We start from the raw sequence: 72,089 nt of genomic DNA, 5'->3' as shown, positions 1-72,089 counted from the left end.
TTCATATATTGCTGCTCCAGAGATATCTTCTTCCTTGCCTATTCTCCTTTGCAAGGTGAAGTCTATCATGTAGGAGTTCCAATATCCTTTTTTTCTTAGGTAGATGTGAGATCAGCTAAAGTAATGGCCATCCCCCCCCCCCCTTCCCTCCTTTCCACTTGAGGCAAGATCTCTAAAAAAAATAGAAAGATATTATAATTATACACTCCAGCTTGACAAGTAACCCTTCCTCTTGATATGAGGGAAGTGACTGACTTAGCGAGATAAAATTCCCTTAATAGTAGTTTTTATGTGGCATTGTTGAAAATTTGACCATAAAAGCATAGTATTATTTTTGTTGCAGTGTGCTGTGAAACATTTATGTCCCTTTTACTGTCTTGTTGCTGCTTCCTGTAGTTTGACTTCTCTTTGTATCAAAGTTATACATCACTAATCACTCTACCTTGTTATGTTACATGCACTCCATCAATGTTATCTGAACTACAATCTTTCTTCTGTTTATTTCGTACGTATTTTTGCAGATCCACAGTAAGATTTTGACACTACTTGCAATCATATGCGAGATATGTGCCCTTATCTGGTCAGTTGCTTTTCTCCTTTATCTATCTTGCATAGTTTTCTTGCATGTACTGTTATCTATGTCCTTTTTAACCTTGTTATAAGTAGGAAAGCAGATAATGGGGTTCTAGTGTAAGGATAGAGCTATGTCTCCATCTTAAATGTAAAGTTGGAATTCAAAGTTTAAATGCATAAATTACAATAAGGAATTAAAGAAAAAAATGTATTAACAAATGTCTCATTTGTGGTTTATGCACCTTCTCTGGTTGCTTGCCGACCATATTTGGGTCAAAAGTATTAAAAAAACGGATTGTTCTTAAAGGTATCTCATTATGGTCGTAGTAGTACATGGTATGTGAAAGCATGCATCAGGTAATGCAAAGGTGGCATTCAGATATGCTCAACCTCTTGATTGAAGTTACCTCACAACTTTCAGTTATTAGTATACCTGATTTTATTGTTTCACTCATTTAATTTATGCCCTTTCAACAACTTTTGGCACCAAAACCTGAAACCAGTTCGTATTTTATTTGGAAGTGTTAAATGAGGATCTCCGTCTGTGTTTTCTTGGCACCCCTAGTTGGGTGGTTTTTATGCTGAAATAGGCAAGACAACAGAGATATTGGAGATGATATGTTAGGAGCACTTACATGTCAAAGGGAGGACGTCGGTGGGGTTTGTTTCCTTCTGTTTGAATGATTGTGGCAGTCCAGGCCACCTGTTGTCGACGAATGGGTAACTGGAGTATAGATGGTTAGAGTCCAGTGTTGTGAAGAGCGTGAAACGAGGAAAAGCGACAAGCCCCTTTTCGCTTAAAGCGTGAAGCGAGAAGCGAAGCGCTCGCTTTTTTTAAGTGAAGCGGAATCGAGAAAAATATTAAAATAAATACTGCATAGACAACACATGTTACACATGTAACTACCAATACTAAAAAAATTGGTAGTGAGACTAATAACAAAAGATGAAAAACTGAAGGGAAAAAAAAAATTGGCAGCATTTTGCTGCAATTTTAAGGACTGAAACGAAAGTAAGAAGAAGAAGAGAATGAGAAAAAGAACTGAAGAGGAAAAAAAATTTGGCAGCATTTCGCTACTATTTTAAGCACTGTGAAGAAGAAAACATACCTGGGCTTAAAAATTGAAACCCTAGTCGCTGCAAACATACCTGGGCTTGAAAATTGAAACCCTAGTCGCTGCTTGCTCTGCTGCTCGCTAATTTTGTAAAAATAGACTGAGCTTTTTTATTTATCAGTGACTTAAAAGACAAAAGCGAGCACTTCCGTCGCTTCTCGCTTCGCTAGCTTTTCTCGCTTTTTGGCAAAAGCGGACGCTTCAACCTACCTACTACGCTTCACCCTACAAAAGTGACACAGTGGCCGCCTCGCTTCGCTTCACACTTAAAGCGCTGAAGCGAGTGCTTTTCACAACACTGGGTTAGATTGCTTAACAATGTTGAGATTCCATGATTAGGTTTTCTTACTACATGCCAGTAAATCATAAGTATTCAGATTGATCAGTTAGTTTTCAACTTCAGCTCTCAACTCATTGAAGATTGAGGCGTTCTCAGTGATTTAGTAGGGAATGCTCATTATTGCACTCTGACTTATCAAAAAAAAAAAAAAAAAATTCACTAAAAATCTGGTTAATTGAAAATGTGTATGCCACTATATTTGGAAAACCAAAACTACTCTCATCATTTTATCAGTTTCCCCTCACCTCACAATAGTTCAGATGAACTCAAGCACTTCTAATATGTATAGTTGCATATTTTCCACTCTTTTTTTTTCTTCGTTTTAATTACTCAGAATTCGCATGGATCTCAATGTTGTCCATCTTTTGTGGTTTCCAGGTACAGTTTAAGTTATATTCCTTTTGCTCGTAGAATGGTTTCAAATGTCACTATCCGCCTTTTTGACACTGAAATTTAGCGGATTTGATGCTGAAGCAATATCACTCCAGTATATTTTCAGTGCTGGTCTGTAGTCTACTCAACTTGGAAGAGGTGCTTCCCCGCTGATTGTTTTGAAGAAATTGACAATTCTTTCTGGTTTTCCTCTGCTGACAAAAGGAACTCCTATTTTCAATCAGGTGTGAATGAATTCGTTTGGACTGTTAACTTTTATGCTGACAAATGTTTGTTTCCTGTGGTTTCTCTTCATTTCGGAAGGTTATGTTTGCTTTCTTCTTGTGCTGCCCTGCTCACCTCATAGTTGCCCTATGCCTGATTGACAAATGACTTCACCCCCCTCCCTCACACAACAAATTTAAAACATTAACGAAACATATCAAACTCTTGATATATCTTCTCTACTTTGTTCTTGTCTTTCAACTGTTCTGTTATTTTTTCTCATTGTATACATCTGTTCTTTCTGATAGAGCTTTTTATATTTAGGATACTATATCGGGAATGACTAGAAAACCAAAACGGACATCTGTTATGTTTCTTACTATTTTGTTCTTACGATTTAGAGGACACAGAAATGATTATTCATCTCTTCCTATACACATTCTCAAAAGTTACTTCTAACTGTATGCTAGTTCATGTTTTCTTATGAATCCTTCCGGGTGATATCAAAAAGTACCCATAAACTAACATGAGATGCACCTTTCCTTTCTAATTATTCTTTAGCCTGCAGTGCACCGGCTTCTTCCTTAATGGCGTGTCTCAATCTCAACCACCCGAGAACTTAGTGACCTTTGTGCCATTGTGATAATCTTCCTTAAGAAGAGTAAATGAGGATGTATAAAATTTCTGTAGTATTTAAAGCGTATTAGAACTTTTTATCTGTAGAATGGGGTAATTTTTGGACAATATGAAAAGAAAAAGAGAACTGTTAAGAGATCAAGCTAAAAAGTAACAATATCAGAGATGAAAGCAAGAGAGGAGAGCTTTTCTTATTTCTTCCAGGTGTGTTCTCTATTTGTACTATTCCAGGTTACAAGAAGGTTGTCTTAAACATGACATTAACCATTGAGATTATATTTCATAATTGGAACAAGCATTTTGGGATGGAGTATTTGTTAGTGAACATGTGAGCCCGAATGTTTACTTTTGTACTTTGTGAAGAATATAATGGAGAAGTACTAGTATTGGAAGGAGTAAAAGTTGGATTTCGCATAATTTGAGCTATATAGGATGTATATAGGGAAAATGACAGTGTATGGATGTATATAGGGAAAATGACAGTGTATAGCTGCTCTCAAAATAATAGCCGAAAAATGTATATTTTTGTATATATGTACATTTTGTATGCTATATATAAAAATTATATAAATTTTAATACATTTTTTCAGCTACCAAATATAAATAGTTTCTGGTGCTGGCTAAAAATAAAATAAAAAAAAAACCTATTTAAATTGACAACATCTTGAGATGGCCTACGGTAGCCCAATCCATAGCGATAGTACTAATTCACTGTGAATGAACTGAGCTGGACTTTTCGACAGAGCATTACTATGAATATTGTCCAAAAAAACAGCTTGACCTGTTTCTTTACTTGGAAACTGGAGTAATTATTTACCTCACAAATCTCAATCTCCCTTGTTAAAATTGAACATAGTGTTAAGTAAATGAAATAATGCCACATTATCGACGGGACGCTCCTGGCTTTCCTTGATATTCAGGTGATAATTTTGTGTCGTTTCATCTGTTGTTATTTATGTTCCAATATCTTCTTGTCATTTCTCCAACACACTCCGTTTTCTATTCTATTTCAGAAGAAAATAGAGACGAGGACCTTGAACTGAAATAAATAATTGTTCGAATGGAACCTCTCTTCAACCATTGATTGCTATCTGTCACATCAATTTTCTAGAATCCACCGAAAACTGTATGGAAATGGAAAACATGTAAAGTTACTTTCGTCCCAACTCCAACAATCAGAAGTAAATCATCAACCTCTTGCGTCCTCTTCCTCTTTTAGAAACCAGACATAGTGTTACCATTTAGGTGGCTTTGTTGTAGTGCTTAGAATCTCTAATGTCTAAGGAGAATAAGATCCAGCAAAAGTATTGTTTAATCTCGCTTTCAACTTCCTGTTTCTAATTTATCCCACATTTCCTTTTGCTTAAAATAGATCCATGTTTACAATTCATAAACCAAAAAAAAAAAAAAAAAAAAAACTAGGAGACGTGGTGGTTTATTTCAACCCAAATCAAGAATTTTATGATGTGTTTGGTGAGAGGAGCCATTTTATGGTGTTTGGTATGAGGGAAGTTATTTTCCAAGGAAAATATGTTTATCAGATGGAGAAAAACGACTTCCATACTTATGGGGGCGGAAACTCTTTTTCTTACAACTATCTTTATTCTTTACCTTTTAACTTCATATTATTTATTTTTGCTAATACGTAAACATTGTTATTAACTTTAATCACTCAAAATTTTATAATACTATTATTAATCTATATATTTTCCCGAAAAATATTGTCCTCTCGTCAACCAAACACCCAAAACACATTTTCAAGAAAATAAAAACATTTTCCTAGAAGAATGACTTCCTTCGTTACCAAACACAATCATCGTACTAACTGTTGTGGCTGTGCATGCGCTTAGTTTCCAAAACTTTCGTCGCATGTGGTCATGGAGTGTAATAAAAATAAATGGTCCATTCCAGAGTCCCATAATGGCTAAAGTTTTCCTCAACCCCCCCCCCCCCCCCCAAAAAAAAAACCAAGTAGGTTAGGCAGCGGTTTCAATTTGCATTACTGGGGATATACAAAGGAGGTGTATTCCCTTATTCGTCAATGTGTTTTTGGCCACATTGTTTGCTAGTACATATCATCCATATAACCTGCCAAAAGAACACTAACTGAAATTCAAGATTTGGTAGTTTAGATGTATTCAAGATTTGTTTAAGCATACTATTATATATGCAAAGGTCACTTCAATAAATGAACGTGCGAGTATGCAAGTGGAATAGGAGTAGTAGTATCAGAAAAAATGACCTTTTGTCTTTTGTCTGCAGCAACTTGATTATTAAAGAAAACTTTCTTTCTGACTCTTCACTTCCTAACGGCCAACAGGTAACAATGACCGACCTTTGGAATCAGGAAGGACTAAACCCCTTCAATCAGTGAGGTCCCCTCACTCTTTGAACTGGCCAAATTCACTTTTTCCTTTTACTTAAATAATCAAATTCTTGTCACTTAATCTCTTCATCACGTCTCTCTAATTCTCCTTTAAACAATTAGTAACCTTTATGACATGACTAAATTAAATTTATTTCATTTTGTATCAACAACAACGACGATCAGTAAAAATCTCACAAGTGAAGTCTGGGAAGGATAGTATATACACAGACTTTACCCCTACCCCGATGGAGTTATTTCATTTTGTATCATTCCATTTAATCTTTCATCATGGTCGTCCATCTCGTTGACTATCATGTTATTATGCTAACACGAAAAACTTACTCACTCAGTACTTACTCCATATCTTAATCATTTATCATTGATTAAATAGTATTTTGATCCTGCATCCAATTCAGAATCTATAAACTTTAGCAGAGGTTCTTGATTTTAAATTAAACAAAATAATCTCTAACTGCCGTTCCAATTTGGCAATTTTGTCTGTTCGCCGCACCCTGACAATTCGTCAACATGCAAAATATCTTAATTTAGGATCAATTATTAGGTTATGGAGAATGTAAGACAACTCCATGTTCAGTTCATGTCTTCACATCTCCCTCCTTTTAAATTTCCATTTGCGTACTTTTTAAATATAACATAGCATAAGGTTGCTAGCATGTTGAACTTTTTGGGGTGCTGAAAAAAGAAAGGGAAGAAAAATTGTTATTCAGCTTATTTTTTTCATGATTTTCCAGCAAAAAGGGATTGGGCGAAAAATACATTACAGAAACTTTTATTCATATACTTCCAAGTGCCAAAGCCATATTAGTTTTTTTTAATTTATAACCCATGACTCATCACTTTATCTTGTTACGTTGTTCAATTCATTATGTTACATTCAGGGAGTAAGTGACAAAGTTACTTGCCACTAAAGGACAGTGAACGACCAACTGCTGCCAACTACTACTCATAATTTTGAATTTCGGTTAGTGTCTCGTTTTTTTAATTTGAATTGAATTATTAGTTTATTCTATATTCTCTGGCTTTGCAACCTATAATGTACACAATGTAAGTCAACAATGCTACAGTAAATGATTAGTTGTACATGTGCAATGGAAAAAAAAAAGGTGGGTGGGGTTTTTTTTTTTTTGGGGGGGGGGGGGGTGTTGTACAAATTGCCATATTTTATTTCTCTTCGAACCATAAAGAATCAAATTCTTTTGTTTATTTAATTAATAAACTTACATAACTTTAAGATCCTTTGAGCATTGTGATTTAATTATATTTTTTTATAGATTCGATCTCTGCAACTTTATTCTTTTTAATTGATTTGACAAATTATTCATTTTGGATCTTGACAGTGACGCCGTTAAGAGAGCATGCATACCTCCACTTCGTTTGTTTTTTCTTGATTGTTTATTGTCGATGAAAATAAAGAATTCACGTGGAAAGAAAGTAAGAACATTGTTGATTCTCTAAATTTGATAATAAAAATAAAGATTGATCGGTAAAGAATTGCCTTGTCTGGTGTACAGTGTATGCTTTGGTTCGGAATTAGGACTTGCTAAGCTGGTACTAGGTTCGGAATGATGCAGTTTCAGTGATTACCAAATTAATTAAGACCCTAATTATATGACATACTAATAAAATATTCTTGGTTGGTGAGTGAGTATCTCACCTACTCCGGATTAATGATACTAATTAGTAACATTTACCTCAGGTGATTTAGTTTGTTGATGATCACAGTTTTCTTAATAACTTTCTCTATCTCTGTCAACGTACCAAAAAGATTAATAACAACTAGCATAATGATGCTTTTGAATCCTAAATAAAAGAAAAGGGTTGTATATTTTTATAGTACAAAATTTTCTATTACATTTTAGAATAAACCTAGCTAGTAATTATCAATTAGACAAAGCATGGAAACAGGAGGTCTTGTGCTAAAGTTGATGTCATGTGATCAGGAAGTCATGGCGGGTTCGATATGTGAAAACGACCTCTTATAGAAATGCAGGGTAAAGATGCGTATAATAAATCCTTCTGATCCGGTCCTTCTTCGGATCCCGCGCATAACAGAAGCTCAGTGCACCGGGTTGCTTATTTTTCTTTTTAACAAAGCATGGAAACCTTTTGTTAAAGAATGTACAAACCGCAGTCCCGTGGAAAGTTATAAAAGAAAATTAAGAAATAGAATGATGTGCTAAAGAAGAAAGAAAAGATGGCTTGTTTTCTTTCTGCCAATCAGAATAATCCTTAATTTATCGTACCAGGGACCCTATAGGGTCGTTAATTACAAGATTGCAAGATCCTACCCTTAAGCCTACCATGTTAGGTAAGTCTTCGTTTTCATCATTATTTTGAAGTGGTATAAGAAGGTGTGCTAACTGACCAAATTTATTATTGGGTCCAGAGGTGGAGTCAAGAATCCAAATAAGTGAATTTAAGAAATTGCAAATTTGCACCAGAAGTTAATACACTTAACTATCAAGGGGATTCAATATAATTTATGTATTAATACGTACAAGATACGAGATAGTCTCTACTTTGGAGAAATTCCTTAACCAATTTAATACATCCATTTCTTTTAATTTGTTTAAGCAACTATGCTTAACAGTTTCATTTTTTCCTGAATTTGGGGTGGTGCAGGGCGTAGGGCGCGCGGGGGGATGAGAGCCCTCTAAATAGCAAATGGGTAAGTATGCATGCTACATTCTTTTTATGTATGCGTGGGGCAACCACAGGGAGAGAAATATTAAAATGCAGATCATCAGGAAAGTTGAAGTTGGTGATCCAATTCTTGGGCAGTCTAGCTTTCCTTGTTTGATTAAACATATGGTAAGTTTGAAAAAACTTTCCTTGTTTGATTTGACATTAAATTTACATCTAATTGTTTGATAAAAAAATGTCCATATTCAAATTATGGAATTACATAAAGAAATCCAATAAATATATATAAATTATTAATTTAAAACTCAATAACTTAAAATAATTTTAATCTGAAACTCATAAAATTTAAATCCTAGTTTCGCACCCGAGAAGAGCGATTGTCACCATCAAGTGGAATCGAATACCTGCAAATTATATTGTGATAAGCACGTTTTACTCTCCATTTTTTATACTATAATTTAAGTACTCTTTTGATCTTTTATGATTTGAATTCTGACACATTACCAAACTCTTTGTTTTATCTAACTGCTTATAATAAGTGGTCGTGAAGCACGCCCCATTCACATTATTTATACTATGGACTACCTTTTTTGACTAAGACCATGTGGTGTCCCTTATAACAGCTGGTTTGAATTATTGTTACACATCGTTTCATTGTATTGTTTGATAAATATAATATTTGAATAAATTGTATCGTTTGACGTTATTTCATGATGTCATGCACCAACAACATGAAGAATAAACTTGTAATATTACTAAGAAAAAATAAGATATACAGTAGAATTATTATATAAAAAAGTAGGATAAAGGATAAAATATGATTATTTAATAATAAGAAAGGGCAAGATGAGAGAAAAAAGCAAGGAAACAACGCCACCACACTAAATCCGTCGTTCCATAAAGTAGTATTTTTCGTCGTTACGTAACGATGAATTTAATGATACGTACAATAAAATTTAAGTAACAATCAAAACAAATATTATATTTAAAATAAAGATACGATACAATGGGTAACAACCATCCAAACAAGCTAGCAAGCACTTTATTTTTGCTTATTAAAAGTATTTAGTAGTTATCAACAATGCAAGGGCAATATTTAGGTAGTTAAGATAGTGGTGGATGGCAGAAATGAACAAATAATTTATAAACGCTAGCATTAGTTTCCTGATTGTTGTTAGATTTGAAATTTTTTCTGATTTTTCTGCTAAAAGCATAGAAAGCAAACGGCTGTCATTTTCTGATTTTTCATTTTTCTACAAGGAATGGGGCCTCTAAGCTTTTTGGATTGATTTTCACATAATGGAGCCATGTGAGATGAATCATTGGGGTCGAAACTGCTGTATAAGACATTATATTTTGATACTTTATGTACTATATTTTAGCTGCATGGAACTTAAATATTGATAGTAAAATTCGGGTAGACATACTAAATTAATAAGGTATCGATTTCATTTAGAAATGAATCAACAAAATTTGCTCACTTTAAAATTTTAAGTTTAAATTAGTCGCTGTTGTGAATGAAAAAAGTACCTACCATTTTTTTGATTCCTATCTGAATCACATTTCGAATTTGATTAATTTATTGAAATTGATAATATTAGGAGTTCATAAATAAATTAAGTCTATATACCATGTTCAAATTAATGACATTATTATTCCTGATCGATAACATTCATATCTGTAAAATAAAGAAAGAGGAAATAAAATTAACAAACAACGATGATCACAATAACAACAATATGATAGTAAAAAGAATACCAATAACAATTTGTGCAAATGTGAAAGAGAAGTTTTATTTTTGATACGTCAATAATTATAAAATTTATAACTAACTCTGTTATCTTTGAGTATAAGTTGTGGATAATAATCAAATTTGTGAAATTATTAATTAGCCGAGTGATAGATCAACAAAGAATCGCACAATTTGGTCATAGGATTTCATTAATGTGATTAGAAAAGTTAGTCAGGTCGTGAGATGAAATTTACCTTATTTGAACCTAAGATAAAAACGTACACCTTCATCTGTTAACCATAGGAACAGGTTTTATTGGCTAGGTAACTCAATGAACTTTATATTTCAAAACCATCTGCATATCCAAATACATTTGAGATTCAATTTTCCTTTTGGGAAAAAATCCGTTATAGAAACTAAAAAGACATGTATAACCTGGAGTCTTATCCATTCGTATTTATTTTTTCTTGTAACCATTCAGAATTATGGATTCCACTAATATTGTGTGATTAAATAAAATCACCTCATATAGCACCTAAAGGGAGAGACTTCCTATTAAAATTTTCTTTCATCTCTAAATTTTGAATCCGAGATCTCGTAATTAATATTGAAAAAAATTCATTCCTCCGATAAAACTCAATTATATGCATAGTTCTCCATCAAAGAAAAAACAGCAACAGGCGACAAGCATTGGCCACTACAGGGACCATAAGGACCAGGCAAAAGTGGCAAATCAGCGGCGGCAAGGATTGGCAAATGATAGTAGGCTAGACGCTATTTACATTCTAAATGTACCATACTTTATTGTTGTTTTAGTGGCTAAATAATAACAAAATACTCTAATTGGTGTTCTTTTACTTTGCAGGGACTAATCCAAGTTAGGAAGAGACTATGAAGTATTTTGGAGTCAATAATGTGGACATAAGGCCAATTAAATCCAAATGAAAATAAGCAAGAAAGAGGCAAAGGAGGACTAGGTAAGATGCCACCGCGACCACAGTAGGCCAAGCAAGTGAGGCAGAATAGTTGCGTTTCATCGCGGTCGCGCCGCGTTTTGCTGCGGCCGCGGTCGACTGTGTAACTGGCCAGAAATTTTGGGACTAAAGTGTAAATCGGGGAAAACTTATCCTAACCCTTTATAAACTCAACAAACTCGCCCAAGCAAAGGTTAAGCTTGTTTTTAGACTGATTTGGAGGCAAGAATAAGTGTGAGAAGAGCAATCAACCATTAGAGTTTTTCAATCTTCTCTTTGTTATTTCAATTGCACATTATGAATACTTTTATAATTTTATCTTGATTTGCTATGAGTAGCTAAATATCTAGTCTAGGGTTTGGATGGAACCTATTGAATGAGGAACTTCGTGTTATGTTAATATAGTTTGTCCGATTTAATCTCTATTTGTTCAACTACGTTCTTGTTGTAGTTAATTGATAGGATCCTCAATTAGTTGTGCCTATTTAGTATGTATTACTCGGGAGAGAGTGCATATTTAGGTAATTGTTAAACAACACCACTTCCAGAGTATATGAGGGATCAATAACCGAGGGTTTAAAGGTGGGATTAGGGATAACGAAGCCTTGGGTGCGATCTAAAGTGAGTTGTATTAAAAGCCAGCTAGCGTAACTCGGGAGAGTGCGTCTAGTAAATTGTCGTGATAACTCGGGAGAGATTTACGGTAATAAGAATGCTCATGATCGATAGAGATGATTAGGCAAATCTATGTGAAACATAACCTGAAGGGATTCCATCAATAGGGAAAATCACAACCTTAGATCGTTCTCTTAATTGTTTACAACTTAATCATAGTTAGTCTTTAGTTACTTAATTGCAGTCAGTCATAATTAGTAAAAATATCCTCAACTGTTCTTCAAAACGTTTGGGAAGTTGACTACGTAGAATTTAGTGAGTCTAACAAGAGTAATTGATAGGTTAATTCCTTGTGGGTTCGACTCTAGGCTAAATACTGAGATTATATTTGCAACGTCCGCTTAGTCCTTTTTATAAGGCATAGTTGGGCATGATCAAATTTTGGCGCCGTTGCTGGGGTGTTAACGGTGTTATCAATTACAATTGAAAGAAATACAAAAATTCTTAGTGTAGTCAGTTTTCTCTATATCCAATCTATACATTGAAATTTTAACGTTTGTTGACTTGGTTGTACAGGTGCATGCCTAGAAACTCATCGAGAACTGGTGAAGTATTTGAAGCATTATCAGATCCTGAGAAAGTTTTAAGGGCCTTAAATCGGGCCAATCGGAACAACAAACAACTGAACAATTCAAACCAGACATGGGGGATAACGTGGTAGATCCAACTGCGCCATAGCACCAGTGGCACCTCTTGTGCCAGAGACTACTCTATGTGACTGGGCACAACCTACAACAGAGAACTTAGCCACAACGATTTTTGTCCCACAGATACAGGCTGAATCGTTTCAAATCACGAACAACATGCTGCACTTGTTGCAAAATAAGGGACTATTTTCGGGGTCACAAATCGAAGATCCTCAACAGCACTTGAAGAATTTCCTGTCAATCTGCAAAACTCAAAGGCAGCCCAACGTAACTCTGGAAGCAATAAAGCTGTTGTTGTTTCCATTCTCAGTGACAGGAGCTGCCCAGACCTAGCTAAACTCACTCCCCATTAATTCTATAACAACTTGGGAGGAGTTAGTCAAGCAATTTGTGAACAAGTTTCATTCACCCAACAAGACTTCTCAACAGATTGATGAAATTTTGAGTTTCAAACAGAAACCAATAGAGACACTGCAAGAAACATGGGAACGATTCAAAGGGTTGTTAGTTATATATCCGCACCACGGTATTCCAGATCAGATGTTTGGGCAACGGTTTTACATGGGTTTGGAAGATGATGTGAAGGGTAATGTTGATGTTTTAGCTGGTGGAGCATTTTTGAGCAAAACATGGAGAGAAATCCAGAGTCTACTTGACAAGATGGCACAGAATTCGGGGTGGACAACCAGGAATGCACCTTTCACTCTAGTAGTTCACTCAGTGCCTTTAGATCCATCCAACACTCTTGCTGAAAACATGGCCACATTAATGACACACATGAGTATACTCACCAAAAAGATGGAAGAATTAGGGCAGAAGCAGCAGGTACACATTGTAGACACTACCAATGGGGGCTTATGCACATCTTGCATTAGTTAGCCAATTGGTAACCAGTGGAATGCAGAAAGTGATCATCATCACTACCCTGAGGACATGAATTATGTGTCTAATTATGGAGGCCAGAGACAAGGTGGTCAAAATTTGGGCCAATAAAACCAGCCAGTCCAGCCACAGCTCAATAATGGAAACATGGGAGGTATGAGACCTCACAATAATATGGCGCCTTACCAAAGGCCATAGGGATTTAATAATCAAAATCTGCAGCAGGGTTATCCTCCTCCTCAGTAGCGGCATAGTGGAAGGAAGGCAGATGGGTTTGCTAGACTCGAGGCAATGATGCAGCAGGTTATTGGGTCAAATGCAAAAATGAGTGAAAGAGTAGATGCACATGAGTTAGCTATTAAGAATATTGAAGTGCAAATGGGCCAGATTTCGATGTCTTTGAATAATTGTCATCTTAGGACATTGCCTGCAGACATGTAGGTAAACCCAAAAGATCAAGGCCCGAAGCAGCTGATGGCAGTAAGTCTATATAATGGAAGATACTTAGACTTGGAGCAAGACAGGGCTCAAGAAAGCAGACAAGCTGAGACACTTGTACCAGTGCCCATTGAGCTAGATGAGTCAACGAAACTAACAGAGGTGATAGTACATCCTACCAGGAAGAACATAACACACAGATTGAGGCTGAGAAAGAAGATGAGACAGCCTAGGAACCGGTAGTTAAGGTGGTAACTGACAAAGAAAATACCCAAATCATTGGGAAGAAGAGACCCCCCGCACCATTCCCACAGAGGCTGGCCAAGTACCAAAAGAGGAACAATACAAGAAATTCTTAGAGATACTGAAACAAATCCAGGTAAATATTCCATTGATTGATGCTTTGAAGGAGATGTCTGGTTATGCAAAAGTGATGAAGGACTTGATGTCCCGAAAATTGGATTTCCAAGACTTGGCCACGGTGACTCTTACTCAGACCTGCAGTGCGGTGGTGACTAGACCAATTGCTGAGAAGCTGTCTGACCCAGGGAGTTTCACAATTCCCTGCACCATTGGTAACTTTGCTTTTTCCAAGGCACTATGTGATTTGGGGGCTAGCATAAATCTTATACCCTTGGCGATCTATAAGAGGTTGGGGATTGGAAGAGTTAGACCCCACATCTATGTTGTTGCAGCTGGCTGACAGGACCGTGAAAAGACTCTCTGGTATCTTGGATGATATGTTGATTCAGGTAGGGAAATTTGTGTTCCCTGCAGATTTTGTGATTCTAGATTGCAAGGTGGATGAAGAAATTCCCATAATTTTGGGAAGGCCGTTCTTGGACACTTGGAAAGCTCTCATTGATTGTGAGACTGAGGAGCTTAAGATAAGGTTGAACGATGAGGAGATAACATTCAATATACAGAATTCTACGAGGCAACCAAGTGAATTCGCCAATTGTTCTCTTATTGATGTCGTGGATGTAATTGTAAAAGTTGATGATGAGACGCTAACTATTGAGGACCCTCTTGCTGCATGTCTGGTAATGGGGAAGAACTAACAAAATGGGTGTTGGCCTTAGAGGGTAGAGGGTTTTGGGATAAAACTCCTTCAGGGAGCACCAAAGAAGTTTGAACCCCAACATGAAGGAAGTGGTGAAGAAAGAAGTGATTAAGTGGTTGGATGCGGGAATCATTTTCCCAATCTCTGACAGCAACTGGGTTATCCCGGTGCAATGTGTTCCTAAGAAAAGTGGCATGACGGTGGTAAAAAATGATAACAATGAGATGATCTCTACAAGAACCATCACAAGTTGGAGAATTTGCATGGACTACAGAAAATTAAATCTGGCCACCCGGAAAGACCACTTCCCACTTTCCTTCATTGATCAGATGCTAGACAGATTGGCAGGGAGGTCTCACTTCTGTTTTCTGGATGGGTACTCAGGGTACAATCAAATCTCCATTGCACTAGAGGACAGAGAGAAGACCTCCTTCACTTGCCCATATGGCATTTATGCTTTTCGGAGGATGCCCTTTGGCATATGCAATGCACCCGACACATTCCAAAGGTGCATGATGGCCATATTCACTAACATATTCATGGATAATTTCTCAGTGGTGGGAAACTCATTCGATGAGTGCCTTATAAATCTGACCTGTGTGCTAAAAAGATGTATTGAGACTAACCTGGTACTTAATTGGGAGAAGTGCCATATCATGGTTCAAGAGGGCATAGTCTTGGGACACCGAGTATCAAGCAAGGGAATCGAGGTGGACCGTGCTAAAGTTGACGTGATAGCAAAGCTGCCACTTCCCACTTCAGTCAAGGCATTCAGGAGCTTCCTCGGGCATGCCGGTTTCTACCGGAGATTCATAAGAGACTTCTCAAAAATTGTCAATCCTCATTGTAAGTTGTTAGAAAAAGATCACCCCTTCTTGTTTTCTGATGATTGCAGGGTAGCATTTGAGAAGTTGAAAAAGAGGCTAGTCACAGCACCCATCATTGTCGCCCCCGACTGGGAGCAACCATTCGAACTCATGTGTGATGCTAGTGACTATGCAGTGGAGGCAGTGCTGGGACAGCGGAAAGATAAGCTAATGCACCCAATCTACTATGCCACTAGACTGCTGAGTGGAGCCCAGCTGAACTACACTGTGATTGAAAAGGAGATGCTGGCTGTGGTGTTTCCATTCGACAAGTTCAGATCATACCTGATTGGCTCTAAGGTAATAGTATATACTGATCATGCAGGTCTCAGGTACTTGATTGAGAAGGAGGAGTCTAAACCGCACCTGATTCATTGGGTTCTGCTACTGCAAGAGTTCGACCTCAAAATTCATGACCGTAAGGGCACAAAAAACCAAGTTGTTGATCATCTATCACGACTTGAGGGAGCTGAAAACTCAGTTGAGGTTGAGGATATTCTGGAAACCTTTCCAGACGAGCAGCTGCTCGCTATAAGCCTTGAGGAAGTGCCATGGTATGCAACTTTGCAAATTACCTAGCAAGCGGAATAATTCCCTATGACATTTCCTCTGTACAAAAGAAAAAGTTTTATCGTGACTGCCGCATGTATTATTGGTATAAACCTTATCTGTTTTGAATATGTGTTGACAGTATGATCTGGATGTGTGTCCCCGAGATAGAACAATCTTCTGTTTTGCAGGCATGTCATGCATCGGCGTATGAAGGGCATTTTGCAGGAGTCAGGACAACCGCGAAAGTGCTAGAGGCCGGGTTCTTCTGGCCAACATTGTTTAAGGATGCACATCAATGGGTGAAGGGCTGTAATGAATGTCAGCTAATCGGGAACATTTCTCGTCGCCATGAGATGCCCATGAACCCAATTCAAGAGGTTGAAGTGTTCTATGTCTGGGGGATTGACTTCACGGGCCCCGTCGTCAGCTCCTTTGGTAATAAAAACATACTTGTTGTTGTAAATTACGTGTCCAAATGGGTAGAAGCTGCAGCATTTCCCACCAATGATGCAAGAGTGGTGGTGGAATTTTTGAAGAAGAATATATTCACCCGTTTTAGGACCTCGAGAGCTATTATCAGTGACGAAGGCACTCACTTCTGCAATCGAGCCTTCGAGAAGTTTCTAGCGAAGTATGATGTGCGCCACAAGGTGGCAACACCATATCACCCTCAGACCAGTGGACAGTTTGAAGTGTCAAATAGAGAGATAAAGAGTGTGCTAACCAAGACTGTGAACGCCACAAGAACTGATTTGGCGAAAAAGCTAGATGATGCACTCTGGGCCTACAAAACTACTTTTAAAACACCAATTGGCATGTCACCATATTAGTTGGTGTTCGGGAAGTCCTGTCACTTGCCAGTGGAACTAGAACATAGAGCTTGGTGGGCAATGAAACAGCTTAATATGGACATTGAAGCTGTGGGCACAACTAGAATCACAGAATTGCATGAGCTCGACGAGTTCCGATATCTTGCCTTTGAGAGCACGAGGCTGTATACAGAGAGAATGAAGAGGCTGCATGACAAAAACATTGTTGAGAGAAATTTCAAGCCTGGAGATATGGTGTTGCTTTATAACTCAAGATTAAGGGTATTTCTGGGTAAACTCAAGTCACGATGGTCTAGACCATTTCGAGTGGTCGAAGTATTCCCTTTAGGGGCTGTAGAGATTGCCGCAGAGAAAGACTCTCATACATTTAGAGTCAATGGGCAGAGATTGAAACTATATGTAGGCATGAATGAACCAAAGGAAATGACAGAGATCCACCTGACTTAACCTCATAGGTCGAGCGAACCTTAAATGTGCTTATCTGCATCGTGCCGCAATGTTAAACCAGGCGTTGTGTATGAGGCAACCCATGAATGTTGTTGTTTTTCTTTTCTTTTGTAACTTCCTTACAAAAAAACAAAAAAAACATTCTCGTGACCGTGATCGCGACCGCAGTAAATGAAGAGTATTCTGTCTCAGGATTGCATGATCCTCCGTGACCGCGATGGGACTGCGGTGAGACCACGGTAAAACGCAAACATTCTATTTCTCGCTCATTCACCCACCGCAGCTACGGTGGGACTACGGTGATTTGCGATTTTTCGGTCGCCCAGGTAAGTTAGATTTAATTTATTTTTATGTTCTTTTCTTTTCTAATCCCCCCTGCTCTCACCCATCTCCTCTCTCTCTCTCTCTCTCTAAGAACCCTAACGCCTCTCTCATTTCTTCTTCTTCTTCTTCTTCTTCTTCTTCTTCTTCTTCTTCGTCTTCTTCATGTCTCTCACACTCCCGCCCATCTCCCACTCTTTCTCCCCCAACCTACATTCCTCTCACCCTTTACTTGAACTAGGTATGTCAAGCTTCTCTCTCTTCTCTTGTATTTTTGTTTTAGTATTGTGCTAGTTCAATGCCTTAATTGTTGTAGTATTTATAGTAATTTTTTTTCTTTTAATTTTCTTTTCTGCTTTTTAGTGGGTTATGTGCACAATGTTGTAGGAGTGTGTGATTTTGTGTGTACAACTAATTGTGGTGGGGTGGAATGATGAGGTATGAATAGTTGATTTGGGGGAAGAATTGGTGTTCCATGGGGCTAAGTGTATTAGGATAGAGCCCTTGCTCACAAGGTGTTTGTGAAATTGCCCCAATGGAGTTGTAATCGCTAATGTGACCATGGTAGTGGTGAAGTCTGAGTAACCACCTAGGGTTCACACAACTCAAACCCTCGCTAATAAGAGGCTCTGTTTTTGGCTGGTACAATGCATCAATCTAGGAAGAGACGTACCACAGGGTCCTCCACTAGTGGACCGGGCAGTTCTTCTAGAGCTCGGGGTTAAGCTAGTGCGGAACAGTTTGACCGCACTAGGTTTGTCTCCAAACCAGCCGAGGACAGGTATAACGCCAAGGAGTCCAAGAAATTGTTACCTGAAGTACATATTGACCGGAAAGCCTTGCAAGTGGAATGCCCAAATATCTTTGCAGAGTTGAGGAGGTGTCAGTTGGACATCTTCTTTGATGAACTGGATGAGGCGAATGTAATGATGGTTAGGGAGTTCTACGCTAACTGCCCGGAGCATGTTAATGGGGTGGTCATAGTATGAAACACCCGGGTAAATGCGTCCCTTGAGGCCATCCGCCGAGTGTACCGGCTGCCAGTATTCATTGGGGATAGAGATACTTACATTGCTTATCATCGCCCAACTGTCTAGTCGGCACCGATTCTTGAAACAATATGTGTTCCTGACAGGGAGCATATATGGATAAAGCACCGGATCACATTGAACTCACAGTCTCTCAATTTGGAGGCTAAGTGTTGGCTCACAATTATCAACAGCCGTTTGCTGCCCTCCAGCAACACTACCGATGTGAATGGGCCACGAGCAGCAACTATCTACTGTTTTATGACCCACCAGGATTTTGATGTCCCCAAGCTCCTTCATGATGAGATGTTCATTCTCTCCACAGAAGAACTCAAAGGGTTTTAATTCCCCTCTCTGGTTACCAAGCTGTGTCGTGTTGCACGAGTTCCTGAAAATCCCAGAGTAGATGGGAAATTGCCATTGAAAGCCCCATTCCGAGCTAGCAAAATCACAGTTGAGAAAGAGTCGGTAGTGATGGTTGAGGATGATGATGAGGATGATGAGGATGCTGAGGATGTTGCTGCTCCACCACAATAGAGATATGATGAGGCGGGCCCATCACAGGCCTGCTGAAGCACCCGCATGATAGCCCTGGAGCAAGACATTGCTGGTCTCTGCACTTCGGTCACTGACCTGGGCACCAGAGTTGACAATTTGACTACTCAACATGCCAAGTTGGAGAAAAGGATTATGGGCTAGCTCCAGGCAGTAGGACGAGCGTGTCACCTCGATCCTAGCACTGTATCTGATCAGGATTGAGCATCAGGGAAGTCCCTTTACCTTACTTTGCTTTATAATTGTTGACATGGGGACATGTCGACGCTTTAAGTGTGGGGTAGGATATGGTTGTTATTGTAAAATTGTATAACTTTGTATGGCGTTGTTTTTGTTTTGTTTGGTATTATTGGTTTATGTGAGTTAACTTCGACTTGGCCCGAAGACGGACACCTCTCGACAGGTCTCTTGAGGGATATAAGTAGAACAAAAAAAACGATTTTTGTTTAATTAGGTAGTGTATCAACTTCTCCTTGGTTTTTTTTAAACCACGGTTCTTTTCCAAGGGTTTCTATTTGAACCGAGTGTAGTTAGTTTTTCTTCTTAGTTTAGAAAGTCTTGGGCGAGAAACAAAAATAGAACTATGGTACCTTGAATAAAGACTGCTTTAGTGTGACACTTAGGCTCTTTAGTTGACTCAAAGAAGGCCTTAAATTGTGTGTTCCTGAATAGCTCAAGTACTTAGAACAAAGTGTCTGATGATCCTAACTGAATTGAGTCATGTGTTGTGTGTGAATGAGGCTTTCTGTATTCTGTGTTAACATTCAACGCTTAGAACTTGCCCTGTGTGTGTGCAAAGTGAAATGGTAGTTTTGTTTGGTCTGGAAAGTGATATAGGCGTCTCTTTGTTTAACCCTTCTATGTACGCTTGTTCCCACCTAACTGTGTATAGCCTAGTCAACCCCATTGAGCATGCAAGCCTATTTTCCTTGGCAACCACATTACAAGCCTAACCCTAGCTTAAATAACCTATCTTGTTGAACCCTACCACCTCTTAGAAGCACTCAAAGTGTAACGGATATGGAAAAATATAAGTGTGGGGTGGTTGGTTGGGATGTTAAGTGGAATTAAGAGGACAAAAAGAAAAGAAAAAAAAGAGAGAAGAAAAAAAAAAGGGGAGAGGGCTCAAAGTAGTGGAAGCTATTAAAAGAAAAAGTATGCGTAAGAAACAAATAAGAGGTTAATACAATAATGTAATGGTGGAAGGAAGGTGTGATAAAGTGAAGAGCTTAAAAGAACACAATGTAGTGGAGTGCTTAGGGAGGTGTAATCACTATACCCAGATGTATCCTACCCATGCCGCAACCAACATTACAACCAAATAAAGTCCTATTTGATTCTAGACCGAATGAGCTCGATTAGTCGAGTATTACACTACGGGCAAGCCCATGGTGTGTTGTTTGTGGCATAAGAATTTGTTCTGAGGGTGAGTGAAATGTTGTATTTGAATTCCTCAGTGTGTGGTTTATAAACGATATAAGTCTCTTTTGTAGTGAGTAGGCACATGATTCATGAAGGGAAGGTAAGTCTGGACCTCTGACTGAGAGTAGGAGAGCTGTTTAGGGGTATTGTGTGGCTAGAAAGGAGTCCACTCTTGAGGCGAGGAGGTTGCGCTGAAATAGTCTATCCTTGTGAACTATTCTTGGTATAGGGAGTAGGGAAGTGACCCAATGACGATTAGGCCTACAGAGTGTGGTTTGTTGCTAGAGGACTAGCAACGGTTTAAGTGTGGGATGTTGATAGTAGGCTATATAGACGCTATTTACACTCTAAATGTACCATACTTTATTGTTGTTTTAATGGCTAAATGATAACAAAATACTCTAATTGGTGTTCTTTTGCTTAGCAGGGACTAATCCAAGTTGGGAAGAGACTATGAAGTGTTTTGGAGTCAATAATGTGGACATAAAGCCAATCAAGAAGAATCCAAACGAAAATAAGCAAGAAAGAGGCAAAGGAAGACTGAGTAAGATGCTACTACGACTGCGGTTGACCACGGCTGGACTGCGGTTGACCGCGGCTGGACCGCGGTAGGCCAAGCAAGTGAGGCAGAATAGTTGCGTTTCACCGCGGTCGACTGTGTAACTGGCCAGAAATTTTGGACTAATGTATAAATCGGGGGAAACTTATCCTAACCCTTTATAAACTCAACAAACTTGCCCAAGCAAAGGTTAAGCTTGTTTTTAGACTGATTTGGAGGCAAGAACAAGTGTGAGAAGAGCAATCAACCATTAGAGTTTTTCAATCTTCTCTTTGTTATTTCAATTGCATATTATGAATACTTTTATAGTTTTATCTTGCTTTGCTATGAGTAGCTAAATATTTCGTCTAGGGTTTGGATGGAACCTATTGAAGGATGAACTTCGTGTTATGTTAATATAGTTTGTCCAGTTTAATCTCTATTTGTTCAACTACGTTCTTGTTGTGGTTAATTTATAGGATCATCAATTAGCTGTGTCTATTTAGTATGTATTACTTGGGAGAGAGTGCATATTTAGGTAATTGTTGAACAACACCACTCCCAGAGTATATGAGGGATCAGTAACCGAGGGTTTAAAGGTGGGATTAGGGATAACGAAGTCTTGGGTGCGATCTAAAGTGAGCTGTATTAAAAGACAGCTAGTGTAACTCGGGAGAGTGCGTCTAGTAAATTGTCGTGATTATTCGGGAGAGATTTATGGTAATAAGAGTGCTCATGATCGATAGAGACGATTAGACAAATCTATGTGAAACATAACCTGAAGGGATTCCATCAATAGGGGAAATCACAACCTTAGATCATTCTTTTAATTGTTTACAACTTAATCATAGTTAGTCTTTAGTTACTTAATTGCAGTCAGTCATAGTTAGTAAAAATATCCTTAATTATTATTCAAAACGTTTGGGAAGTTGATTACGTATAATTTAGCGAGTCTAACGAGTAATTGATAGGTTAATTTCTTGTGGATTCGACTCTGGGCTAAATATTCAAATTATATTTGCAACGTCCGCTTAGTCCTTTTTATAAGGCATAGTTGGGCGTGATGAGCAAACTAGCGCGGTTTTGACATTTTAAAGGATCTAAATACGGTTGAATCTTTAACTTTGTTTCCCGTCCATCCATTCAATTCAAAATGTCAGGAATCAGGATATATTAATAAAAAATCATTTTTCATTTAATTTAATCCTTTCATATCTACTTACTAATTATGCACATGCTTTAGGTCCCTGGTGGGGTCATAATCGACGGTGGGACCCACATAGTATTTTCTTTTTCTTCCTCCCCCCTCCCCCTTAGCTTCACACCTCGCCAAAATTTCTGCTCCCGTCTCACAAATAAACCATAGACTCCTTTAGCCCTCATCATTCCCCATAATATATGAAGTTCCCAAAAATCAAAACCATCTTCAACTTGGAGTTCATTTCACTTACCGTACAAGAAGATTTTCTTCAAATAAAAAGCTCTGGATTCTCAAAATGGAGCTAGGGAGAGAAAGCTAATTAAAGAGGTCTCGTGAAGATACAAATTGTTTTACTGCTTTAGCGAGCTTGTAGTTCTTGTATCTTGTTGGGCTACACTACTCTTTTCTGCAGGTGCGACTATATATTCCAGATATGTACATTTATATTTGTATATGGTTAAAATCGGGCCCACCCGATTTTGCTATTTGATCGAGATAAGGGAACTGCATCGAAGAGTAGCCTCGTATTGAATCAGACTAGAGCATGAAAACAAAACACCGAGTTCGAGGATCGAGGTGCCTGCCGAGATCGAGGCCAACAACAACCAAGACTAAATGTGACAGACTTCGAGCAAAGCGTAGTAACGGAAAGGCGAGATATCCGTGACTGGCCGGAGATCATGGCGTAGATCTCGGAACAGATCAAATCAAGGGTAGTTATCTAGTTAAACATGGTATTTACTTTAAAATTGTATCTTAAATAGGATTCCTCTACTATATAAAGAGGGTCCTAATCATCTTGTAGATATCTTACATTCATACAGATCAAGGCAATACAATATCCTCTCTTTAATTCACATTCTCTTGTTTATCAGTTTGTTGCATTTTAACTGTTCCTGCATAACTAGCTCGAGGGTATTCAAGCTCTTCAAATATTGGTTTGCTTTGTATTATTATCAATTTCCATCACATATCTTTACGTTTATCAATTGGTATTAGGTAAAATCACATATCCTTAAAACCATATTATAAATTTAATTGTTATCCAATTTTTAGGGTAAACAGTTTGGTACCCATCGTGGGGCTAAGGATAATAGTGATTGCCTAGAAATAATACTCGTGACACACACTGCTTTTACGCTTGATCTCGTAAGTGTCTTTGATTTCAGGAATCAACATGCCGAACTCTCAAGCAGTACACACTCACACAGATACCGGCCTTGGTCTTCATGGCGAGAACGAACACATAACCGCCCCGGGAAACAGAATACCTCCAATCAATCCCGACGTGCTACAAATTAGCTATGAGAGATTTAACAGACAAATTAGCAGCGAAATTATAATAAAATTAATAAAACAAAATAAGTGGGAAACGTGGTGGTTGAAATTTTGACACTAAATAATAGTTAGCATCATATTAATCATTGTGGAGTGCGCCTAATCTCCTGAGATTTTCATTGCGTGCACAAAAGATTGAGCTGTACTGTTAGAAATTCGGTAAATATCGATCAAAATTTTTCGACCAATGTTGGTCAGTCAAAAAAAAGTGACCAAAGTTGGACGGAAACTGGGAGAAAAATATTTTACATTTATTTTAAAAAAGTACCGACCAAAGTTGGTCGGTAATTTGGTCAACAAGTTGACCGAGCTGGTCAGACTTGCTTAGTCAAAGAATCTTTCACATTACCGACCAACTTTGGTCGGTAATATGGACCCAATTTTTAAAATTTTAATAGTTATATTATTATTTAAAATATTTAATAAAATTAAAGAAATTTTATTTAAAATTACCGACCAAAGTTGGTCGTTTATTCAAGGGAAGCATTAACCGACCAACTTTGGTTGGTATATTTTAATTTCTAGAAAATAACTGACCAAAGTTGGTCGGTTATTAGGTCAACGTTGGTCAAAAATATGAATCATTTTTATATTTACTATCTAAATAATATAAATGTAATCCGTTAACACTTTTGTAATACAAATAATGAATACACTAACATATACTATAACATGCTATATATATAGTTAAAGTAGTACAACGAAGCGTGTGTTATACATACATACATACATACATACATACACACACACACACACACACACACACACACATATATATATATATATATATATATATATATATATATATATATAGAGAGAGAGAGAGAGAGAGATATATAGGTCAAACGTTTTGTTTTTAATATTCAACGATGCATCTGAGTAAGTTATAAGTCGATGAATCAATTTACAAACGGATATATTTGATGATAAATTATATATACTAATTAGGATCTTCACAAGTCTATCAATCCCTAAAATAACCCGAGGGTTGGCCAAAGTTAGTGCTATCAATCCCTGAAGTTTTTGGAGTCTAAAACCAATTGTTAGATCTAGTTCGCGAGTCGGCCAAAGTTAGTGCTTCGAAATTCGAATCCTACACGTATGCGAAAAATGTATAAATATAGATAGATAAACATTTTAAAAAGAGAGAGAGAGAAATAAGCATATTTCAAAATTCTTTTTTTTTTACGGAAAAGATATTTATTTCATAATATTAAACTAGCTATTACAAAATAAAAGGTTGATCCTGAGAATCAGTTGCTGATAATCCATGCATAGCATGCCGATTACCAAACATAGCAAGGTTTCTACAACACTTTTCAGAAATAGTTTTAACAAAACTAAAATCACCCTTGTTTGCCCGCATCCTGACCAAAGCAAAAGGGGGAGGATACAACCAAAAGTTTATTTTATTGAAAGCTGGTAAGACTTCTGCATGCTTTGCTAGGTTGTGGGCGACTTCATTCCCCTGCCTCAAGTTGTGATGTAGCACCACTTGGTCCATTTGAGCCAGAAGCAACCTGTATGAATTAATAATAGTGTCATAAGCTTTGCATCCATCATTGATGAATGAAATTACATGAGTGGCATCACTCTCTATCTCCAAACGAACAAGCTTCCTTTTATTTGCAATGATAAGTTCCTGGTAGGAGCCATTAATTCTGCGTGAATTTGGGTTTTTGGAGTGATTTTTTAGGCATATCCTATCATCCAGTCCCCATGATAGTTTCTAATTATTCCTCCTATATCACCAGATGCTTTAGCCTTGTCAAAAGCTCCATCTATATTTAATTTATACCAGCCAGTAGGTGGTTTAGACCAACTAATTGATACGTTAATTTTTTTATCCCAGTTGGATTCTCGCTCAGTAAGCAAGTTAAACTGAATGGACTGGTTGGAAATCTTTTTTAAGGAGATAGGCACGGATGTGTTATTAACATTGTTGTTGTTCCTAGATAACCAAATGTTCCAAATTAAGAAAGGGAACAATGAGCTCCAGTTAAGGAGTTTGTTGGTTAGGAGTGGATTTTTTTTCTTAAGGTACATGAGCCAATTTTGGTTGTTTGTATGAAAATCACTAACATCTAAACCTAGTTCCTCTCAAAGAAGTTGAACTAATGGGCAAGTGATGAAAATGTGTGGGATAGTTTCTGGCTCCTTACGATAAATTGTGCACTGCTCGTCAATGTTGATACCAATACGAGATAGATAACTACGGCATGGTAATTTATTGTGGTTATAAAGACACAGGAAGTATTTGATTTTATTAGGGCAGTGAAAGGTCCATATCCAATTAAAATCAAGAGACGAAGGGGTGATGCCCTCAATAATATCATAGCATGATTTTGTAGTAAACACCCTATTACTATTTTGGTCCCAAACTAGAGAGTCGTTATAATAGTCACCTGGAAAATTAATGGATATAATATTGCTTATTATCCCGTGCGGGATGTCCAATTCCAACTGTTTTCCAATCTTATGTCCCTTATCTTAAGAGATGACTCTTTTTTGGTAAGGGGGCCAATCATATAGCTTCTAAGATTGTTAGAGTTTGGGATCCATTTATTTTCCCATAAGTTTAGGGAAGAAGAGGAGTGAATGGATCAGGACATACCTTTTTGGAAAATTTTCCATCCTTTGATAATATTTTTCCAAATAAAGGATCCCTTATCACTAGGCTTTTGAGAATATCTACGGAGCATATTGAGAGCCCATAAGTTGGTGGTGTTGCTGGCTAATCTCCATGCTAGGTTGGCTAATAAGGATAAATTCTTTGTTTTAGCCTTTTTTAATCCTAAACCCCTATTTGATTTTTTTGTAGTAACCAAATTCCAATTGGCAAGATGAAGCTTTTTTTTGATCAGTTGTACCCCAAAGAAAATTCTTTTGAATTTGGTCAATTTTGTTTAGAGTCTTTGTAAGTAACATTGTATATTGCATGCAATAAGCTGGCTGGCTAGAAGTTGAGGATATTAGAGTAGCCCTACTAGCCAGGTTTAAGTTGTCACTTTTTCAATTGGAAAGTTTTGATCTCATATTGTCAATAATAAATTGACAGTCTTTGTGTTTTGGGTTACTATCGTTAATGGGAAAGCCTAGATATTTACCAAAAGAGTTGCAAGACTTTATACCTAGTAGTTGAGATATATTGGCATGAGTTGGAGTCTTGCAATTTTTGGAAAAGATTACTTTGGATGTGGTGTAGTTAATGGATTGGCCAGATATTTCACAGAATTGTTTAAGAGAATTAGAAATAGATGAGGCAGTTTTTTTGTTAGCATTACCGATAAGAACTAGATCATCCGCAAAAAAAAAAGATGGGATAGGGGGTGCAGTTATGCCCTAGAGTAATGGGATCCTATGATCTAATATCAACTTGGTAGTTGATGAGTCTTGATAACATTTCCATGTAAAGGATGAAAATGTAGAGGGACATTGGATTACCTTTCCTGATACCCCGACTTGGTTGAAAGAAATTGGTTGCAGTGCCATTAACTAGAATAACAGTTGATGTTGAGGTGATACAAGACATAATTAATTTAGTAATTTTCGGAGGAAATTTAAAATATAAAAGTGTCCTATATATAAAAGACCATTCTAACTTATCGAAAGTTTTTTCAAGGTATATCTTAATCAACATTTTACCCTTAATACCATTCATTTTCCTGAATTGGTGAATAAGCTCCTGAACAATGATTACATTGTCACTAGCTCGTCTATTCTTGATGAAACTAGCTGGGGCAGGGCATATAATACTGTCCATTAGAGGTTTAAGCCTATTTGCAATTATTTTAGTAATCACTTTATAGATAGTATTGCAAAGACTAATGGGATGAAAATTGTTGAGATTATTGGCATTAGGGAACTTAGAGATTAAGCAAATGTAGGTTGAATTAATATTAGGAGGAATAGAATTATTATTAAAAATCTTATGACAAAAGTTCCTAACGGAATTTCCTAAAATATTCCAATATTTTTGATAGAAAAAAGGGTGAAAACCGTTTGGCCCGGGCAATTTGAATGGTTTAAAGGAAAAAATAGCAACATTAATCTCACAATCAAGAAGGGGGTTGTCTAAGCTTGACAGGTTAGTGTTGTCAAAAACAGTGGGATTTTGCAATATGTTAGACCAATTTGTAACGTTATGACTAGTGGTAAACGAGGAGAAAAAATGGTCCACAGTATGTTGTAGGATTTCTTGATGATTGTCCATCCACTCACCATTACTATTTTTGAAGAAGCTAATATGATTTAGACGCCTCCTATTTGAGGCAGCTATTTGAAAAAATCTAGTGTTGGCGTCACTCTCGTTTAGCCAGTTAATACGAGATCTCATCTTCCAATAGTCTTCTTCCAATTTAAGAATTGTTGTAATCTTTGATAAGGACTTCTTCTAAATTTTGTAAAAAGGGACTATGGGTGTAATGCGAGGAATTTTGGATACCTTTTAGTCTAGCTAAAATTTTATTTTTGTTCCTATTAATATTCCCAAAATTTTCCTTACCCCAGACCTTAACAAACTTAGTGAAGGATTCACTGGCTTCCAAAAAAAGTTTATTCCTCCATTGGTTGGCGATTAAGTTACCAAAATCAGGATGAGTACACTATATATTTTCTAGGTGAAAAACCTTGTTGTTAGGGGTGTGAAAAGTGTTTAATTTAACTAAAATAAGCTTGTGGTCTGAGTGAGTTTTTTGGAGGTGGGTAATAGAAACATTAGGAAATTTATTAAGTCAATCTTCGTTAACTAAAACACGATCTAGTCTTTCCATAATAAGCCCTTTCTTTCTTCTATGATTTGACCAAGTGAACTTGCTTCCTTTGAATCCCGGATCAATTACTTTACAGTATTCTATATTTTTTCCAAAGTTTTGAAGCTCTAGATAAATTCATAGACTGGCCTCCTACTTTTCATTACTACTAGTGATGTCGTTAAGATCTCCTCCTAATAACCAAGGACCTTTGTAGGAATTTGAAATTGATTTTATATTATCCCATATAAGATCACAATAGAGGATTTTTGTGCTAGCATAAATTACAGTAAATAGCCAACTAAAATTAAAAGGACGAACCTGAAGAAGGGCATGAATTTCCTGGCCATTTTTCGTGAAGTGTTCAACAGTGACTACATTATGATTGTAAAGAATGGCCATGCCTCCAGCTTGGCCTTCTGCGGGGACTTCAACGAGTTCAGAGAAGTTGAATTCATTTAGGAGTGGTGCATGCATTATCATCCTAGTATCAAGGAGTGTTACCATGCATGCTCTATGAGTGTCAATCAAGTCTCTAAAATTACGATAAAATCATCGTTGTTTGCATCTCTAACGTTCCAAAATATAATAGTAGTTGCTCTATTCATTATTGGTGCTTGGTGGTGATTGACACTGGAATCCCTCTCCAGAGACTTGTGGTTCCTCCTCCTTCATGGAACTAAAATTATGACTTGTTTTCCTACTGTGGGATCTTATGGAGGGCAAATGTGCATTGAGCATTTGTGCATGGTGCTTCGGCAGCTGAGAATGTATTTCTTGCTCCATAGTTCTAGGAAGAGAAGTATTTTTACCTCGTTTAGGCTTGAAAACTCCACACTCAGTTGAGTACCTTGTTGATGGTGTTCTTCTTCTTCCTCTACTTGAGGTTGTGGTGGGTTCTCGTTTGGTCCTGGCACATTGACTTGTTTGGGTTCTAGGTTTGCTGGTGCCACATTTGGCGGAATGTTTGGTTGTTGAAATGCTTGATGATTCCAAGGCATGAAGATAGGATTGATGTTGATTCTTTCCTCTGATGGAAAGAATGGTAGGTTCACTGGAAGGTGGATAAATTGATTGGGAGTTTGTGGAAGGTTCCACTACTCCTATATGGCTTGGATCAGTGTGGGATTCATATGGGGGGCTAGGGGGTGAAGATGTTTATCAAGGCTTGATTTGTTCAATTGTTCATTGCTAAGTGCATGCCTTCCGCTATTAGTTGGGCTAGGTAACGAGTGTTTTGAATTAGGATGACGATCTCTTAGCCATTGATCTGAATGTTGAACGTTATTGCATGGCCCAGAATGCCTGCTTCCAACCAACAGGCTGGTTGGTAGTTGGAGGAGATGTGAAGAACAATGGTTGATTTGGGAAGTGGGGTGGCATCGAGGAAGATTGTTGTCCATCGTTGCTACTCTGTGGTGGTTTGGAATATGGACAAGTCGAAATCTTCTCCTTGTTGGTAATAGAAGCCTTGGCATTTTTTTCTTGGAATTGAGATAATATATTGGTGGTAGTATTAGGGTGAGTAGGTTTAATGATCTCTACTAGATTTGTAGATTGTTCGATGGATTCATATCTTGGCGTGTGGGAATAAATAATATCTAGGTTGGATTTGGATGATGCCAAGTGTTTTGAGGGTTCAGCCATTTGGCTATTTACCTTTGCATGCATGGCCATGTGTAATTTAGATGTGTTAGGGGGGATGTCTTGGTTGTGATTAGAGGGTAAATTAGCACTAGTTATTTCTTTTAACATAGGGGTAACCGGTATTCTATATTTTTATTTTTTGTGGAAGGTTCATCTAATGATTGGGGTGGAGAAACCAAAGCCTCCCCAACCTCATCCACGTATAATGAGCTTTGCATGTAGTGGGTGAAGGAGTTTTTGGGTGGATTTGGTGTTGAGCTAGTTTCGAAAACCATGGGCTCATTACCTAATATCTCAAAAGAATTGGTAGACTTAATGCCAATATTTGTGGAGAATGTTTTACTATTGATTTTATTTTCAGATAAGTTACTGACCTTTGTGGGGGGGGGAGGGGAGCAACTATATTTTTTGCCATATATTTAAATTTTTGAGAAGTAGATTTATGAGAATTAAGGGACATACTTGGGGCTAGATCATTGATCTTTGAACTGTTACCTGAATTGGATGCCTTTGCTATTGGGACTGCCTTTGAGCCAGCCTGCCTTTTCTTGTTGAACGAGACAGTCACCCAATCAGATTGGATTGCTTGTTGTATGTTTGTGGCACAATCACATTGGACTACTTGGTGAGTATTGGTGATCTGATTTACCTGAGGCCCTTGGGAATAGGTATTTTGGAGAGTGACCAGGTTGTGATTGGTTGTGGCCTAGTTTACCACAATTTTTGCATAGAAAATTTTCACCTTCATATTGTATCTATTGCTTGTAGTTTCCAATGTAAACAAATGGTTTAACTGGTGATTCCATTGAGACTTCCCCACATAGTCTAGCATATCGAACTCTTAGGGTAGAGGAGGTACATGCATCAATTTTAAGTAATTTCCCAATTGTATTGCCAATCTTTTGTCATATGGTAGAGTCGTAAAATTCAGTGGGGAGTTGAGCAATACGAACCCATACAACCGACTTTAGTTGTTTGGCTTCACTGACTACAAAGTGAGGTTCTCATTTCTGAACCAAAAGGTGGAAACCATTAATGAACCAAGGCCCATTACTGAGAACTTTGGCCATATTTTCCTCCTTGGTGAATTTAACAATGAAGTAATCTGCCCCAACGTCCATTAGGTTAAAATTTTTAGATGGTTTTCATAATTGGCAGAGTTTTCTTTTTAGATATTGGTGAAGGACTCTTTTACCCATTAGTTTAATTATGAGAGAGTATTTCCAAGGTTGGTATATCCTATGGAGGTCATCTATGGATAGATGAATTTGTAGGTTTTCATTGATGCCTTCGCTATATTGAGAGATAACCTTGAGTTTGGATATATCTTGCAGAGGGTTATCAAGTTGCATGAAAGTGTCTTTAGTAGTGGTTGGGTCTAGGGGTTGATGGGGGATATGTTGATTGTAAGAATCCAGAAGGAGGATGTCACAACCCCGGTTCGCCCTCCGTGAACCATCGTGATGGCACCTAGTCTCTACGACCAGATAAGCCTAATTTGCGGAAGAAAACCAAAATATGCGGAAGTAAAACAAATTACAACAGAAATAAAGTAGTAACAGTGTTTTAATGTGTCGTTCGGCTTACACCATGTTTAACTCTCAATACCAATACATAAATTCAAGACCCGAAAACCCACGAATCACAAGCTAAGATCAATACTACATAACTCTAACTCCGGAATGTCTAATAAGAACAGAAAAATACAGAAGGGCTAAATACTAAAAGCAGGAATAGAAAGGGACTTCTCGGTCTGTGGACGCGACAGATGTACCTTGAAGTCTCTAGAGCAGTCGCCTCCTCAAGGATGATAGGCATGTGTAGTGGTACCTGGATCTGCACATGAAAAACATGCACAAAAGGGACATGAGTACACCACAGTGGTAACCAGTAAGTGCCAAGCCTAACCTCGGTTGGGTAGTGATGAGAAAGGTCAGGGTCCTACTGAGATTGGATAAATATAAAGATGACAGGATAAGATAAGCAGTACAATTGAGAATCTACAGTGAGAATCTATACAGGATAATAAGAGTACAATAACGAAAACAGAAATAAAGGCAAACCACAAAGAAGTACCACTCACAACACGGATGATAACCGAAGATCTCTGGATATCCCGAGGATCTCTTGGTATCCTCTATGTATACAAGGGATCTCTTGGTATCCTCAATATATGCTAGGGATCTCTTGGTATCCTCAATATATGCTAGGGATCTCTTGGTATTCTCAATATACGTGTCATGGATCTTTTGGTATCCCGAAGATCTCTTGGTATCCCCAATATACGTGCCAAGGATCTCTTGGTATCCTGCAACTCAGTCCAAATCATAAATACGTACAGGGGATCTCCCAGGATGTCGTCCCGTAGTCCCAAATTAAAAACACATAGAAGCAACACAAGAATACTCAATTAAATGCTAATTTCGTACCAAGTAAACAGTTAATTCTATCCTAACATGTTTCACGTAAAGCAATTAAAGTAGTTTAAGAAAATAGGCAATTAAGTCAACTAACATATTTTTCTAAACTACAACAGGCTAAATTCGCAAGTAGAATAAAACAGGACAAAGAAACTCAATTGAAATACTTAAAGTAAAATCGGATTTTCAACAATTAGCTCAAGTACGCACTCGTCACCTCACGTACAAGGCATTTCAATTATCAAATATATTATATCCTAAGGGGAAAGTCCCCCACACAAGGTTAGACAAGCCACTTATCTCGAACCAGCTCAAAATCAACCCGACACCACGTCTTTCCCACGAGTACTCGACTCCAAATGGCCCAAGTCTATTCAATTCAATTGCATAATGTAAATAACGCTTCAAGTAACTGATTCAACAATTAAAGTCTAAGCTAATACGCGAAATTATGTAAAATAACCAAAATGTCCCTCGGGCCCACGTCTCGTAATCGGGTGAAATATACATTTTCAGAAATCTCGTACTCTCACGAGTCTATACATAACAAGAACACTGAAATCGAAGTCCAAATGACCCCTCAAAATCCTCATTTAAAGGTCTCTTAAACTCAAGCCCTAAATACCCATTCTTCCCAAATTTTTCACCACTAATTAGGTCTTTAATCACATAAAAATGAGCTATGAAGTCAAGGATGTTACCTCCAAGTGATTCCCCTTTGTTTCCCTCGAAAATCTCTCTCAAAAGCTTCAAACCTAGATAAAAATGGTGAAAGAATAGCTAAAATTCGCGAAAGCAACTATTTAGATGTTCTGGCCAGGGATTTCCGCATCTGCGGCCCTACGGTCCCGCTTCTACGGAGCCAAGGTCGCATCTGTGAGTTTTCATTAAAGGGCCAGCTTCCGCATCTGCGACTCCAATCCGCAGATGCGGTACCACTTCTGCAGTATTATCACCGCTTCTACGGTTTTCGAAGAAATGACCAAATTCCGCATCTGCGGTTATCCTTTTACAGGTGCGGTACCGCTTCTGCGGTGAACTACCCCTATCTGCAGTTCCTGAAGAGATGGCCAATTTCTACTTCTGGCCAGCTGAAGCTGCAACTTTAATTCCAAAAGCTTTCCGTCAACCATCCAAAATCATCCCGAGGCCTCCATGACCTCAACCAAAGGCACCAACAATCACAAACCACTATCCAAACTTGTACCAATCCTTAAAACACCTAAAACAACATCAAATCATCGAATTAACCATGGATTTAAGCCTAAGAACTCCAAAATTCTCAAAATACGCTTTCGATCAAAAAGTCTATCAAACCTCGTCCGAATGACCTGAAATTTTGCACACACGTCACATTCAACACTACGAAGCTACTCCAACTTCCGGAATTGCATTTCGACCCTCGGATCAAAATCTCACTACCGGACCGGAAACTTCAAAATTCAACTTCCGGCATTTCAAGCCTAAATTAGCTACGGACCTCCAAAACACACTCCGAACATGCCCCTAAGCCCGAAATCACCTAACGGAGCTAACAGAACCATCGGGTTTCCATTCTGAGGCCGTCTTCACACTGTTCCAACTACGGTCAACTTTCCAACACTTAAGCTCTCATTTTGGGACTAAATGTCCCAAAACTCTCCGAAACTCGAAATCGAACATCTCGAAAAATCGAATAGCAGAAATAAACTCGGGGAAAGCAGTTAATAGGAGATCGGGGTGTTAGTTCTTAAGACTACCGATCGGGTTGTCACATCCTCCTACACTTAAACATTCGTTCGTCCGCGAACGAGCATAAAGACATACCTGAAGTAGTGAAAAGATGAGGGTAACGGCTGCGCATATCTTGCTCGGTCTCCCAGGTCGCCTCCTCAACCGACTTGCCCCGCCACTGAACCTTTACTGCAGTAATGTTCTTTGACCTCAGCTTCCTAACTTACCTGTCCAATATTGCCACTGGTTCCTCAACATAAAATAGATCCTTGTCTAACTGGATTGAATTGAAATCCAACACATGCGACAGATCACCGTGATACCTCCGGAGCATCAAAACATGAAATACCGGATGAACTCCTGCCAAGCTGGGAGGTAAGGCAAGCTCGTAAGAAACCTCCCCAACGCACCTCAATATCTCAAAAGGGCCAATAAACCTCGTACTTAACTTCCCTTTCTTCCCGAATCTCATAACGCCCTTCATATGCGAAACCCGAAGCAGAACCCGCTCTCCAGCCATATAGGAAACATCACGAACCTTCCGGTCCGCGTAACTCTTCTGTCTGGACTGGGCTGTGCGGAGTCTAGCCTGAATCACCTTAACCTTCTCCAAAACATCCTGAACCAGGTCTGTGCCCAACAATCTGGCCTCACCCGGCTCAAACCAACCCACAGGGGATCTACAGCATCTCCCATATAAAGCCTCATAAAGTGACATCTGAATGCTGGACTGATAGCTGTTGTAGTAAGCAAACTCTGCCAATGGAAAAAACTGATCTCAAGACCCTCCAAACTCAATCACACACGCACGGAGCATATTCTCAAGAATCTGAATAGTGCGCTCGGACTGTCCGTCCGTATGAGGGTGAAATGTTGTACTCAACTCCACCTGAGTACCCAACTCATGTTGAACGGCCCTCTAGAATCGTAATGTGAACTGAGTACCTCTATCTGAAATGATGGACAATGGAATATCATGCAGATGAACAATCTCTCGGATATAAATCTCCGCCAACCGCTCTGAAGAATAAGTAGTACGCACAGAAATGAAATGAGCGGACTTGGTCAGCCGATCCACAATCACTTAAATAGATCAAACTTCCTCAAAGTCTGTGGGAGCCCAACTACAAACTCCCACTTCCACTTCGGAACCTCTATCTGCTGAAGCAACCCACCCGTTCTCTGGTGATCATACTTCACCTGCTGACAGTTGAGACACCGAGCTACGAATCCAACTATATCTTTCTTCATCCGCCTCCACCAATAGTGCTGCCTCAAATCCTGATACATTTTCGCGGCACCCGGATGGATGGAATACCACGATCTAAGGGCCTCCTCCAGAATCAGCTCCCAAAGCCCATCAACATTGGGTATGCAAATCTGACCCTACATCCTCAATACCCCATCATCGCCAATAGTCATATCTCTAGCATCACCGTGCTGAACCTTGTCCTTGAGGACAAGCAAATGAGGGTCTTCATATTGTCGCTCCTTGATACAATCAAATAAGGAAGACTGAGAAACCACGCAAGCTAGAACCCGACTGGGCTCTGAAAGATCCAATCTCACAAACTGGCTGGCTAAGGCCTGAACATCCATCGCCATAGGCCTCTCCGATGCTGGTAAATATGCCAAACTCCCCAAATGCTCCGTCCGGCGGCTCAAGGCATCAGCCACTACATTGGCCTTGCCCGGGTGATACAAAATGGTGATATCATAGTCCTTCAGCAACCCTAACCACCTCCTCTGGCGCAAATTTAGATCATTTTGCTTGAACAGGTGCTGCAAGCTCCGATGGTCAGTATAAATCTCACAAGGCACACCGTATAAGTAATGGCGCCAAAGCTTCAGGGCGTGAACAATGGCAGCTATATCTCTATCAGGTGGCATGCCTGGAAGATCAACTGGAAATACATCGGGAAAATCCCGTACTACTGGGACTGAATCAACTGAAGGGGTATCAACACTGACATCTCTCACAAAAGCTAAGTACGCATCACACCCCTTCTCAACCATACGCTGAGCTTTAAGAAAAGAAATAACTCTACTGGGAGTGTGATCTAAAGTATCCCTCCACTCAACATGCGGTACACCTGGCATAGCCAGCGTCACGATTTTGGTGGGACAATCAAGAATAGCATAATGGAGTGATAATCAGTCCATGCCCAAGATAATATCAAAATTTACCATGCTAAGCGGCAATAAATCGACTTTGGTCTCAAAACCATAAAGAGCAACCAAGCACGACCGATAAACACGGTCCACAATAAAAGAATCTTCCACAGGAGTAGAAACATAAATAGGGGAACTCAAAGAATCCCGAGAGACACCCAAATACGAAGCAAAATAAGAAGACACATAAGAGTAAGTAGAGCCTGGATCGAATAGAAATGATGCATCTTTGTGGCAAACCAATATAATACCTATGATGACAGAATCGGAGGCAACAACCTAGGTACGGGCAGAAAGGGCATAGTATCTGTCCTGGCCTCCCCCTTTAGGGCGACCTCTACCTCCCCGACCTCCACCTCTAGCTGGTTGAGCAAGTGGGGTAGCAACTGGAGCTGTAATCATAGCTTGAGAACTTTGTGGGGCACGCTGTGGCTGAGAAGTCTGTGGAGGAGCACTCCTCCCAAGTCTAGGGCAATCCCTCACCATGTGGCGTGTGTCATCACACTCAAAACAAGCTCTGGGAGGATGTGGCAGTTGTGGCTGGCTCGGACCAGGTCTGTTGGACTGACCTCTGAAAGCACCCCGCGCAAGAGGCGTGCTAGAAATTAATGGTGCATAATAAGGCTCCTGAGTCCTAGGAGGTGCTGGGGCACTACTGGCTGCTAGAAAAGCTGAATGAACATGGCGACTCATATAACCCCTACCATGATGACCTGCAGCTGGGGTATGGGCACCGGAATAATGGCCCGACTCTCGATATCTCTTGGCCTCCCTCTCCTCTCTCTCCCTAGCATGCATACCCTCAATTCTCCGAGCAATGCTCACCACCTACTGATAAGAAATGTCCATCTCCAACTCACTAGCCATGCTAGACCTAATGCTGGGAATAACGCCCTCAATAAACCGGTGAACCCTCTCGCGAACAGTGGATACTAAGGCTGGTGCATGCCTAGCCAAATTAGTGTAATGGACAGCATACTCTGAGACAGTCATAGCACCCTGGCGCAAATACTCAAACTCTGCGTGCCATGCATTTATGAGGCTCTGAGGAACATACTCTCTTAGGAACAAATCTGAAAACTGAGTCCAAGTCAGTGAAGCAGCCTCATCCGGACTGTCTAACTCATAGGTGCGCCACCATTCATAGGTGGCTCCTCGAAGCTGGAAGGTAGTGAAGGAAACCCCGCTCGATCCTGATATACACATGGTATGGAGAATGCGGTAGCTCTCATCTAGAAATCCCAGAGCATCCTCCGATGCTAGACCGCTGAATACAGGAGGCTTGTACTTCTTGAACCACTCAAGCCTCAGCTGCTCCTCCTCTGAAACCGCTGCCCTGTCCTCGGGCTGAACTGGCATTGTAGGCAGTCCAGGAATAATCTCAGGGACTTGCTCAACATGCACTAGCTGCTTAGGAGTGCGGGCGGCGGGAGTCTGTGCTCCTCCCCCGGCCTGAGATATGGTTGCAGCAATGGGAAGCAACCCTGCCTGAGCCAAAGTGGTGTACATGCTTAAGAACTGCGTCAAAGTCTCCTAAAGGGTTGGAGTAGTAGTAGTAGTAGGCGTATCAGGTGCCTGGACTCCTGTTGGAACTGTGGGTGGTACCTCGACGGCAGCTCGCGTAGGTGCTCTTGCTGCACCACGTGCGCATCCTCGGCCTCTACCCCGGCCCCGGCCTCTGACGGCTGCAGTAGGGGGCGCGGGTGCCTGATCGTCTCGGGTAGAACGTGTCCTCACCATCTGTGAGAAAATAGAAGATAGAAGTTTAGAATTGTGATATCAAAATATCGCACGACAAGGAAATCAAATGAAGTGGAATTTTCCTAACAGTTACATAGCCTCTCGTAGATAAGTACAGACGTCTCTGTACCGATCAGCGAGACTCTAATAAATCGGCTTGTGATCTATTACTCCTACGAACCTAGAGATCTGATACCAACTTGTCACGGCCCCGGTTCGCCCTCTGTGAACCATTGTGATGGCACCTAGTCTCTACGACTAGGTAAGCCTAATTTGCGGAAGAAAACCAAAATTTACGGAAGTAAAACAATTTAAAATAGAAATAAAGTAGTAACAATGTTTAAATGTGCCGCTCGGCTTACACCATGTTTAACTCTCAATACCAATACATAAATTCAAGACCCGAAAACCCACGAATCACAAGCTAAGATCAATACTATATAGCTCTAACTTCGGAATGTCTAATAAGAACAAAAAAATTACAAAAGGGCTAAATACTAAAAGCAGGAATAGAAAGAGACTTCTCGGTTTGCGGACGCGGCAGATATACCTCGAAGTGTCTAGAGCAGTCGCCTCCTCAAGGATGATAGGCCTGAGTAGCGGTACCTGGATCTGCACATGAAAAATATGCACAGTAGGGGGATGAATACACCGCGGTACTCAGTAAGTGTCAAGCCTAACCTCGGTTGTATAGTGACGAGGAAGGTCAGGGCCCTACTGAGATTAGATAAATATAAAGATGACAGGATAAGATAAGTGGTACAATTGAGAATCTACAGTAAGAATCTACACAAGATAATAAGAGTACAATAATGGAAACAGAGATGAAGGCAAACCACAAGGAAGTACCACTCACAACAAGGCTGATAACCGGGGATCTCTGAGTATCCCGAGGATCTCTTGATATCCTCTATGTATACAAGGGATCTCTTGGTATCCTCAATATATGCTAGGGATCTCTTGGTATCCCGAGGATCTCTTGGTATCCTCATTATACGTGCCAAGGATCTCTTGGTATCCTCAATATACGTGACAGGGATCTCTTGGTATCCCGCACCTCACTCCAGATCATAAATACGTACAGAGGATCTCCCGGGATGCCATCCCGTAGTCCCAAATTAAAAACACACAGAAGCAACACAAGAATACTTAATTAAATGCTAATTTCGTGCCAAGTAAATAGTTAATTCTAGCCTAACATGCTTCATGTAAAGCAATTAAAGTTGTTTAAGCAAATAGGCAATTAAGTCAACCAAACATGCTTTTCTAAGCTACAACAGGCTAAATTCGCAAGTAGAATAAAACAGGACAAAGAAACTCAATTGAAATACTTAAAGTAAAATCGGATTTTCAACAATTAGTTCAAGTACGCACTCGTCACCTCACGTACAAGGCATTTCAATTATCAAATATATCATATCCTAAGGGGAAAGTCCCCCACATAAGGTTAGACAAGTCACTTACCTCGAACCAGCTCAAAATCAACCCGACACCACGTCTTTGCCACGAGTACTCGACTCCAGATGGCACAAGTCTATTCAATTCAATTTCATAGTGTAAATAACGCTTCAAGTAACGGATTCTACAATTAAGGTCTAAGCTAATACGCAAAATTATGTAAAATGACCAAAATGCCCCTCGGATCCACGTCTCGAAATCGGGTGAAATTTATATTTTCAGAAACCTCGTACTCTCACGAGTCTATACATAATAAGAACATGGAAATCGGAGTCCAAATAACCCTTCAAATCCTCATTTAAAGGTCTCTTAAACTCAAGCCCTAAATACTCATTCTTCCCAAATTTTTCACCACTAATTAGGTCTTTAATCACATAAAAATGAGTTATGAAGTCAAGAATGTTACCTCCAAGTGATTACCCTTTGTTTCCCTCGAAAATCTCTCTCAAAAGCTTCAAACCCGGATGAAAATGGTGAAAGAATAGCTAAAATTTGCGAAGGCAATTATTTATATGTTCTGGCCAGCGATTTCCGCATCTGCGGCCCTGGGACCGCATCTGGGGTCCTGCTTCTGTGGAGCCAAGGTCGCATCTGCGACTTTTTATTAAAGGGCCAGCTTCCGCATCTGCTACTCCCAATCCGCAGATGCGGTACCACTTCTATGGTATTATCACCGCTTTTGCGGTTTGTGAAGAAATGACCAAATTCCGCATCTGCGGTTATCCTTCTGCAGGTGCAGTACCGCTTCTGCGGTAAACTACCCGCATCTGCGGTTCCTGAAGAGATGGCCAATTTTCTCTTTTGTTTCCACTTAGCCGCTTCTACGGTGCCGCACCTGCGGAACCCAAACCACAGGTGTGGTTATGACAGAACCAGCTGTGAGCACGTGATTTTTGCCCCACAAGAACTACTCCCAAAAAATCAAAATAAAATAGTTTTGCGTTGCTTATGATTTATTTGTACTTGTCTGTGCATGTTCATTTTTTTTACTTTAATTAAGAAAAATACAAAAATATATGTGTTGTATTTGCATTTACAATTTAGGATTAATTAAAAAGTAATTTGTTTTACGAAAATGAAAATCGAAAAATAACGTACTTCGCATTTTTATGGTTTAATGTCAAATTGTGTGATTATCTTTGTATTTAATTTTGTGTGATAATTATTATTAAGGGTTAATTAGTATTTTTTTAAATTAATTTTGGTAATTAGGAATCAAAAAGAAAATAAAAGAAAAAAAGAAGGAACAAGAGAAGAAGAGTTAAAAATCGCACTAGGCTGGTTTTTAAAAGAAAGGTTCAGGCCCAATGTCACACCCCAACCCAGGCCCAAACCGGCTGGTCTCAGAGATGGCCAAAACGACGTCGTTCCCTGACGCCCAATCTGGGCCGTTTATATGATTCAATCCAACGGTCCAGGTCACCCCTCCCATAACCCGTATTGACCCATTCCCCATACTCGTTCCTATACCCGCCCTGACACCGTTACTACTAAACGACCCCGTTTGGCTTAAGTAAATTAATCTGGACCGTTCGTTCCCATCATCCAATGGCCCAGATTAATCAACTTAGTTTCAATATGTCAAAACACCCCAAACCCCTTCACTCGCCTCATTTTCACCCTTCGTCTCTTTCAGAGACGAACTAAACGACCCAACCAAACCCTAGCTGCCCTCATACCCCTTCGCCTGAAAGCCGGCAGCAACGATGCCTGTGACCATGAAATTCACACCCCTAAACCTTCTAACCATCCTCAACACAAATCCCTACCCCTTTAACCTCGAATCATTCCGGTTTGTTTCAAATCTTCAATCGAAGATTCGAGCAAAACCCTAAACCTACCCAACCAGTCCCAAGTTCACACCTCAGCTCCAACTGACCTCCCTCGTTCCTGAACCACCCTTACTTTTGTTCGAATCCCATTAGAACTAGTCGAATCTTAAATCGACTAACAAACCCTAAAAGGACCAAGACTGGAACCTGTCCAAAATTAGGAGAGTTTTGAGGCTGTTAATCGACCTTAGTCGAGTGTGCTCAGTCGAGAACACTCGATTAAGGTCCATTTTTTGGCCTCAGAAGTTCAAGTCGGAACTACGAAGGTCAATGAGAACGGAGTTCATTTGGTTTCTGAAATTTCGAGGTATTTCTTTTGTTTGCCTTTTTCTTTTGTTGTTGTTTTATTTCTGACTGATTAGTTCGTCATTTAGGTCAATTAATCCTCCTCCTCTTTCGGACCTTTTTCTGGTCCAGTTCTTCTCGTCTTGGTCGATTGGCATATGTTGAATCGTTTGAGTATGTTTGTTTTTTTAGTTTGGTTGTAAAAGTCAGTGTCCGTAATATTCTTGTACAAAAACTGTGTCTAGTCTTGTAATTGGTTACTAGTATTACTAGTTCAAATGATCTCACTTTTTGTGATGTTTGGCTCCTTGTTCTTTTTGTTGTTCATCATTTCACATATAAATTCAGTTATTTTCGTCCAGTATGTGACAGTATTTCATTCATTTTGTTTAGTTTAGAGTTGTGAATATAGTTAGTCATTCCCATGTAATGTGTCAATCATGGTTGGAAGTTCTAACCTGGTTATGTTCAAATATGTTTTGTCCTGATTCGTTGGCCTTCATTTTGATACCATTTGATCTAATCTGAGTTCTAAGTTCGAACTGCTAAGTGAATTTGAATTAAATTGGTTATAGCTATTGTAGTTTGGTGATCAATTAGGAATCAGCTTAGTTATTTGATTAAGGAGATTGGTTATAACTTATGAGGTACAGGGGATTGGACTAGGACAGTAAATCACAGTAATTTCAGGGGTAGTTTTGGGGTTTAAAAGTTTGGCAAAATGGTCTTGCTAAGTGGGCTGTCAATAAAGCACTTAATTAACATTAAACTAATGCATTTGTTTAGTGTTAATGGGGAACAAAACATAATGGTATGGGGAGGCTTAAAAGGGATTGATTAAAATATGTTGTCCATACCTATTTGAACATTAAATAAGGAAAGGACAAGGGATAATTGGGAAAAACATACTCTAGTGGAGTGCTAAAGGTATCATGGGCAGAATTAGTTTCTGAAATCTGCCTAGTGTTCTTACAGGCTGGCAGGGTCAGTGTTTGGGTATAAGTGGGGGGATTTTGGACAGAGTTGAGGATCCTTTTTTTTTAGTCTGGGTCTTGATCTTTTCTTTTGGGGGTTCAGTCTTTGAGAGAGTGTTTTAGACAACCATCTCACACTGTTACATTGATCTCAAGAGCAGAAGCAGTTCAAATCTTTCTGCTCCTGTTCTGTGCTTGGATATTCAGGGCATTTGAAGATAGTTGGGGATTTACTCGAGGGGCTGGGTATTATCTGAATTGCTGAAAGGTGTCCTATGACTGCCTAGTCTAATTTCTAGTAGATTCAGTATTTTGGTTAAGCTTCTTTCTTCCTGGGCTTTGTGACTGTGGTTTGGTCTTGAGCTTGGCCCTGTTTGTTGTTGTTGATTGTCAATCTGTTGGTGTTATTGTTTGTTGTTGCTACTGTTGCATTGTTGTGGCTGATCTCTTCTTCTTCCATTGTAACTGATTTCCAGGTACACAACCGTAACTTTGGCATTTGTAAGCTGAAAACATAGAGTTTTAATATACGTGAAGAGTTGAAATTTTGTTTTGGTTTCTATATGACTGATGTATTTAAATTCTTCAATCACTGCTGTTAGTATATAGATCACTGTTAGTATGTAGTAAGTGGACTGAAATGGAGTTGTATGAGAGATTTTATTTTAATATAGTTCATACTGAAACGTGTTAGCATCTGGTAACTGATTCCTGTAGTTAAAAATGAGCTTGTTGGACTGTTAAATTAATCTGGACTGTGACTATTAGATTACTGGATCATTGGATTATGTTCGACTAGTTCTGAATGTCAGTTTTTATGCCAATGGCAAATTCAGGAAAGTACCACATCAATTGAAAGGAAAAGGAAAGTGTAGAATGTAAATAGTATTGGACTTTGGTTAAAGCGTCGACTGTAGGCATTAGCTATAGTTAGTTTAGTGTGTGTGTTCAGTTTAAACACTTAAAGCTAGAAATAACAGGAGTTAGCATTCTATTTTGGAACCTGTGATATTGTGCTTGCATTAAGGGCCGTTGTTCAAATTGGTAATAGCAGTCATGTAAATGTCGAACTAGATGTTAGGATGGCAGTGGCATAAGACGTTGGCTGATCCGTTAGTTAAAAACAGAGTTGGGGTATCAATTGCATGTTTTGGAAATACGAAATCATTTTGCGAGTTGTTTACCTGCTTTCAGTGCATTATTAATTCGTTTTAATTACAATAGGTGATGAATTAGTGAATTGGTATTAAACTAGTGGCTTAGAAACTTCGTTCAGGATCGTTTAAGTTAATATGAGCAGTCTGGGCCATACCGTGGCCCAATTGTATGGATCATTCGAATTTGGTAACACCCCCCCCCTTTAGGCCACTAACATGCTTGCTAGCCCGATGATTTGATCAAAGGCCCCAAAATTGGGCATTTTTAAACACGCATGCTTTTAAATATAGTAGTTCATAAATTAACTAAGTTTTTTTTATTATTATTAGAGACAATAATATTAAATAGAAAACGTAGTTTACTTTAGGTTTTCTTTTAATAATAAAACGAGACGAGCCTCGCCAAAGAAAAAAAAATAAAGATCGCGGGGCTCTCGTTAAATGTATATATTAAAATACTTAGATTTCGGGACGGGCCGTTTAGCGAATTTCACGGTTTTTCCCAAAATAATAACGTGCTAGCCACTTTAGGCGCGCTCTTAATAATTTACTCTTTTAAACTCGGGTGCACATTTATGTGACCCAAATCCAAATCTCAATGGAGTCGAAATGTGTCAATAACCACGGGTGCATCTATGTGACGTGGTTCAAGACTTGTTTTAACGACGTTGCAATGTTGTTTAAAAATAATAATAATAAAAGCGGTAAAAGGTTAAAATTCGCATATAGGTTCAACATATATTAAAATCAGATAAATAAGCCGAATAAGACATTTGAGCGACCGTGCTAGAACCACGGAACTCGGGAATGCCTAACACCTTCTCCCGGGTTAACAGAATTCCTTATCCGGATTTCTGGTTCGCGGACTGTAATACAGAGTCAATCTTTTCCTCGATTCGGGATTCAACTGGTGACTCGGGACACCATAAATCTCCCAAGTGGCGACTCAGAATTAAATAAAAAATCCCGCTTCGATTGTCCTTTAATTGGAAAAAACTCCCCTATTACGCCCTCGCGGGCGCATGTAAAAAGGAGGTGTGACACCAGCAGCTAAAGCTGCAACTTTAATTCCAAAATCTTTTCGTCAACCATCCGAAATCATCCCGAGGTCTCCTGAACCTCAACCAAAGGTACCAACAAGTCACAAACCACTATCCAAACTTGTACCAATCCTTAAAACACCTAAAACAACATCAAAACCTCGAATTAACCATGGATTTAAGCCTAAGAACTCCAAAATTCTCAAAATACGCTTTCGATCAAAAAGTCTATCAAACATCGTCTGAATAACCTGAAATTTTGTACACACGTCACATTCAACACTACGAAGCTACTCCAACTTCCGGAATTCTATTCCGACCCTCGGATCAAAATCTCACTACCAGACCGGAACTTCAAAAATTCAACTTCCGGCATTTCAAGCTTAAATTAGCTGCGGACCTTCAAAACACACTCCGAACACGCCCCTAAGCCCGAAATCACCTAACGGAGTTAACGAAACCATCGAATTTTCATTATGAGGCCGTCTTCATACTGTTCCGACTACGATCAACTTTTCAACACTTAAGCTCTCATATAGGGACTAAGTTTCCCAAAACTCTCTGAAACTCGAAACCGAATATCCCGACAAATCAAAATAGCAGAAATAAACTCGGGGAAAGCAGTTAATAAGGGATCGGGACCTTAGTTCTTAAGACGACCGGCCGGATCGTCACAGAGGACGTCTTTGAACGAGGAGGTGGTAGCATGAGTGTTAGTGGTTGAATTTGTTGCAAGAGAATCATTATCTTCATGCGGAGAAAGTGTATTGGTTGGTTTTGTAATAGTAGAGTCATTACTTTCATATTCGTGATTAATATCTGGAGGTTTTGGGGGGGATTTGGAGGGATTGGTGGACATTTGACGAAGGTTTATCATTGCTTTTATGGAAAAAGAGGGAGAAGAAGACTAGCATATTTCAAAATTCGCTCTCTCAACTTAGCACTCACATGTATAAATTCTAGATGTCACTGTCCAAAATTTTTATGACATGTCGAATATGTAATAATTTTTTGTATAACTACCATTATTTTCCATAGGGCATCTCCCACCTTTACCTCATTTTTGGTCCCCAAAATGGAGATTTCTTCATTTTGAGAACAACTTACTCCAACTATTCCTCCATTTTTTCTCCCAAAACAATTTTTTTTATATTTTCTCTCTCTTCTATATTATATTATTCTCTTTCATTTCAATTTTATTTTTTAATTTTCATTAAACAAATTCCATCTTTTATTTTCATTAATTTATAATTTCCATTAAAACAATTCCATAAAATTTGAAATAATATATAATTTGCAAGCAATTATTATAGATTAACTAATAATTCAAATAAAAGTGAAATCATTGCAATACAAGACAATCCAATCAGAAAATAATCGGATCATTGAGGCGATGAATAATGTAACCGAAGCAAAAAAAAAAGTTTTGACTGTTCAAAAAGAAAAACTAAGAGTAAAAGAAATGAAAGAAGAAAATAAAGTTTAATGATGGATGTGGATTCTATTGTCGATCCGACTCGTCGTGAATTTATGCGACAAGACGAATAATGTATAAAAGAAGTCAATAATATCCACAATCACAACCACAACAATCTTTGTCCCATTCACTCAATCTATAATAATTTTGGTGTTTCTGGAAACGACATATCTCCTACTAAGTTATTATTATTATGTTATTTACCGTAGTTTCAGTTTTCATGTATTTCCAATTTTAAGGTTTTTTCATTTAATGTATTTTCAATTTTAGCAACATCTAATATTTTATATTCGCACCTTTCAATTTTAGCAACATCTAATATTTCATATTTGCACCATTAATTTTTTGAGATGATTATATATTTTTTGTACAATTATAACTTATAATAAAATTAACTTACAATTTTACATAAAAATAATAAATGCACGAAAATTAATTTATCAAAATTATACGTCAAAGTTAAAATGTAAAATTAATATTATAAAGATATTACATAAATATAATTAGATACATATAAAGAGATAAATTAAAAGAGTTATATAATAAAATATGCATGAATAGTAGTGGGGGAGAGGGAACACTAATGAGGGAGGGTTGGAGTTTGGTTACCGTAAAAGTTGTCCATTATGAGGAAATGGGGTAAGGTTGGAGATGGCCTACCCGACCTTCCCCTTTGTAAGAATTGCCCGCCCTTCTCTGGAATTACCCGGGGAGAGTGACTACACTTTTCCTGCTGCGTCCCTTCCAGATAACCTGCAACAAAACGCCAATTCTTTTTTGTTTCCACCCCCAATTTACTCAATATTAGTGCGTTTGTAAGTTAAAACGCATATGGGAAGATGGGCGAATCACTTCAATGAATGAACATGTGCAATTATGCAAGTAGACTATGAGTAGTAGTAGTAGTACCCCATCAAAAATGAAAATAGAAAAAGCAACATTTAAGAATACGTGGCCCTGCTTTTGTCTGCAGCAACTTAAACTTTATACAGTATAATAGCTTGTTTGCCAAGCGGGAGAAATCAGCTTATTTTGAGAAGTGCTTTTGAAAAAAATATTTTTGAAAAAAGTACTTTTGGAGAGAATCAGTTTGTGTTTGGCTAATCAGTCTAAAAAGCACTTTTGAGAAATAATTTGTGTTTGGCCAAGCTTTTTAGAAAGTGTTTTTAAGTGTCAAATTACGAATAAGGACATGAATAGATTTACTTAATAATTAATATTATAAGTAAATAGATAATATCAAAAAAAATTTATTACATGCAATAATTAAAAAAAATTATTTTATTTAAGTAAAATATGAAAATAAAATTAAAAAGTACTTAATTCTTTTAATATAAGTTAAATATATTAAAATTCCTTCAACAAATATAAAAGCATTCACCCCTAAAGTCACTATATATTAGAAAGTTTCCTAAAAATAAGAAGAAATATTTATAAATTAATATCCTAAGTATTAGGTTTAAGGGTTATTTTGGTATATACTATATTTTATTAAGGATATTTTAGGTAAGAAGAAAAGTTAAAACTGTTTCTGCCTTTGGAAAGAAACTACTTTTTTTGCTTCTGTGAAACTGCTTCTGCTTCTTCCCAAAAGCACTTTTTTCCCAAATAAGCTTGGTCAAACACCTTAAAATAGAAAAAAAGTACTTTTAAAAAAAAATCACTTTTCTTTGTCTCGAGAAGCTTGGTCAAACAGGCTATAAGTATCAAAGAAAAGTCTCTTTCTGACTCTTCACTTCTAAAGAGAAATGACTGCCCCTTTGGAATCAAGAAAGACAATCAATGAGGTCCCCTCACTCACTGAAATGGCCACTTTACTTGAATATTCCTGTAATATATATATGTCGTTCAATCTCTTTACTTCTCCCATCTCTGTAAACAATTCTTAAAAAATGGAATATGGGTGCTCACCTATATGTAGCATGGCTTCAATTTGTATCATTCCATTTAATTATTCATCATGGTCTTCCATCTCGTTGACTATTTTTTATACACTTCTATACAATAGTTCACTATCACAATAGAATAGTTAATTTATAATTGTAAGTTATTAGATGTACAGTACATGTATAGTTGAGTATCACTTCATCGACTACTTTTTATTATAACTAGTTAGCGCATTTGCATAATAGAATCGGAAGACAAAATATAAAGAAGTAAATAAACAAAGAAGCTAAAGAAATTTAACATATATCATATAATTAATTCATTAAAAAAATTGACCTATCTACACGGCAACATCGCATTATCAAACTCATATCTCGATGCTGCAACTGGGGATAAATTTATCAGCATTCAGCAACCTGGATCTGGATTCTTAATCTATAAATTTTCGCTAAAGACGACATTACTATAATACCAGTTGATTCTGAATTAAACAAATCTTTTACTGTAATTCCAATTTGGCAATTTTGTCCGTTCGCCACATCTTGACAATTCGTCAATCATGCAACTTTATTTTTTTAAATTAACGTATAACGTCATGGACAGTGTAAGACATACCAAAGTCCACTGCGCATCTCCCTCTTTTTAATTGTCCGTTTGCTGTTTGCGTTCGAACTTTCCTGGACAATTATAAAAAGCAAAGAAAAGAAAATTGTCACTAATTTAGTGAAAATATATCGTTTCCAGAAGCATAAACGAGATTAACCTATTTTAAAATTCTAAGCCACGGGTGTATTTTGGTCTTCAAAATCTTTATGTTACAAGTGACAGGATTATTTGCCAGTAAAAGGACAGTGAACAATCAACTGCTACCAACTAATACTCATAATTTTTAATTATTGATATAATCTTACTTTTATTTTATTTTAATAGTAGTTTATTATTTGTTCTCTGCTTTGCCACCTCTATTGAGTACAATGTAAGTCAACAACGCTACATTAATTGCAAGCACATCGTAATTGCTTATGTAAGACAAAAAGAACGATTAGTTTATTATTTCCGTATTTTAAAATTTTCTTGTTTATTTAAATTCAATAAAGTTATACGCCTATGAATACAGATCCGTTGGTCGTTTTGATTTAGTTATAGATTTTTCATAGGTAAGTTTCTCTGCAACTTTATTCTATTTTACGTGATTCTTCTCGATTATAACGAACAATTCATTTGGGTATCTTGATAATGACGCTGTTGAGAAAGCTAACTTTTATTTTGCTACTTTCCATAATTGCTGTTGATCGATAAAAGATAGGTAACAGATTCCCTTGTATGGTGAGTTGGCCACGATTAATAGTTTAGGTTCGGATAAATGACTTGCTTAATTTTTTTTACTAGGTTCGGACTGCTGTATTTTCAGTTTTTTACCATCTAAGAATGAGTATCAGCTAAGAATTAATTAAGAGCCTAATTATATCTTCATCGAGCTACGTGGATCCAAATACGATTATAATATTTCTTGGTTGGTGTGTAGGTTAGGTACCTCACATACCTCCATGATAATGATATTTTTAATCACATTTGTAATTCTTTTAATAGCTCAAATAAAATCTGTGGTAATTAATTAAGAACCTTGCATGTAGGTTCAAAGTATTGTCTTAAAAAAAGATTAAGAAATCAAAATAAGAATGCTTTTCAAATCTAAATAAAAAGGAAAACACCATAGATTTTATGTACAAAATTTAATATTGTATATTATCTTAATTATGGTAATTTTATCGATCTGACGAAGAATGATGTTCTTTCTTAAATAATCCACTAGTTGTAGTGGTTTCGTAGAATCGGAGGCGAGGAAATGATCAAAATCGTCCCTAATGTATGGACGTCGGATCCATTTGGTCCCTAATGTACAACACCTAATGGAAAAGGTCCTTAATATATATTAAAAGTTAATTAGTTTGGTCTTTAGCCCTAAAAAGTGACGGCACCCTCTAAAAATCTGTCAAAATGAACGGAACGCACGTGAGAAATAAAAGTACAAACAAAAAACTCTGTCTTTTTCCATCATCCCCAAATGTGAACCCATATCTTTTCCAACAAAACCCTGTTCATCTCTCTTACGGGTTAAGTAAAATCAATCGAGACAAGCAAGGTTTCTCTATTGTTGAACAATGTTAATCAAAAGAAATGATGTCCGATCAAACTCATGTTATGGTAAGAATTTACAATAGGTTATTTTGCTTTTTGCCGAGACAAGTAAAGTTTTTCCAACCTATTTTTTATTCAGAATATCATGGGTTGTTACTATTATTTTTTTAATCCTCTTACAAAATTCCACTCTTTCGAATTTTTTACTGTTTGTGTTATCTCGTTGTTATAACATAGTGAATTCAGGAATATTTTGAAGTTGGTGTTGCTTAAAAATAGACATACTTCATTTTGTAACATCTAGAATGTGGTCCTGACCTGTTAAAAATATATTCTTTTATCTATAGATCCTGTGTCCGAGGAGACATTTTTCAGTATTAAAGTTTATCATAAAGGATCGATGAAACATCAACCAACCAAACAATATGTTGGTGGAATCGTTGACTACTGATAATAGGTGAATTTAACTATATTCAGGCCCTAAATAACCGCCTTCTTGTATAGTTTTAATAATAAAAGTGATAACAAAATGCTCTTATTAGTGCTTTTCATGATTTGCAGGTTATATATGACTAGGGGAGGCTAGGGAGCACTTTTGGAGTCAAAAAAATGAAGAAAGAGAGGCCAACCGTGAAATATCCCAAGTGAACAACGCAAAAACAGGCTGAGAAATCAGAAAAATGACTCTGCCGCGGTTCCACCGCAACCGCGACAGAACCGCGGTGAAAGATGCTCGCAGACAGAAGGAGATTCAGAGGAGCTGTTTGGCCGCGGTTCCACCGCGACCGCGGCAGGCGCGAGAAAAGTGCAGGGACTAAAGTGCAAACACGGGATTTTTAGCCCTAAAACCTATTTTAAACACTAGACTTCGCCCAAGAGAGGCATGTTTTGATTTTTAGAGTATCTTGGCAAGAAAAACAATTGTGAGAGATCACCCAAAACATCTTTCTTCTTTTCTTTGATTTTGATTGCTAGTTTATGATGGATCTTATCTTAGTTTGTTTAGCCATAGTTCTGAGTGCTAAATCTTTTGTCTAAGGTTTTGATGGAACCTATTGGGGGATGAACTTCTTGTTTATGTGAATACAAATTGCTAGTTTCAATCTTTATTTATTCAACTATGTTCTTGTTGTAGTTAATTGACAGGATCCTCAATTAGCTGTGCCTATTTAGTGTGCATAACTCGGGAGAGAGTGCATATTTAGGTTATTGTTGAATAACACCACTCCTAAAGTATAAGAGGAATCTATAACTGCGGGTTTAAAGGCGGGATTAGGGATAACGAAGCCTTGGGTGCAATCTTAAGTGAACTGTGTTAATTAAAGCTAGCTAGTGTATCTCGGGAGAGTGCAATAGTATATTACTGTGATTACTCGGGAGAGATTTATGGTAAGACGAGCGTTCATGATTGATAGAGAAGTGTTGGTACATTTGTATGAAGCATAAACAGAAGGGATTCCATCAATAGGGGAAATCTTTACCTTAGCTTTATCTCATCATTGTTTACAACCTTAGAGTTTTAGTTTATAGCCTGTTTAATTTACTTGCAATCTTAATTACTAAAGAAACCATCAACTTGTGATTCAAACATTTGGGAAGCTGGTTCTGAAGAGTTTAGTGGGTCTAAAGATTGTGATTGATAGGTTAACTCTCTGTGGGATTCGACTCCGGACTTGTAAACCGGATTATATTTGCAATGACCGCATTGTCCTTTTTATAAGGCATAGTTGGGCGTGATCAAATTTTGGCGCCGTTGCCAGGGAGTTAACGGAATTATCAATTACCATTGATAGAAATACAAAAATTCTTAGTGTAGGCACTTTCTCTACACCCAATTTTTGATTGAAACTTTTGACGGTTGTTGACTTGGTTCACAGGTGTATGCCTAGAAACTCTACCAGGACTGGAGAACTACTTGAAGGACTATCAGACCCTGAGAAAATATTCAGGGCATTGAACCCATCCAACAGAAGACTTCAACCACCTCAACAAACAGACAAATTCGAAACTGACATGGGAGACACAATCGACCCCAACGGAAACGGCAGGCATGAGCAAGTCAACTTGAATGTCAGAGAAGCGGCACCTCTGGTGCCCGAGGGTGCACTGTATGACTGGGCACAACCCACAACTGACAATTTGGCTACTGCCATAGTTGTGCCCGCAATACAAGCTGAGTCGTTCCAGATCACAAATAACATGTTGCACTTGTTGCAAAACAAGGGACTCTTCTTTGGGACACAACTTGAAGATCTTCAACAACACCTGAAGAACTTCCTGTCAATCTGCAAGACCCAGAGGCAGCCCAATGTCACTCCAGAGGCTATCAGGCTATTATTGTTCCCATTCTCGGTGACAGGAGCTGCACAGGTTTGGCTAAACTCACTCCCCATAAATTCTATAGCAACGTGGGATGAGTTAGTCAAGCAGTTTCATAACAAGTTTCATCCACCCAACAAAACTGTCCAACAAATTGATGAGATCGTGAGCTTCAAGCAGAAACTGATGGAGACACTGCATGAAACATGGGGCAGGTTCAAAGAAATGTTGGTTATGTGTCCACATCATGGTATTCCAGAACAGATATTGGGACAACGATTTTATATGGGACTGTCAGATGGGTTGAAGAATATTGTGGATGCCTCAGCTGGTGGGGCATTCCTGAGCAAGACATGGAGTGAAGGTCAAAGTTTACTAGATAAAATGGCACATAATTCGGGATGGACATCCAGGAATGCACCCATCACTCCAGTGGTGCACTCAGTGCCTCTTGATCCTTCAAACACTATGGCTGAAAATATGGTGACTCTCCTGACACAAATGAGCATCCTCACCAAAAAGGTGGAGGAATCAGGGCAGAAGCAGCAGGTACACATAGTAGATACTACCAATGGGGGCCTGTGCACATCTTGCATTAGTCAGCCAATTGGTAATCCTTGGAATATAGAGCTTGATCATCATCATCAACACCCTGAAGATATGAACTATGTTGCTAACTATGGGGGTCAGAGACAGGGAAATCAGAACTGGGGTCAGCAGACTCAGCAGCAGTACAGACCACCTCAGCCACAATATAACGCCGGAAACATGGGAGGTATGAGACCCCCCAACAACATGGCACCGTATCCTAGACCACAGGGGTAAAACAATCAGCAGCAGGGGTACCACCCTCCTCAGCAGCAGTATGGTGGAAGATAGGACGATGGGTTTGCTAGACTGGAAGCAATGATGCAGCAGATTATTGGGTCCACTGCGAAGATAAACGAGAGAGTAGATGCACATGACGCAGCTATCAAAAATATTGAAGTGCAAGTGGGCCAAATTTCAATGTCTTTGAACAATCGCCCTCAAAGGACGCTACCTGCAGATACCCAAATCAATCCTAAAGATCATGGCCCGAAGCAGCTGATGGCGGTGAGTCTCCGTAACGGCAGGGATCTCGACGAAGAGCAAGAGAGAGCTCGTGACAATATACAGGCTGAGACACTCATTCAGGGACCCATTGAGATGGATGAATCCACAAGGTTGACAGATGTGACAGTCCAGCCTGCTCAGGAAGAAAAGAATACTCAGCAGGAGACCGAGAAAGTTGCTGAAGCAGTTAAAGAGCCGGTAGTAGAGATAGTAGCCGAGAAAGAAAAGTCCCAAGTGATTGGGAAGAAAAGACCTCCTCCACCATTTCCACAGAGGTTAGCCAAACATCAAAAGTAGGAGTAGTACAAAAAGTTCTTTGAGATGCTCAAGCAAATTCAGGTAAATATTCCATTGATTGAAGCCTTAAAGGAGATGTCTGGATACGCAAAAATGATGAAAGACTTAATGTCCCGGAAATTTGATTTCCAAGACTTGGCTACGGTGACACTTACTCAGACGTGCAGTGCAGTGGTAACTAGACCTGTTGCTGAAAAGCTCTCTGATCCAGGGAGTTTTACTATTCCATGTACAATTGGAAACTTTGCTTTTGCGAAAGCACTCTGTGATTTAGGGGCCAGCATTAATCTTATGCCCCTGATCATTTACAAGAGGTTGGGCATAGGGAGAGCTAGACCCACCTCTATGTTGCTACAGCTGGATGATAGGACTGTGAAGTGTCCATTTGGGATCCTGGATGATGTACTTATTCAGGTGGGGAAATTCGTGTTCCCTGCAGATTTTGTAATATTGGATTGCAAGGTGGATGAAGAAATTCCTATCATCTTAGGAAGACCTTTCTTGGCCACAGGGACAGCTCTTATTGATTATGAGACCGGGGAGCTTAAGATGAGCTCAATGACGAAGAGATTATATTCAATGTGCAGAAATCTATGAGGCGCCCAAGTGAGTTTGCAAATTGCTCTCTTATTGATGCCATGGATGTAATCGTACATTCTGATGATGAAGTGTTGACGATTGAGGATCCCCTCGCTGCATGTTTGACGAATTTGGAGGAAGTGAACGGTGACGACTTGGCAGAATGGGTGTTGGCATTGGAAGGTAGAGGGTTCTGGGATAGAGAACTAGAGTTTGAGCCCCTACACTTAGGAAAGAGAGAAACTCCTCCAGCTAGGCCATCCATTGAAGAACCACCGAAGCTGGAACTAAAGCCACTGCCAACCCACCTCAGGTATGAATTTCTGGAACCTGACTCCACTCTACCTGTTATTATCTCATCTGGTTTGTTATATGTGCAGGTCCAACAGCTTCTACAGGTATTGAAGGAGTGCAAATCTGCCATTAGGTGGACCATGGCAGACATCAAGGGGATCAGCCCGCCTTACAGCATGCATAAAATTCTACTGGAAGAAGGGCACAAACCTTCCAGGGAACATCAGAGGAGGCTGAATCCAAATATGAAGGAAGTGGTGAAGAAGGAGGTGATAAAGTGGTTAGATGCGGGAATTATTTTCCCAATCTCTGACAGCAACTGGGTGAGCCCAGTTCAATGTGTGCCTAAGAAGGGTGGCATGACGGTTGTGAAGAATGACAACAATGAACTAATCTCAACGAGAACCGTCACAGGCTGGAGAATTTGCATGGATTATCGAAAGTTGAATCTAGCCACCCGGAAAGACCACTTCTCACTTCCCTTCATTGATCAAATGCTGGATAGATTGATAGGGAGGTCACACTTTTGTTTTCTGGATGGGTACTCAGGGTACAATCAGATCTCCATTGCACCTGAGGACCGAGAGAAGACCTCCTTCACATGCCCTTATGGCATTTATGCCTTCAGGAGGATGCCCTTTGGCCTATGCAATGCACCCGCCACATTCCAACGGTACATGATGGCCATATTCATTGACATGGTTGAGGATATAATGGAGGTGTTCATGGATGACTTCTCAGTGGTGGGGAGTTCATCTGATAAGTGCCTGGTGAATTTGACGCGTGTGCTGAAACGGTGCATCGAGACTAATCTGGTGTTGAACTGGAAGAAGTGTCATTTTATGGTACAAGAAGGCATAGTCTTGGGGCACTGGGTGTCTAGCAAGGGAATAGTGGTAGATCGAGCAAAGGTTTATGTAATAGCAAAGCTGCCTCCACCAACTTCGGTCAAAGCAATCAAAAGTTTTCTTGGACATGCCGGTTTCTACCGACGGTTCATAAAAGACTTTTCCAAAATAACCAACCCTCTTTGTAAGTTATTAGAGAAAGATCACCAGTTTGTGTTTTCTGATGATTGCAGGGTAGCGTTTGAGGAGTTGAAGCAGAAGCTAGTCACAACACCCATCATTGTTGCCCCCAACTGGGAGCAACCGTTCGAACTAATGTGTGACGCTAGTGACTACACAGTGGGGGCAGTGTTGGGCCAACGGAAGGACAAATTGATTCACCCAATCTACTATACCAGTCGAACATTGAGTGGAGCTCAATTGAACTATACGGTGACTGAAAAGGAGATGCTAGCTGTGGTGTTCGCATTCGACAAGTTCCGACCCTACCTGATAGGATCAAAGGTAATTGTATACACTGACCATGCTGCTCTCAGGTACATAATAGAAAAGAAAGACTCTAAGCCACGCCTGATTCGTTGGGTGTTGCTGCTGCAAGAGTTCGATCTTGAAATACGTGACCGCGAAGGCACTGAGAATCAAGTCATTGATCACCTATCACGACTTGAGGGGGCTGAAAATGCAATTGAAGTTAAGGAAATTCTGGAAACTTTTCCATACGAGCAACTGCTCGCCATCACTCATCAGGAAGCACCATGGTATGCGGACTTGGCCAATTACCTGGCCAGTGGTATAGTTCCTCACGACCTTTCATCGGTCCAGAGGAAGCGATTTTTTCATGAAAGCCACTTGTACTATTGGGACGAGCCCTATCTATTTAGAATATGCCTGGATAACATGATCCGGAGATGCGTCTCCGAGATAGAACAATCTTCTATTTTGCAGGCTTGTCATGCATCGGCTTATGGTGGACACTTTGGAGGGATCAGGACAGCAGCAAAGGTGCTAGAGGCCGGATTTTTCTAGCCGACTGTGTTTAAAGATGCCCACTCATGGGTGAAGGGTTGTAATAAATGTCAACGCACCGAGAACATTTCCCGGCGCCACGAGATGCCCATGAACCCAGTTCAGGAGATAGAAGTGTTCGACGTCTGGGGGATTGATTTCATGGGTCCCTTCGTCAACTCTTATGGTAATAAGTACATCCTTGTTGTCGTAGACTATATGTCCAAGTGGGTGGAAGCTGTAGCATTTCCCACCAACGATGTGAAAGTGGTGGTGGGGTTTCTAAAGAACATATTCACCCGCTTCGGGACATCACGAGCGATTATCAGCGACGGAGGCACTTATTTCTGCAATAGAGCCTTCGAGAAGTTGCTTACAAAATACGATGTGCGCCACAAGGTGGCTACTCCTTACCACCCGCAGACTAGTGGACAGGTTGAGGTATCCAACAGGGAAATCAAGAGTGTGTTAACGAAAACTGTGAATGCTACAAGAACTGATTGGGTGAGGAAGTTAGATGATGCACTCTGGGCCTACAGGACAGCTTTCAAGACACCAATTGGTATGTCACCATACAAGTTAGTGTTTGGGAAGGCCTGTCACCTACCTGTAGAACTTGAGCATAGAGCGTGGTGGGCACTGAAACAACTAAATTTAGACATGGAAGCTGTAGGCACGTCAAGAGTCACAGAACTGCATGAGCATGAGGAGTTCCGGTATCTTGCTTTTGAGAGCACAAGGCTGTACAAAGAGAGAATGAAGAGGCTACACGATCAGAACATCATTGAGCGGAACTTCAAACCTGGGAACATGGTATTGCTATACAACTCAAGACTGAGGTTGTTCCCGGGTAAGGTAAAGTCACGATGGTCTGGACCATTTCGAGTAGTTGAAATTTTCCCGTCAGGAGCGGTTGAAGTTGCCACTGAGAATGACTCTCGTACATTTAGAGTCAATGATCATAGATTGAAGTTGTATGTGGGTATGAGCGAGCCTAAGGAAGGGGCTGAACTGCATCTGACTGAACCACAGAGGTCGAGCGAGCCTTAAATGCGCTCTTCCTGCGTCATGCAGCGACGTTAAATCAGGCGCTACATGGGAGGCAACCCGCAAAATTGTTGTAAGTGTAATATAAAATAAAATAAAAAAAAACAAAAACAAAAAAAACGTCAGAATCAGAGATGCGGTCAGACCGCGGTTCCACTCCGACCGCAGTCAAACCACGGTACTGACCTTTCTCTGAACCCAGGCCATCGCGGTAAAACCGCGGCCAGGGAGACCCTCTGAACTTGGTCTACCGCGGTCCTACCGCGATCGAGGCAGAACCGCGGCAGACGCAGACGGGGTCCAGGTAAGTTTTTCATTTTAATTTTTGTCTCTTTTCACCTTTTACCCAAAATACCCCCCACCTACCACTAAACCCCCCCCCCAATTCGCCCAGATTCAGCAAAATACCCCCCCCCCACTCCCTTCTCTCTAATTTCTCTCCCACTTCTCTCTATCTTCTCTCTTCTCTTCTCATCTTCACATCACTCCATTATCATCCTTCCCTACTATCCACCTTCTTCATCCACTTTCCATCAACCAAACAGGTAAGTTGCTCTTTCTCTCTCTCTATTTCATCTTCTAACTTAGTATAATTTAGCATAATTGTATTTAGTTTAACCCTAGGTAGGGTTAGTATAACTTTTGTCAATTTTTGCTTTCTTTCATGGTTTTTATTGTTGTATGGTACTGTTGTGAAATTGTTTGGTGTCATAGTGTGTGGGCCTTCATGGTGTTTATGATGTTTTAGCCTAAAAATCATTTTTTGGGGTGTAGTTGTTATTATGCACCATATGGGTTGAAATATTGGAGTTTTTGTGATATTATGGGGCGGGTTATACCCACTCTTAATTAGGGGTGTTATACTTGGTGATTGGGGGTGTTGTCACTGTTTGATAATATGTGCAGGAGTAGTGTGGGGTGGTGTAGGCCGAATGTTGTACGTAGTTCTGTTGTGAGGCCTCTGTGGAGATTGTGTGGCTAGTCTGCCAAGAAGAACTCAATGGGGATGGTGTTTTGGTGCCATCAGGTGGCGAAGTCTGAGTACCCATCTGACGGACACTAATTAGGATGAATTCGATGGTTATGAATTTTCCTGACTCATTGCAGGTATTATGGCCCGTAAAAAGTAAAAGAGAGGGGCGGGCACATCCCAACAGCCGACATATGACGAGTCCAGGTTTGAATCGGAACAAGCGGAGGACGATTTTCATGCCAAGGCTGGTAAGAACTTCATTCATGAGTTGCAAATTGACCGGGCAGACCTCCGCGTGGAACAGGAGGAAATGTATGAAGAAATTCAAAGGCGAGAAATGGAATTCCTCTTTGATGACCCCGGCCCAGCGAACCGGATGATGGTTAGGGTGTTCTACGCGAACTGCCCAGCACATATGCTGTGGGAGGTGACTGTGCGAGGCACAGGGGTAGATGCCTCAATTGAAACTATCTGCCAGGTATTGAGGCTACCCCAGTTCACGGGCGATATTGACTATTACCACGACAGACCAGGTGTCACGTGGGAAGTTATGACTGATGTACTTTGTGCTGGTGGGCGACCAACCTGGATCAAGGACCACATCACCCTGAACTCCAACTCTTTCACGCACTTGGCTAAGTGTTGGTTGACTGTCATCTGCAGCCGGTTCATGCCCTCCAGCAACACCACAGACATGAACTTCAACAGAGCCCTATTGACTTGGTGCTTCGTGACGAAGAAGGATTTTGATGCAGCACAGGTAATTGGTGACGAAATGGTCCTGCGGGGACCGCTGCTGTCAAAGGGATTTTACTTCCCTTCCTTGGTGACTGCATTGTGCTTGAGGAGGAGGGTCCCCACTGATCCTGCTGATGGAGCATTGGCTCCTGAAGCACCATTCCGAGCTTCACGCAACAGAGTGGGCAGGGGCACACGTACAACAATTGTGATAGATGCTGAGGCTGATGACCCGATTCCTCTTGCACCATCCAGGAGATCTAATGACAGTGCCAGACCCTCTCGGCACCCCCATACTGGGGCAGGCTTTGCCAGATCTTAGTCTACCAGGCCTATGCTGCGTTCCATGGAGGAAGAGGTCGCGGATCTCCGCACCTCAGTGGATGCCCTACACACACTGATGGATGCCATGTCTCAGAGGCAGGCCCAGTCTGAGAACAGGTTCATGGCCTGGTTCCTTGCTTTGGGGAGAGCTTGCCATGTCAACCCCAGCACAGTCTCCGACTCTGATTGAGTCTCAGGGAAGTCTTCTTACCCTTCTGCTCTTTACTTTCGTGATATGACATGGGGACATGCCATGATTTTAAGTGTGGGGTGGGAGACTTGCTCTAGTTATGTGTACTGTACATAGACATTGTATGTGTTGTTGCATGAAATTGATGTTGCTGTATATAATTGACTGTAATTATATTAGGAGTCTGACTTGGCCCAACGACGGACACTTGTCGACGGGTCTCTTGAGGGTCCAAGTCGGATATATTTATAAATAAATAAAAAATTAAAGGTAGAGGACTCTTCCTGAGGATGGACCACTGGGACAGTACTCTTGAGGGAAGTAGTCCATGAAGATTTTTTTATTTTTTTTATTTTTCTTTTTAGGTAGTGTAGTAAGTCCCCCTTGGTTTTTCTTTTGGCCACGGTTCTTTTCCAAGGGTTTTTCTTGAACCGAGTTAGGTTGATTTTTCTTTTGTAGTTAAGACTAAGATGGGTAAAGGCTAGAATGCTACCTCTGATGTACACACCTGCAACCAACTAAAATGAACTTGAGAGTGTGACGTCTAGGCTCAGTTGTGGACTTGTAAATCTATGCCTTAATTTTGCACATCTTGCTTTGCTTGAACGCTCGTATGAGTGTGTTGATAGACTGATCCCGAACAAGTTACATGTTAAGTGTGTGTGAGATTTTACTTGCATTATGTGCGTGCGTGCGATACCTAGAACTTGCCCTGTATGTTTGCAAAGCGAAATAGAAGTTGTTGGGTTTTATAGATGATTGAGGCATTTCTTTGTGTAAGCCTACATATAATGGTGAATCCACCTGTCTATATTGCCATAGTTAACCCCTTTGAGCCTGAAGCCTGTTCTCTGATAACCCTATAATGACCTATATCCCTGTGTTTGAATAGCTGATTGTTTGAACTTATACCTTCGAAAAGCACTTGAATCACTAAAGAACATACAAAAGTCAAAGTGTGGGGTGGTAGGGAGTTAGCGAAAAAAAATGGGGAATCAGGAATGAATTATTTGAATGGTGCACTGGTACCTTAAAAAAAGCCAGTTGCACCTAAAGGAAAGTAGGGGTCACTTGTGAAACAAAAATGTGGAGGAATGATTAGGTTGAGCAGGGAAATTAAGATAAAAGGAAGTGTATATTAAAAGTGCTTAGGGAGGTTAGTCACTACATCCAAATGTATCCTGCCCGTCCCTTAGCCTACATTACAACCAAATAAAGACCACTTGATCTTTGACTAAAACAGCTCGATTAGTAGAGTACTACACTAGGGGCAAGCTTATGGTGTGTCTGTGCGGCATGTGAATGTTCTTTGCTGAGAGTAAGTGAATTCTTTCTATCTTCAGTTCCTTGTGTTTGAATTTTATGCATGTGGAACTTCTCTCAGACTTTTGATGTGAGGGAATGTGACTCGGGAAGGAAAAGTAAGTCTTCACCTCTGTTAGAGTAACTAGAGTGAGCGCAAGTGTGTCATGGCAGTAGAGTCTGCATCTAGGGTATGACCGGCACATTGCTTAGGTTGTTCCGTCAAATGGTGGGTGTGACATATTTGGGGTAAAGCATCAAACGGTTAGGCTTTTAAGTGTGGTTTAGCTTGCTCGAGGACGAGCAAGGGTTTAAGTGTGGAGTATTGATAATAGGTAAATTTAACTATATTCAGGCCCTAAATAACCGTCTTCTTGCATAGTTTTAATAATAAAAGTGATAACAAAATGCTCTTATTAGTGCTTTTCATGATTTGCAGGTTATATATGACTAGGGAAGGCTAGGGAGCACTTTTGGAGTCAAAAAAATGAAGAAAGAGTGGCCAACCGTGAAATATCCCAAGTGAACCACGCAAAAACAGGTTGAAGAATCAGAAAAATGACTCTGCCGCGGTTCCACCGCGACCGCAGCAGAACCGCGGTGAAGGATGCTCGCGGACAGAAGGAGATTTAGAGGAGCTGTTTGGCCGCGGTTCCACCGCGACCGCGGCAGGCACGAGAAAAGTGCAGGGACTAAAGTGCAAACACGAGATTTTTAGTCCTAAAACCTATTTTAAACACTAGACTTCTCCCAAGAGAGGCATGTTTTGATTTTTAGAGTATCTTGGCAAGAAAAACAATTGTGAGAGATCACCCAAAACATCTTTCTTCTTTTCTTTGATTTTGATTGCTAGTTTATGATGAATCTTATCTTAGTTTGTTTACCCATAGTTATGAGTAGCTAAATCTTTTGTCTAAGGTTTTGATGGAACCTATTGGGGGATGAACTTCTTGTTTATGTGAATACAAATTGCTAGTTTCAATCTTTATTTATTCAACTATGTTCTTGTTGTAGTTAATTGACAGGATCCTCAATTAGCTGTGCCTATTTAGTGTGCATAACTCGGGAGAGAGTGCATATTTAGGTTATTGTTGAATAACACCACTCCTAAAGTATAAGAGGAATCTATAACTGCGGGTTTAAAGGCGGGATTAGGGATAACGAAGCCTTGGGTGCAATCTTAAGTGAACTGTGTTAATTAAAGCTAGCTAGTGTATCTCGGGAGAGTGCAATAGTATATTACTGTGATTACTCGGGAGAGATTTATGGTAAGACGAGCGTTCATGATTGATAGAGAAGTGTTGGTACATTTGTATGAAGCATAAACAGAAGGGATTCCATCAATAGGGGAAATCTTTACCTTAGCTTTATCTCATCATTGTTTACAACCTTAGAGTTTTAGTTTACAGCCTGTTTAATTTACTTGCAAGCTTAGTTACTAAAGAAACCATCAACTTGTGATTCAAACATTTGGGAAGCTGGTTCTGAAGAGTTTAGTGGGTCTAAAGATTGTGATTGATAGGTTAACTCTCTGTGGGATTCGACTCCGGACTTGTAAACCGGATTATATTTGCAACGACCGCATTGTCCTTTTTATAAGGCATAGTTGGGCGTGATCAAATTTTGGCGCCGTTGCCGGGGAACTAACGGTGTAGCTGTAGAAGATGATCGAAATATGTGGCTATCTTACTGACTCGATAACATTTTGGCATAAATGCGGAAAGCTCAGTAATAGATGGAGATTAGTCTCCACCGAAGTTGAAGCTCACACAATAGAAAAATTCATCCCCAAAGATAGAGTAGTGGAGTTATTTTTTGAACATTTGGACTCTTATATCGGAATAGATCCAGTTGAGCTTGATTGCCGAACTAGTTGCATTTCAAATGATGAAGATGTTACTGGACTTGTTAACAAAGAGCTCAAAAGGGAGAACTTATCTGGCAAGGATGACTTTGCGGATTCTGAAAATGAATTTTCGGATGAAGATGTAATGGTTGATAAACCTGGACAATTTAAACATTGCTTTGAGGATGTAGAGAGCGTGTTTGTGCTGAAGTACAGAGGAGGATGTCAAATGAAGACGGAGATTCTGATTGTGTAAACTCTGAAGACAACAAGAGCTTGGATAGTGATTCCGACAACAAGAGCTTTGATTTTCCAAAGCACAATCCAATGACTGATGGAAAAAATCCAGTGTTAGCTTTGGAATATATCTTTCAAAGTAAGAAGGAGTTCAAAATGTTGTAACAACTCATGAGGTAAATGAAGGGCGGTATATCAGGTGGAAAAAGAATGATAATATACGGATAAGGGCAGTGTGCATACACGACGATTGCGAATGGAAAATAATGGCGTCAAAATTGCAGGGACTAGGCATTTCAAATAAAGACTTATAGGTCCTCACATAGTTGTAAAAATTGGCACCACCATAATAAGAAAATAACTTCTTCATTTATTGCAAGGACATATCTTGATAGAATTAAAAACAATAGAGGATGGAAGTTGTCTGAATTTAGAGATACGGTCAGCGTCGAGCTTAAAGCGCAAGTGACTTCAACTCAAGCTAGAATGACTATGAAAATGGCAGCTGCATTACTGGATGGAAATATGAAAGATCAATTTGCCATTCTTTGGGATTATGTTAATGAGATTGATAGGACTAACCCGGGAACATCAATTTATATGAAGTTTACTGACAATAAGATGACTAATAAGCCATATAGATTTCAAAGGATCTATTTGTGTTTTGCTGCTTGTAAAGGGGCATTTAAGGCTGGATGTCGCAAAATAGTAAGTGTGGATGGGTGTTGGTTGAAGGGCCCAATGTATGGAAATCAATTACTAACAGCAGTGGGTCTTGATGCTAACAACAACATATTTCCAATAGCATATGCTGTTGTTGAAAGGGAAACCACGGAGACATGGGTATGGTTTTTAAATCACTTGGTTGGTGACTTAGAGATTGATGATCAAGAAAGTTGGACCTTTATGTCCGACAAACAAAAGGGTCTTATTGAAGTATTTAATGAGGTTTTGCCATATGTTGGCCATAGATTTTGTGTGAGACACCTCCATAACAACTTTAAGAGGGTTGGATTTATTGGAGAATCCCTCAAGCATGCACTTTGGGCTACTGCCAAGGCTACTACTGTGAAGTTCTTTGATATTTGCATGGAGAAGATGTATGAATTGGATGCCGAAGCTGCTACGTGGCTGAATGAAAAGGCACCTAGTGAATGGACTAAATCACATCTCTCTTCATGTGCTAAATGTGATGTTTTATTGAATAATATGTGTGAAAGTTTTAACAGTATGATTCTTGATGCTCGAGACAAACCAACTATTACGTTGTTGGAGAAATTAAGGTATCTTCTTTTGGCAAGATTCCAAGCTAATCGGGATAAAGCAGAAAGATGGAACTCGGGTGATATTTGCCCTCGGATCAAGAGCTTACTGCATAAGAATGAGTCTGCGGCAGCTGCATGTATTCCAAGAAAATCGAATATGTGGAACTATGAAATTCTTGGATCATCCAACAAGGAAATTGGATTTTTGGGCACTGCCCTGTATAGTACTGACTAGTCTAAAGTTGATGCACATAATTTACTTCCTAATTTGACATCATTTGAGTTCTTTGATGTGCTTATTTATGCCCAGTCTATTTTTTAGTCTAATTCGTTTGATAAACACTCAGATATAAGTTTGTTTATTTGTTTTGTTCCATAAGTATATTTGTTGGTTGAGAGTATTTGTATAGAACCAAAATGAAGAATTGAAGTAGGAAGATTCTTATACAGAAGGTAATTTTATTTTCTCATATGTATATCATAATCTGTCAGTAGCAGGCAGGTCCTTTTTTTGGTATCGACATACGGAAGAGAAGTACCAATCTACTATCTGCTCTTCATTTGCTTTTGCAATGAAGTTTTGATTTTTCTGTTGAAGATGCAGACTTTATAGTTTTCATTGTCTATGAAGTTTCAAAATAAACTAAGGCGTGAATTTGGCTAGTTATGATCAGTTGAATTTCATGGATCTTTGGACCTGATAGATCATTCCAGTTGATACAAAATAAACAATTCATAAACTTCGTAGAAATGCTTTTAGGCATGCTCTTAATATACTTATCGTGATTGTGTATACGTTCGCGTAATATAATTACGATTCTAAAAAATCAATTCGGAGTATGCGTTCGCGCAACTTCGGTTAAACTCTCTTAATATTGAAATTGTTTTAATAGGCCACTAATTAATTTTAGTTTATATAGTTTTGAGGTGTGCCATCTACAATTTAATTATTCATGGCCCTCATATTAATAACCTAGATATAAAAATAACAAATGATCTTAGTTTGCTTTAGGCACGTTTAATATATTATCGTGGTCATGGACACGTTAGCGTGACATGATTACGATTTTAAAAACAAAATCGGAGTATGCGTTCTCGCAACTTTGGCCAAACTTTTCTTAATAATAATAAATCGTTATTAATTGTGGACATGTTCGAGTGACATGATTTTTGACGCGCCAAGCAAATGGGTACACATGATTTTTAATCAAGATAATTTCTTAATTAAAAGGCGGTAAAAAATAAAAGCACCTAGGTCCTTAAATAAATAATTAGACAATTTAATAAGCGAAGTATGATCAAAGCGACCGTGCTAGAACCACTAAACTCGGGAATGCCTAACACCTTCTCCCGGGTTAACAGAATTTCTTACCCAGATTTCTGTGTTCGCAGACCATAAATAAGAGTCAACTTCCTCGATTCGGGATTTTAAACTAGTGACTTGGGACACCATAATTATCTCAAGTGGCGACTCTGATTTTTAAATAAATAATCTCATTTCGATTGTCACTTAAATTGGGAAAAAAACCCTTACTCCCTTTCGGGGTAGTGAAAAGGAGGTGTGACAACAGGAATTCCTTGCAAACATGCAATATCGGCTATCTGGGCTAAACATGATAATGTTATTGACTACGTTGATGATTGCTATAAAGTTGACACATACAGAAAAAAAGCTATCTTTCCGATCAATGGGTCGCAATTGTGGGCTAAATCGAATAAAGTCCCTCCTTTACCTCCGAGACTTGTAAGACAAAACAAGAGGGGAAGAAATCAAAAATTGAGGAGAAGAGAGTTTGATGAAGCAGGATCAAGTAGAACAAGAATGAAGAAAAAGCAAACATCTGTCAATTGTAGCTTATGTCACAAACCTGGCCATAATAAGAGAACATGCAAATTAAACTATGTGGAGTCAGAAGTAGGTGTACGACTCAGCTTTTTGGATGCCTCCTACATCAACAGTTTTCGAGAAGTTGCTGATAAAATCTTTGGCGTAATATATAAATTGACTCTCCATTAAGGATTTATAATACAATATTATTTTTTATCTTTCTTGCAGGTTAGAAGAGCAAATCCTGGACCAACTCAAGATACTGGACTGAATCACGCTTCTTGGAATATTTAACATGATCTGCTGTTATTTTTTGTTAAATGGGATAAGGTGTTGCTGCTTTTTGCTATGATGAAACCTGAAGATGCTGTTTTTTTGTTGAATGAATCTACTGTCTTAGAAGAGTAGTTTTAGTTAATTGTTTAAGCCATGTCAACTATTATTATGCAGCTATCTTTTCTGGTGTTTCTTAAACCAGAGAAAGATTTTATTTTCTTTGTTCCACAGTTATGTAAAGTTATTCTTGATTTTTAGCTCCTCATACAAAAATCTACATATCATGAATTTATTACTAAGTTATATGCTACTATCGTATGCACCTGGTTCATCTAATTAAGAGACAAAAATCTGTAATGGGATATCAGTAATAGCTAGTAAACTTTACAGTGGACCTCCAAAATACAATAGCATATTCATGACAAAAAGCACAATCAAATAAGACTTTTAATTGGTAAGAGAGATGAACAGGGTTTTGTTGGAAAAGAGATGGGTTCACCTTTGGGGATGATGGAAGAAGGCAAGGTTTTTGTTTGTACTTTTGTTTCTCACGTTGTTCTGTTCATTTTAAAGGATTTGTAGTGGGCATCGTCACTTTTTAAGGCTAAAGACCAAATTGATTAGCTTTTGGTATACATTAAGAACCTTTTCCATTAGGTGTTATACATCAGGGACCAAATGGATCCAACGTCCATACATTAGAGACGGTTTTGATCATTTCCCCGATCGGAGGCATATGTAGTGTTATAGTAGTGGATTTATCTGAATCTATCACTTTTGATACTACGTATAAAATTAGCGTATAAATTATTAAAACAACAATATTTAGTGATTTGAAACCATAACTTTAAAAATATAATAAGTTCAATATGAAGAACCTTAAATATTGAACCCGTAAAATTTAAATCCTAAATCCTTTTGTGCCTGGAATGTTCTTAAAAATGTGCTACACGGGTTCACGCAAATTTTTTACCCCTTAATTATAGAGGACATGGCCCTGGATAGGGAGGTGTGGAGATCGAACATTAGGGTTGTAGGTTAGGGTTTAGTTGAGCATTTTTCTTCGTTGTTCTGGCTAGTCTGATAGTGTTTTATATAGGACTGCTAGCGGTTATTGTTCCATTACACTTTCTATTTTTTAATTTTATTTTATATTTTATTTACAATTTTTATTATTGCCATAATTATTATCCTTTCCACTTATTTGTTGTTACTTACGGTGCTGATCTTATTTGTATGTTTTCTGTTGTTGTTACAGATCTTTTGTTTTTGAGCTGAGGGTCTCCCGGAAACAAGTTTCTACCCTAGAGTAAGGTCGGCATACACTCTACCTTTCCAAGATCCCACTAGTAAGATTATTGTTGTTATTGTAATTATAGGGCGGGGGGGGTAGTAGGGAGGAAAGGTGAAAGAGGAAGAAAACGTGGCTTCATTATATCCTGACAGTCAGAATTTAATTTATCGTACTAGGGACCCTTTAGGGTAGATAAAAGTATTGCAAGATATATAGAAACGTTTCATAAATCATATATAACTTATAAAACATAAATTAACGTCTATCATATTAGGTAAGCCTCGTTTTCATCCTTTTGTGTGCCAAGTTGCCAAAATATACTTGCCAAAATTAATTTAATTGAGCTATTAATTACTTGCTTTCTGTTTATCTTCCATTTTATTTGATTAATTAATCACTTAAAATTTTAAAAAGAAATGAACAAGGTACTCATCACAACTTTGGAGAGAATCTACTAATCAACATAATGAATCCAACTCTTTTGTTCAACCAACTCTAAATGTTACAAATTAAATACTCAGCTTCATAAAAACCTATATATGTCATGATGAGAAGCGGACCCGGAATTTAAAAGTGTCGGGGCCACATGAGCGAAGTGCTCAACCAATTTTCCTATCGGATCTATAATCTTAACGGTTCCAAGAAAATATATATATATATATATATATATATATATATATATATATTTGACCGGATTTAATATATAATCACTTATATATTCAGAATTTTGGTCAAAGTTAACGAGGTTCAGTGATCCCTCTTTTCTTCGTGCGTACTGTCATGGGCTGCTTTCCAGACAGCAACCGCACTGACATCGGTTGCTTAGCCTTACGTTGCCCTTCCAAAGAACATCAGGAAGGCGTTGTGTAACAGTACGTATGGTCATGAGTGGTGCACTTCCAGAATTTTAACGTTGTGGTTTTTTTTCTTTTTAATTTTATATAGAGAGAGAGAATTTGATTCCAAAGCATTGGGTGCTCTCTAACCACCAAGAGGTCAGTTTCATACTAAAGCCATTCTCTCTCTAAGTATGAAGGGGCAACGAGGGAGAGAGAGAGAATCAGAAGAGTACTTTGGTATCTCTTTGTTGGTCAAGTTTTTAGAAGCATAACCTTGAATTGACAAGGAGATTTTGTTGGTATATATTCAGAAACACAATATCACAATACAAGAACTTGGATAACATTTCCTTTTTTGATTAAACATGCTGAACATTCTATCGAATTGTTTGATAATACATGCCACAACATTGTCTCATCAACTTTTACACGTCCCACTTTGATTTTGTAGAAGCAGTCCATTACTTTTTCTTGTTCCTTATCTTATTACTCACTCCGATTCACAATAAGTGATCAATTTGCTTTGGACACACCCATAAAAAAATATTAAATTTTAGACAAAAATAGTTAGTTGATAGTAGCCTATATTATATGATGTGCCATTTATGTTCGAAGAGATTCATTACTTGAATTTAAAAGTGGGGTTAGAGATAACGAAACTTTGGTGGGACAATTCAGAGCTGCATAAATTATCAGCTAGAGTAGTTTGAGAGAATGCTCTAGTATATTATCGTAGTTGATCGAGAGATAATTGCAGTAACCCATAGCTCATAATCCTCATAGAGTATACGGCGAGTTTATAGCAAAAGAGTTAAGAATTAAACTAGCAATTGGGGAAATCAATACCCTAGATCTTTTTACCATTGAATTATCTTTAATTTAGAATATTATTAGTTTTAATATCATTTTACTTTAGTTAAACAAACCCCAATATTTATTGATAAAAATCTTGCATCCGAAAATTGTTTGAGCTTATACTAGCATCGCTAAGAGTTGTAATAGATAGGTTAGTTCCCTGAGGATTCGACTCCGGACTTGTAAACTGGATTATATTTTCAACGACCGCTTTGTCTTTTATAAGGCATAGTTGGGCGTGAACAAATTTTGGCGCCGTTGCCGGGGATCTAACGGTGTAATTTATTACAACTTAGAAGTAGTGCTAGAATTATTAGTTCAGATTAATTTTCTACGGTGTTAAATAATTTTTCATTGAAATTCTCACGTTTGAACTCATGTATGATTCAGGTGTATGCCTAGAGATTCTTCGAGGATTGGTGAACTGTTTGAAGGACTCTCAGGCCCCGAGAAAACATTCGAGGTATTAAACCGTGCCAACAAGAAGAACAAACCATCACAACAAACACACCAACTTGAAATTGAAATGGGTAACGTAGATAACGTCAACGAGAATATCAGGAATGATCAAGATGACCCAAACGTCAGAGTGGTGGATCCTCTTGTGCCAGAGCTGCACTTTATGATTGGGCACAACCAACAACTGACAACCTGGCCACCGCCATTGTTGTGCCCCAAATACAAGTGGAGATATTCCAGATTACCAACAACATGATGCATCTTCTGCAGAATAAGGGATTATTCTCCGGGTCACACATTGAAGACCCTCAACAACACCTGAAAAATTTTCTGTCGATTTGTGAGACCCAAAGGCAGCCAAATGTGACCCCAGAAGCCATCAAGCTGTTACTGTTCCCGTTCTCTGTGACTGGGGAAGCTCAGACTTGGCTGAATTCGCACACAATAAATTCCATTGCCACTTGGGAGGAATTAGTCAAGCAGTTCCTAAACAAGTTTTACCCGCTCAACAAGACTGCAAGACAAATTGATGAGATATTGCAGTACAAGCAACAACCCACTGAGACCTTGCAGGAAACTTGGGAAAGATTCAAAGGGATGCTAGTGAAATGTCCCCACCGTGGTATTCTAGACCAGATGCTTGGCCAGAGATTCTACATGAGGTTAGCAGGTAATTTAAAAGCCAATGTAGATGCTTCAGCTGGGGGTGCATTTTTGAGCAAGACATTCATAGAGTGTAAAATCCTTCTTGACAAGATGTCCCAAAATTCGGGGTGGATGACGAGAGGTACGACCCTGACACCAATAGTGAATTCAGTTCCTCTTGACCCAAATAATTTACATGAAGAGAACATAGCCACACTTATGACTCAGATGAGTATACTGACGAAGAAGATTAATGAGATGGGTACAAAGCAAGTGCATATCGTTGACACAACAAATGGAGGACTGTGTATACCTTGCATTAATTAGTCTTATGTGTGTTCGTGGAGTGGAGAAAGTGACAACTAAGGGTTAAGAGAGGATATGAATTATGTCAACAATTTTGGGGGTCAGAGGCAAGGAGGACAACAATGGAGACCAGCACCCAACCAGCAATACAAACAGAACATGCCACAACTTGGAGGTATGCAGCCCCAAGTTCAAATGGTGTCATATCAGAGACAACAAGGCTATTAACAACAGCACCTGCAACAGTTGGCATATCAACCACATCATCAGCAACAGGACAGCAACATGGTAGAAATTAGGGGTATGCTGCAACAACACATTGGAACAAATGGTAAGATGCAGGAAAAGTTGGCAGTGCATGACTCAGCAATTAAGGGGATTGAAACTCAACTGGGGTAGCTGTCCATGGTCTTAAATAATCGTCCCCAGGGAACATTTCCAGCTGACACGAACATTAACCCCAAGGAGCAAAACTCGAATCAGCTGATGGCAGTAAGTCTCCGGAATGGGAGAGATTTAGACAGGGAATAAGAAGTTGTTCAATCTAGAAGAGAGATTACACCAGCCACTCCAGTTCCATTAGAGATAGATGAATTAGCAGAACTCACTAAAGTGGTGGTTGAACAGGTTCAGGTTGATAAGGGTAAGGCTAAAGAAAGTGAACAAGTTGTAGAATAGGTGGTACTTTTTGTGCCAGTAAATTCCAACAAAAAACAGCCATCAAGCAGTGGACA

The 72,089-nt window shown here is 38.9% G+C and overlaps 3 protein-coding genes, 1 long non-coding RNA gene and 1 other non-coding gene across 9 annotated transcripts in view; 3 read left to right on the top strand and 2 right to left on the bottom strand.

Moving 5' to 3' along the window:
• Window positions 1–11,317, top strand: part of LOC104212661 (uncharacterized) — a 12,750-nt gene extending 1,433 nt beyond the window's left edge. For 2 of the 4 annotated variants that reach the window (XM_009762004.2, XM_009762005.2), the window contains exons 5-6: window positions 522–580; window positions 2,407–2,880. In XM_009762004.2, the coding sequence (XP_009760306.1) occupies window positions 522–580; window positions 2,407–2,485 (138 nt within the window). In that variant the 3' untranslated portion in view covers window positions 2,486–2,880. Of the gene's footprint in view, window positions 1–521; window positions 581–2,406; window positions 2,881–6,528; window positions 6,612–8,272; window positions 8,462–9,553; window positions 9,729–10,890 lie in introns of those variants that run through there. The other 2 variants (XR_707401.1, XR_011406196.1) reach the window with 2 other exon arrangements.
• Window positions 11,318–12,744: 1,427 nt separating this feature from the next.
• Window positions 12,745–12,851, bottom strand: LOC138888839 (small nucleolar RNA R71). Its single transcript, XR_011406418.1, has one exon. It is a non-coding gene; the product is annotated as a small nucleolar RNA R71 (small nucleolar RNA).
• Window positions 12,852–31,766: 18,915 nt separating this feature from the next.
• LOC138888753 (uncharacterized) lies at window positions 31,767–47,408 on the bottom strand. 2 transcript variants are annotated; one of them, XR_011406195.1, is made up of 5 exons: window positions 47,078–47,408; window positions 39,710–39,779; window positions 38,796–38,857; window positions 36,757–38,245; window positions 31,767–32,036 (listed from the first exon to the last, which is right to left on the bottom strand). It is a non-coding gene; the product is annotated as an uncharacterized lncRNA (long non-coding RNA). The 2 variants fall into 2 exon arrangements; XR_011406194.1 differs by lacking the exon at window positions 31,767–32,036 and having other exon boundaries at window positions 32,515–38,245.
• Window positions 47,409–52,375: 4,967 nt separating this feature from the next.
• Window positions 52,376–53,638, top strand: LOC138888130 (uncharacterized). The gene has a single exon (XM_070169944.1). It carries the CDS (start codon window positions 52,376–52,378, stop codon window positions 53,636–53,638), a length of 1,263 nt encoding a protein of 420 aa, XP_070026045.1.
• Window positions 53,639–54,229: 591 nt separating this feature from the next.
• LOC138888129 (uncharacterized) lies at window positions 54,230–54,802 on the top strand. Its single transcript, XM_070169943.1, has one exon. It carries the CDS (start codon window positions 54,230–54,232, stop codon window positions 54,800–54,802), a length of 573 nt encoding a protein of 190 aa, XP_070026044.1.
• The last annotated feature ends 17,287 nt before the right edge of the window (window positions 54,803–72,089 follow it).

The sequence above is a fragment of the Nicotiana sylvestris genome, chromosome 3, assembly GCF_000393655.2.
Source record: "Nicotiana sylvestris chromosome 3, ASM39365v2, whole genome shotgun sequence".
Taxonomy (NCBI): Eukaryota; Viridiplantae; Streptophyta; class Magnoliopsida; order Solanales; family Solanaceae; genus Nicotiana; species Nicotiana sylvestris.
The sequence above is the reverse complement of the archived record's forward strand: the minus strand, read 5'-3'. Positions and strand labels throughout refer to the sequence as shown.

Coding starts and splice junctions, on each gene's coding strand:
- LOC138888129 (XM_070169943.1), top strand. CDS start 54,230: ATGCTCAAGCAAATTCAGGTAAATATTCCATTGATTGAAGCCTTAAAG.
- LOC138888130 (XM_070169944.1), top strand. CDS start 52,376: ATGCCTAGAAACTCTACCAGGACTGGAGAACTACTTGAAGGACTATCA.